Source organism: Eubalaena glacialis, chromosome 19 (assembly GCF_028564815.1).
Source record: "Eubalaena glacialis isolate mEubGla1 chromosome 19, mEubGla1.1.hap2.+ XY, whole genome shotgun sequence".
NCBI lineage: Eukaryota > Metazoa > Chordata > Mammalia > Artiodactyla > Balaenidae > Eubalaena > Eubalaena glacialis.
In genome coordinates, this window is record NC_083734.1 from 59506754 (window position 1) to 59578842 (window position 72089).

The window sequence follows — 72089 nt, forward strand, 5'->3', positions numbered from 1 at the left end:
TATAAGTTTGATTGCAGTTGTTTGAGGGAAGAATAAAAGGCGAAGAGGTGGAAATAGCACATACATACAGCAACTTAATGAGTTTTCTTCTGAAAAGGAGCAGGGAAATAGAGCTGTGGCTTGAAAAGTGCACCAAATAGTGTGAAGTCCTAAGTCCACTGTGAAAATGCCTTGCAAATTATAGAGTAATTAGAAAAAATTACATTTTTTCTTAATATGCTTCCTTATCAGATGTATGTGTAGGCATGTACCCCATCATATATGTGGATACTTTAGTTCATATTTCCTAGGAAGACTAGGAAAATGCATCTGCAGCTCATTCTGAGGGGATCTGGCCTGTACTAGATTTGGAATGCCAGGCCCCTCTACATGCCTCAGCTCTTTTAACACCTTAGAAGACCAAAGGCCAACAGATTTTTTCTTCTCTACTTTGACCTTCCTTCCTGACTCCAATTCTGATACAAAAATTACTCTTGGTTTTTGTTCCAGTCAAATAGCTTAACCTTGGTAAAAAATAGTTCTATGGAGGAAAAAAAAGTGGATACTGGAAGAAAACCAATTCATGTCCATAAGGGGTGAAACTTTTGAAAGGTGGTCACAGAGACCCACAGCAGAGTTTAGACATGATTTTTTTCAGAGGAATGCTCAGACCCTATGAATGGGTATGCAGGGTTGGAAACAGGGCTAAATCCCTGTAAAATGTGTGACTTCTTGGTTACATTTTCCCTATTCTATAGAAAAATTTTATTTATAACATAGCAAGGGAAATTTAGCCTCAGCTGTAATTCCTGTTCATTGCAACTACTTTTTAAAGTTGGTGAAACCACTTGTAACATATGCCATTGCAGAAGTAGTAAAGAAATACAGCTCTGGGACAGTGAATAGGCTGTAGTCTTCTCTTCCTTCATCCTGCATTAATGCCAGATCAAGTGAGAATAGTCAACAGAAAGGCTAGTTGTCAGAAACAAATGTGTTGGCCTGGAGGAAAGAGGAGCATGAAGAGGAGCAAATTCTACATGAATGACAGAAGACTGATTCTGAAACATTCCCTCCCTTCTTTCCCACTCTAGAGAAGACATCCAGATGGCCAAAAGGCACATGAAAAGATGATCAGCATCACTAATCATTAGAGAAATGCAAATCAAAACTACAATGAGGTATCACCTCACACCGGTCAGAATGGCCATCATCAAAAAGTCTACAAATAATAAATGCTGGAGAGGGTGTGGAGAAAAAGAAACCCTCCTACACTGTTGGTGGGAATGTAAATTGGTACAGCCACTGTGGAGAACAGTATGGAGGTTCCTCAAAAAACTAAAAATAGAACTATCATATGACCCAGCAATTTCACTCCTGGGCATATATCTGGAGAAAACCATAATTCGAAAAGATACATGCACTCCAGTGTTCATTGCAGCACTATTTATAATGGCCAAGACATGGAAGCAACCTAAATATCTATCAACAGATGAATGGATAAAGAAGATGTGGTATATATATATACAGTGCAATATTACTCAGCCATAAAAAGAATGAAATAATGCTATGTGTAGCAACATGGATGGACCTAGAGAATATCATACTAAGTAAAATAAGCCAGTCAAAGAAAGACAAATATCATATGATGTCACTTATATGTGGAATCTAAAAAAAGGAGACAAATGAACTTATATACAGAACAGAAATAGACCCACAGACATAGAAAACAAACTTATGGTTACCAAAAAGGAAAGGTGGGGGAGGATAAAATAGGAGTTCGGGATTAACAGATACACACTACTATATATGAAAGAGATAACCAATAAGGACCTACTGTATAGCACAGGGAACTATTCTTAATACCTTGTAATAATCTATAATGGAAAAGAATCTGAAAAAGAACGTGTGGGGGGTGTGTGTGTGTGTGTGTTTATAAGTGAGTCACTTTGCTGTACACATGAAACTAACCCAACATTATAAATCAACTATACTTCAATAAAAAATACATAAAAATAAAACTCCTATAAAAAAGGATAAAGAGAATGTAGCAAATCCCAATTAAAACAAAAATACCAAGGTCTAGAATTATATTTGTGATCAGTATGAGTTAATAAGCAGCAAGGTCAAGTAACCTTTGTTCTCTTTGGAGGGCATGTTGGCTTAGATTTGGGTTCTAGGATTTTCTGGCTCATCAAACATCTACCATTTATCAAAACAATGATGATTCATATTCTAAGTTCATCATGTTGCCTGCTCTCAAATTGAATGTGCATGTATGAGACTTTATGCAGCTCCCAAACCACAATTGCTAGTTTACTTCTAAAGGTCTTCCACTTCAGTAAGGACAGCAGAAAACCCAGCCCCAGAGAACACTAGTCTATAGGCAGTGCCAGAGCATAGGTTGCACTGTCTGGATTTTCATGGTTAAATAAGACCTCTGTTGACACTTGACTTAAGTGTGATTATCCATAGTTGAAACTTTGAGAACCAGACCATTTAGTAGTGGATTGGTGCCGCATGTTGCCCAGTACCCTGTGAAAGTGTTCACTGTGCAAGGCTATCACACAACACCTGAAATTCATAATAAATCCAGAAGTGAGCTTGGATGCACTCCTTGTTTGCAGGGTTGTCTGACCACTAAATGATTGATGAGAGGTCTTAGTGGATGAGAATGTTGATTCACTGAAATGTGTAAAATGCACATTTCCTTTTTTTCAGTATAAACTACCAGTGTATGGCCAGTGTATTTAAAAGGCTGGAAACATGAGTCTTTGTTAGTGTTTCTCTGTTTTATTTCCCTTTGCTTTCCTGGAAGAACTAACTCTAATGAAACCTGACGTCTTAGTGCTAAAGTATGTTGACTCTCCCACTCTGCCTTTATTGTACATTGAAAATGTGCATAAACTCTCTGCTAAATCACCAGCCTTAAAATGTTTAGAGCTCCTTACTTTTTTCAAAGGTGATGATAAGCCCCAGTCTATTTGTTTTCTTATTGAAATGTGGAACAACCAGACATGAACAAAGGTAAGTAAGCAAGATTGGAATTAGTAGCTGGTCTTTGTAGTGGATACTGTGGTCTTTGTCCCTGATTTTGCCTTCAGGACCTTCCAGACCAACTCATTTCCCCGGTTGATGTTGACTGCCAATGGATTCTGCTAAGTTCTTCCAGCGAATTGCTCTCAGGAGATAACTCAGGGTCATAGCCCAACGGCAGCTCACATCCAATAGAACATCAGTGGAGCAGTATAAAGACCTGGTCATCTTGTCCTGTTTGGAATAACTCTGAAGGGCCTTCCTAGCTCCGGAGCTTTCCTTGGGGTCTGCTGATGCCTTTGTTGCAATGCATTTCTGGTCAACACGTTCCCTCTACCACTCTTGCTTCTTTCACTCCTTTAAAGGTGTTGAGGGCTTCCCTGGTGGCACGGTGGTTGACAATCTGCCTGCCAATGCAGGGGACACGGGTTCGAGCGCTGGTCTGGGAAGATCCCACATGCCGCGGAGCAACTAGGCCCGTGAGCCACAACTGCTGAGCCTGCGCGTCTGGAGCCTGTGCTCCGCAACAAGAGAGAGGCCGCGACAGTGAGAGGCCCGCGCACCGTGGTGAAGACTGGCCCCCGCTCGCCGCAACTGGAGAAAGCCCTTGCACAGAAACGAAGACCCAACACAGCCAAAAATAAATAAATAAAAAATAAATAAATTAAGGGGAAAAAAAAAAAAAGGTGTTGATACCAAAATGTCCCCAATAAACTTATGACATACAAATCTCCATCGCAGAGTCTGGTTCTTGGAAACCTTAAACCACATCAATTTTTGAGTGTTTAGAAGATGAACAAGCTATTTTTGAAGCTGTCGTAGTGTGTAATCCAGTGCTAAACATGAAAGACTTCTTTAACAGATAATGGTAAAAAGTTTCCTTTGCCTCATTTTGTAAAAAGTCAGATGGGCAGCTTTTTTTTTTTCTTTTAATTCTATTGAAGTATAGTTGATTTGCAGTGTATCAATTTCTGATGTACAGCAAAGTGATTCAGTTATACATATATATGCATTCTTTTTTTATATTCTTTTCCATTATGGTTTATCCCAGGATATTGAACAGAGTTCCCTGTGCTATACAATAGGACCTTGTTGTTTATCCATCCTGTATATAATAGTTTGCATAGATGGGCAACTGTCTATAAACATCTCTGCAAGACTAGTAAAGAAGCTGATAGGAACTAGTTGTAACCAGAATTTAATGGACTTGCTCAGACCCCACTTCTGTCATTGGCACCAATCTCTACTTTCTGGCAGTTGGTTGCAGCAGGATGATAACTTAGGGCAGTGTTTCTCAAAAAGTGTTAAAAATTCACATTCTAAGAACCCCCTCACTGGATCAGGATCCCTAGGCCAGGGTCTAGGAGATCTGCATTTACTAATCATTCTAGGAGATTCTTATATTCAGGCAAGTTTGGGAGAATTAAACTATGACCAAAAGTTTATCAGATACTGCTATTGAGAGAAACTATTTTTACAGAAATAACAACAACAAATTATCAGCATAGAGCCACCTTTTGTTACCAGCTGCCTTACTCACAGGCTCTGAGATCCAAACAACTACCTCTTCTGCTCCCATATTAGTTACGAAGAAAACCACACTAATAAAAATAGTAAACAAATTGGATGTGCAGTTTTTCAAAGCACCATTTGTTCATGATGGAAATTAAAGCACCCTGGTGATAGAGCAATAGAATCCCTTTGAGGCTGGAAAGGCAGATTGCTTGGTGCCTTTCCTCTGTGTCCAGGATTTGGGATAGATGATGATAAAGCAACTTTAACGCCTGCCTGTGTGAGACTGAACCTGAGGCTTGATGTCTGCAGATGGGCGTCGAGAGCCCTTCCCTCTGAACGTTTCCTGAGGTTCCCATATTCCTTCTAGATGACTGGTATTCTTTCTTACTTTGTTCTCTGTGTTACAAAAGGCACAGCCAAATGCTGGTTAATGTACTATACACGTAGCCATATGTTGAGCTAATTCACAGCTACAGAACGTTGTGGTACTTTTTGTTTGTGACCCATCAGGATACATAATTTTGATTCTGCTTCAATGGTGGTGTTCTTTAAACTATAACAAGCTTTTGATATAACAAGTCATTTTTCATTATGAGGGTAAAAGTAAAGTCATTCGTGTCATTCTTGTTGACTCTGCTAGGAAGTTAGCAATTTTAGACTCAGAAATTAGATTTAGTTACCCTATGTTTCATGAGAGTATTGGGGATATCAGCATTTCACCACTTTCAAATAGTGATAACCAAAAAGTCTGCAGAAAATAAGCTTTATTACATCTATGGTAATGAAGCTTGCTGTTCCAAGGCTCTAATAATTCCTTTGGGTGTCCCAAAGAGGCAGAGCCAAAGCAGCCAAAAGCATGTTTTTTTGACAGTCTAAAGACTTCACAGACATTGATTTCCTATCCTTTTGACACTTGCATGAGGTTCGTGTTTCCTTCATAAACGTACTCGGTTTCCCTCAGGATCGTTCAGCGGGTGTCTCTGACAAATTTACAGCCCTGGATGGATTTGCAGTCACAAGATAGAATCTTTGACAAGTTTTTCTTCTCCCCTCCACGACTCGAAACCATGCTTTGCTAATTAAAAGTTTCAGTCTGAATACCAAGGCTTTATTATCAAATTATCTAAAGAAAATTTCTAATGAAAAACCATTTAGAAGCTGTGCTGTGTGTTTTGCATAGGAAAAACTACTACATATGTCATGTATGTTATTGCTTAGAGCTTCAGATATAGTGAACAATTTCACTGACTCTTTGAAGATTAGGGCCACTTCAAATTAGTTTTTCTCTTTTTGTAAGATGATTTTTAACCTGGATAAAAATACATAATCTATGGCATTACATAGATATACATAAATACAGACATAGTTAATGTATAGACATACGTCAGCATGAACAATAAGATGCCTGAATCAAAGTTTGCTGTGTATTTCAACCATTATTTATTGTCAGCAGATCTTTGGCAGTGGAAAAAAACACATGGGGGTATCATATGAAACGATACCTTGAACATTTAATTCCTTCTAGTTGAGAAGCTCATAATTTTAACATTTTAGAGTATCTTAATTTGACACCAAAATAACTGGTTATAAAGCAACTTTGATTTTGTTTTCACAGAACCAAAAACAAACAGCAACAACAAAAACTAAAACAAAATGTTTGAATTATTTCATCCTTTTGGATGAATTTAATGATCTTGAGGCTGTATTGAAAATAGCAGAGATGAAGTGGATAAAGTTGAATGAAGTGCAATTGAGGCTGTAATAAGGATTTGGTGATTAATGGGACTCAATGGAACATAAACTTCATGAGGACAGGGACCTTGTTTGTGCTAAATGGTGGGGATACAGTAATAAACAAGACAGAGAAAATAAGCAATGTCTATTCAGTAAATGAATGAATGAAAAATAAGAAATGAAGGAGATAGGTTTATCTGGAGTTTCTTGGTTGGGATGTTGAATGGGTAATGATTCTCTAAACCTGTGAAGTCCAGTACGGTAGCCACTAGCCACATGTGGATGTTAAAATTTAAACTAATTTGAATTAAAGTTAATTTATTTATTAGCCAACCACATTTCAAGTGCCCAACAGACACATGCAATACTGACCATATTGGTCAATATAGATATAGAAAATTCCCATCACCACAGAAAGTTCTGTTGGACAGCACTGCTCTAAATAGCATGAAGACTATACATGGAGAGGCAGGAATGGGGGTAGCTGCCCCTACTAAAGTCTATATTTCCAACCACTTTCAGACAAGTTGTGCTGACTCTGAAGACTTATGTTTCAAATCCAAACTCAACTTTCTTTTAAATATAGCTCCCCAAAGTTCCTATTTTCATTTTTAGCATCACCATTCTACCAGAAACTCAGGCTCAAAATATATTTTCTGTCTCTCATCCTCTCCATATAGTCAGATTAAAATTCTAAAAAAAAAAAAAAATTCTATAGATTTTTTTTCCATCCAGTATCTGTTGAATGGACCCCTTTCTTTTTATTCTTCCTGTATAGTGACTTACATAATGTGTACTGTACACTGACAGTTATAATATGGGAACATGGTATTAGTCATAAGAACAGCATTTTGATTCCATTGGGGAAAAAGATAAACAAAAATGGCAAATTTATCATCAACTCTAACCTTGTTTGATTTAGTATATAAATAATATTGTATATAACTTTCCAGTTTAATTTTCACATTTGATGAGTTTTCACATATCTACATACCTGTGAAACCATTGCCAGTCATGATAATGAATATATCACCCCCAAACTTACCTTATGCTTCTTTGTGCTCAATCGTAACCTAACTACCTATATTCACCCTTCACCCCTCTTCTCAACTGATCTGCTTTCTGTCACTGTAGATTAGTTTGCATTTTATGGAGTTTTATATAAATACTCACATATGCATGCTTATATAAATGTTTTTTATGTGTGTGCTTTTTTTTCTTGCTTCTTTTACTCAGCATACCTGTTTTGAGATTCATCTATCCAAGTTGTTGAGTGTATCAGTAGCTCGTGCTTTTTTTATTTCAAGGTAGTATTCCATTGTGTGGAGATATACTACAGTTGGCTTATTCATTCATTGTATAGACATTTGGCTTCTTTCCAATTTTTGATCATTACAAGTAAAGATGTGAATATTTATGTACAAATTTAATGTATGGACATATGCTTTCTTTTCTCTTGCATAAATACCTAGGAGTGGAATGGCTTGGTCATATGATAGGCATATCTTTAAATTTTTAAGAACTGTCAAATCATTTTCCAAAGTGGTTGTGCAATTTTTCATTTGCATAGCAATGTAAAGGAGTCCAATTTTTCCTACATTCTCACCAATACTTTGTGTAATTAGTCTGTTTAATTTTAACCAGTCTACTCAGTATATAGTAGCATCTCATTTTGGTTTTAATTTGCATTTATATCACATTTTCAAATGCTCATTTACCATCTGTATATCTTCTTTAGTGGAGTGTCGGTTCAAACTCTAGACATTTTTGGGGGTTGTCTTTCTTCTTTTTACTAAGCTTTAAGAGTTCTTTATGCATCCTCGACACTAGTTCTTTGTCAGATATGTGTTTGCAAATGTTTTCTACCAGTCTGTGGCTTGCTTTTTCGTTCTTATAATAGTATCTTTTAAAGTGCAAACGTTTTCAAGTTTGATGAAGTCCAATTTAACATTTAAAAAATTTTAAAGTTTGTGCTTTTGCGTCCAATTAAAGAAATTTTAACCAAACCTGCTGTCATTAAGATTTTCTTCTATATTTCTTCCAAAAGTTTTCTAACTTCATAAGTCTGTGATCAACTTTGACTTAAGTATATTATACAGTGTGAGGAAAGGATCAAGGTTCATGGCTTTGCTTAAGGCTGTCTGATTGTTCCAGCACAATTTGTTGAAAAGATCATCTCTTCCCCATTGAATTGTCTGGTTGCTTTCCCTTTTTTTTTTTTTTTTCACTCATAATTTGTTTTTAATTTGGCTTTCCAGCATTTACCCATCCCCCCCATGCCATTGTTTTCTTTTTTTTTTTTTTTTAACATCTTTATTGGAGTGGTTGCTTTCTTGAAAATCAATTGACAACTATGTGCAGCTCTATCTCTGGACTCTGTTCTGTTTCACTGATGTATATGTTAATGTTTATGCCAATATCAGATAGTCCGAATTTCTATAGGTTTATTACTGGTTTTGAAATAAGGTAGTGTTATGTTGTCCTACTTTGTTCTTATGTTTTACTGGAGAGGGATTCTGTAGACCTTTTGCGTCTTCACATAGATTTTAGAATCAGCTTGTCAATTTCCATGCACACAAAACGTCTGCTGGGATTTCGATTGAGATTGAATAGAATCTGAACATCACTTTGGAGAGAATTGCTATTTTAGTAATACTGATTTTTCTCATTTATGAACATGGTATATTCTCCATTTATTTAGCTTATTTAACTTTTTTTTCTCACTAATGTTTTATAGTTTTCAGCTTACAGGTCTTGCAAATATTCTGTCAAATTTACCCCCTAAGTATTTCATTTTTGTGATGCTATTATAAATGGTGTTTCTTTTTAAAGTTCAATTTCTGATTGTTCATTCCTAGTATAGAAATATAATTGATTTTTGTCAGTTGACCTTGTATTCTGCAAGCTCACTAAACTCACTTTTTTTTTTTTTTTTTTTTACATTTTTCCAATCTGTGTGCCTTTTATTTCTTTTCTTGCCTTATTGAACTCCCCAGAACTTCCACTAAAATGTTAAACAAATGGTGAGCACAGATGTTATTGCTTCATTACTAATCATGGGGAGAAATCATTCTATTTTTTATCCTCATGTATGATATAAACTCTATAGCTTTTGTAGACTCCTTCTATCACATTTAGGAGGTTTCCCATTTCTAGTGTTCTGAGTGTTTTTATCATTCAGAGCTTCTTGAGTGAGTTTTGATAGCTTGTTCTTTGAGGAATTTGTCCATTTCATCTAAGTTGTTGAATTTAGTGACATAATATGTTTATAGTAGCTGTTTTAATATACTTGTTTATTAGGTTTATCATCTGTGTGATTTCTAAGTCTCATGAGGGGTCATAGCCATCTGCTCCTTTGCATACCTGGCATTTTAAAAAAAAAATTATATGCCAGACAATGTAAATTTTACATTTTTATGTGCTGGATTTTTTTGTATTCCTATAAAAAAGTTTGAACTTTGTTCTGCCACACAGTTAAGTTGCTTGAAAACAGTTTGACCCTTTTTAGGCTTGGTTTTAATATTCGTTAGGGGAGACCAGAGACTGGCCTTTAGTATAGGAATGAGTTTGCCCCATTGCTAAGGAATATTCTTCTAAGGATTCTGTCCTGATGCCCCATCTGTTATGAGGATTCTTCATCCCGGCTGGTGGATCCATGAGCTCTTTTTCCTTTCTGTGAGCTCTGAGAATGACTCATCCTGCTTCTTGCTAGTGGTTCTTCTCCTGGCTCAGGTAGTTTCTTCACAAGGATGTGTCTGTCAGTACACTGCTGAAGACTCAGGTGAAATCCTCTGAGGATCCCCAGACCACTCACTGGTACTCTGCCTTATGAATTCTAGCTGTGTTAGCCTTTCCTAATTCTTAATTCTGTCTCCTCTACTCAAGGATATGGGTTTCCCCTCCCTGGGCCTCAGAACTCTCTCTGGACAGCACATTTAGGCAATCATGCAGTTTGCCTTTTTCAAAATTTAATTTTTTCCCAGTTTTATTGAGATATAATTGACAGACAGCAAAAGTGTAAGGTGTACAGCATAATGACTTGACTTGCACATACTGTGAAACGATCACCACAGTAATCTTTGTTTGTCAGAGAAACTGAGGTGTCTAAGCACTTTAGAATTTCCTACCAGAAAGAAAGTAGAAGCCTTTCTAGACAAGAGCTGGGTGGTATCTGATGTTAAGCTAACTCAGTATGTCTCCATGTTTAATTGATATAAGAAAAGCTAAATGAGCTTGTTAAAAATTACAGGTTCAAGGGCTCAATCCATGCAATTTCTGATTCAGTAACCTTGGAAAGGAACCTTGGAATATGTATATTGAATAAGTACCACTAGTGAATATGAAAAATGCGCTCTGCGTTCCAAAGATCACACTTTGGAAACAGAGTAGGATTGGTTCTGAATGAAGTGATTCCAGAATTTATGTTAAGGTAAAAGCTCATCAGGGAAGACCTCTGTGTGTCTGTGAGTGTTTTTGTTTGAGAGTTGATACGTGTAGGGAAAAATGGTGGTCAAGGAATCCCTTGACCTCTAGATACTGCAAGATTACAAGTATTTTCCTATGGTTATGTTGGAACTTTGGGGAAACAGAGAAAGCTTGTATAATATTTCTCCTCCAAACCCAGTACTCATATGGGAAAGTTAGATTTACTTAATAAAAAGAGAGATTTATGAAAGTTGGAGAAAACATATGGAATGTGCAAGTGAGGGCAATTTCAAAATCTGAGACCCTGGAGATTTCCTTAAAACAAAGAAGAGACCCATTTATCTAGAATTGTTTGGATAAAGCCTCCCTGGTACCATGGAGGTGGGAGGGAGGGATTCAGACTTCCTCAGGGATCCTTTCAGCTTTGTCTCTGTAATTCTACATGAATAATTAGCCTTTAAGGCAGTTAGCCATTAGCAAAGTTTCTTTCCCATACTCACCCCAGGACTGTTTCCCCCATGACAGTCACCTTCCCTACTGTTATATGTGTTTAGAAGTGATTTGATTTTCACTTCTCCAAGGCAATTTTTTTGAATTGTTTTTTTCTGTTTTTCCTTAACTGGAAACCAAGAATGTAGAAAGTGTTGGTTATTTGAAATTATGGTATACTAACTCAAGGAACTGCAAGAAAGGGTAATGTGTGTGTGTGTGTGTGTGCATGTGTGTGTGTGTGTGTGTGTGTAAGTAAATATGAACCTCTGAACTTTATATCTAGAAACCTTTTTCAGATAGACTCTAATAGGATTGATCCATTCTAATTACTTTTTATGTGACTATTCCAATAAGATTGTGTAACTTGAAAAAGTCTTAGCAATTGGCTCTTACACAGCCGATTCTAATTTCTGAAAGAGTAGAGGCTCACTTCTTCTTAATTCCAAATTGCCACAGTGCCTTTTTATACTTTGTGCACCAAGCACAAAAGGATAGGGGAGAAGCTACAGAATGTTTAGTATTTCTAGGTATTTTCCTTTTTTCTCTGTTATACAGAATATCATAGTGTTCAAGAACTTAGTCTTCAGAATATAACATGCTTATTTGTGAATCTCAACCCTGACAAACTTGTTTATGAAATTCAACCATACTATTTTTTTAACTTTTTGTTTTATATTGGAGTATAGTTGATTAACAATGTTGTGTTAGTTTCAGTCAACCGTACTATTTACTAGCTAGATGACCTTGGCAACAATTTAAACTCTCTATACCTCAATTATTTTACGTCCCAGATGGGGAATAGTAATAATCATAATCATAATCATAATAATACATTCTTCATGAAGGTATCATGAGGATTGGATGCTTCACAGCATAGCATGTGGTGCAAAGTAAATACTTATTATAAGCAAAGTGTTGATTATTATTCTTAGCGGTAGCAGTAGTAGTAGTAGCTGTATTACCTGGCATTTCTTAGGAGTAATTCATCATTGTTACATGAGGTTAAATGGAAAATAAAACTTCGGAGTTGTAATATTTTTATGTGATTTTAATAATTTATTCACAGCTGTGATCATTTTAACTTGGTGATAAAATTTCTGTACATGTTTGTCATTCTACTTACTTATGGAATATATGAAAAATAATTCCTGCTGCTACATGCCCTGAAGCATATGAAACAAAGTTGCCTGTTTGAGAAGCAGCTCTATCACAAATATAGGCCTTAAATTTGAAACATCTGCCTTTTACTCATTAATGTTTAAGAGGAAACTAATGATCTCTTTACTTTCTAATGTCTGTATCTGCAAGAGAGAATCAGAGGAAGTAAGTCTCAAGGAAAAATATTGATTCCCCTTCAGCAAACTCTGTTGAAATGCACTGTTGTAGGCCTTGTTATTTTTAAGTGTCTGGATTTTCTTTATGAATTCATTAAAAAATATTTTAGCAGCTCTGGTGGCGCAGTGTCTCATTCCAACAAAAACTTAACCACTGGAAAGCACATACCATTTGGCTCACCTTTTCACTTCATGGCTTAATAATAATGACAAATTACAGGTGCTGAAATGATGTTAGATCCCTTAGCATAACTGATTTAGGGCTCATATTAGTATTCTTTTCTCCAGAACTTCTTAATATATATAGCATCTCTCTCCTGATTGGCAGTTAATGTCTCACATGCTGGAATTCAGTTTCAGTGAACTGAAAGTGATATTACCTTTCTTAATTGGTAGAAACATGGGCCTGTCATTATATTTCATTTTCAGCTTTTCTATGAGAGTAATGTCTATATTGTTGGGTTTTCAAGTGATAATTGTGGGGCATGCTTAACTGCCCTTAAGAGAGGATGTCTCTCCTAATCTGTATTCTCTTGATTCTCTTATATCCTCTGAATCTCTTGATTCTTGTCAGAATACATTTTTCATATCTCATAGTTTGTTTGAAATATGTGAAAATTAGCTGTGTGAAATATTATCCAGGTTTTTTTTTTTTTTATTTTTTTTTTTTATTTTTTATTTTTGGCTGTGTTGGGTCTTCGTTTCTGTGCGAGGGCTTTCTCTAGTTGCGGCAAGTGGGGGCCATTCTTCATCGCGGTGCGCGGGCCTCTCACTATCGCGGCCTCTCTTGTTGCGGAGCACAGGCTCCAAACGCGCAGGCTCAGTAATTGTGGCTCACGGGCCTAGTTGCTCCGCGGCATGTGGGATCTTCCCAGACCAGGGCTTGAACCCGTGTCCCCTGCATTGGCAGGTAGATTCTCAACCACTGCGCCACCAGGGAAGCCCTATTATCCAGTTTTTAAAAGTTTATTTTCCAATGGCTTTTTGAAAGTATATAGAAATCCATTACATTAACCTTATTCATTGTGACCCAGGTAAGTTCACTTATTAAGTCCTCATAGCTTTGTTGTAGCTTTTCTTTGGAAGTTCTATGTATATGATTCATGTCATCAGTGAATAGAGTGCTACTTCTCCAATCATTGTGCCTTTTTTCCCCTGTCTTATTGCATTGGCTAGGAATTTCAATACAATGTTGAATAGAAAACTTTGCATTGTTCCCAATTTTAGGTAGAAAATATACAGTCTTTTACCATTAAGTTGGATATTAGCTGCATATATTTTTTTAGACACCCTTTTAAAGTTGAAGAAGATCCCCTTTATTCCTAATTTACTGAGGATGTTTGTAATAAATAGGTGTTTAATTTTATTGAATTTATTTTCTGCATCTATTGAGATGGTCACATGGTTTTTCTCTTTTGTTCTGTTAACATTGTGAATTACATCAACTGATTTTTGAAAGTTAAACCAATTTTACATCGTTGGAATAAAATCCACTTAATGATGGTGTACCATCAAGTTTATTTATGAACTCAATTTCTTGAAATTTTGTTTGGAAATTTTGCTTCTATGTTTGTGAGGAGTATTGATCTACAGTTTTCTTTTTTGTAATATTCTTTTATTGTTTTGTTATCAATGCAATACTTGCCTTAATGTGTTGGAAAATGTTGTTTATTTTTTCTTTCTGAAATATTTTGCATGGAATTTGTTTTATTTCTTTCTTAAGTCTTTGATAGAAGTAACCAGTAAAGCCATATGGGTCTGGAAATTTTGGGGGGAGGGAAGATATTTAATTGCAAATTTACTTAATAGATAGAGGGCAGAGGGCTATTTAAATGGTTGATTTCTTCTTGTGTCAATTTTGGCAAATTTGTTTTTCAGAGAATTTGTCCATTACATCCAGGTTTTCAAATTTGTTAGCATAATTATTCCTAATATTCCTGTATTATCCTTTAAGTCTTGAAAACTGTATAGTTATATTCCTTTTTATACCTGATTTTGATAATTTTTAGTGATCAGTCTAGGTAGAGGCTTATCAGTTTTATTCATTTAAAAAAAACTAGCTATGGTTTCACTGATTTTTTTCTTTATTATTTCTGTATTTTCTATGTCATCGTTTTCTGTTTTAATCTTCATTATTTCCTTTCTTTTACTTATTTTGGATTAATTTGCTCTCCTTTTTCCTCAATTCATGAGGTGGAAGCTTGTATCATTGATTTTGGACTTTTTAATGAATATGAACACTTAAAACTACATATTTCATTCAACACTCCTTTAGCTATATCTTGCAGATTTTGATATGTTTTGTTTTCATTTTTATTCAGTTAGAAATATTTACCCTATGATTTTTTTAGAAGAATTATGAATTCTTCATGAATTATTTAGAAGTATGTTCTTTAATTTCCAAATAGTTGAGTATATTACAGAAATATTTCTGTTATTCTTTTCTAATTTAATTCAGTTGTAGTCAGAGAACATATTCTGCTTGGTTTCAATCCTTGTTAATTTATTGATACTTATTTTGTAGCCAAACATATGCTTTATAGTGGTGAATAGTCCATGTGTACTTGTAAAGAGTTTGTACTCTGTGAATTTGGGGTCTGTTTTTCCATAAATATAGACTAAACTGGTGGATAGTTATGTCAACCTACTGAATTTCTACCTATATATTCTACCAAGTATTAAGATGGGAATATTGAAATATTTAAGTGTACTTATGCACTTGTCTTTTTTTCCCCCTTTTTCTTCTGTCAGTTTTTGCTTCAAGTGTTTTGACAGGTGAACATTAAACAATTAAATTTCTATCTGAAATTCTGATAGAAGCTCTGATAGAACATTATCTACAGGTACCAACTGCTTCTAGAATTATAGTCTTCCTAACTGCAGATGTATGTGGAGGGAGCAGTGTATGGAATGAGACAATCAGTGGAAAAGTCAGACAAGAGGCAGTTATCATTGGATGTTTACCTATACTTTGCATAAACCACTAGAGTAAAGGGAAGATTGATGATTTTATAAAGATGATGTATGCCTAAGCAGGGTCTTCAGTCAAATAAAGCAGGGGATTAGCAGAGGACTTTGACTCTAGGCACAGAGAATGGAGTGCTTACTAGCAGAGCAGCTGATCAGAGTCAGGAATGGATATCGGTACAAAAGGTTCATTTTGGATGTTGTGTCAGTGCAGAGAGACAGCCTGAGAGCATTAAAGCACAGATGCCCAGTACTAGTTACTGATAACACCAGATGTCAGATCAAACCGCGAGCAGATTAATCTGGATAGTAGATGTAATATAATGAAAAGGGCACTAATCTTTGATTCAAGCAACCTTGAGTTAAAAATCTGCTTCTTTGTCTTACTACCTTAAATATATTTTGTGCTTTCTTATCTTGAAGAGATACTTGACCTTTCTATGCCTGTTTTCTCATTTTGAAAACTGAGATGATACCTATTTCATAAGGTGATTAGATGAAGGATGTCGTGAAATTTAACATATAAAACATGCAGTCCATCCCATAGTAGGTTGTCTACAAATGTTAGATTTCTTCCTTCTTATATAAAGCTAGATTTAGGATGAATATAGATAAAGGAGAATAGGCAGCTCTGAGGCATTTATGCTGAGTTGAAATAGATAATTTTTAAAAAGCAGTGCTGTTTTACTCTCAGGCGTCTCTAATGTTTGAAGTCTGAAAATCTTGATGCAACCTCTTCTTTCTGCTAGAAAAGTGAAATCCCACTGCTGAGAGAAGGTAGTGCCCTTTTCAGGCAAATGCCACCAACTGCTTCTCCCCCTCGATTGTGGCCTTGTTGAAGAGTAACTCTAAGAGCCAGTGACTGCTGACAGTTTTGGCTTATGGGTTCCCTTGCCCATCACACCACGATTTTTTCTGAGGGTGAGGGTTGGTATAGAGTATTCCTAGATCCTCAGAGAGACTTCAGGGTTGCTTTTTGTTTTCCTAATTCCTTCTTTCACCCATTTTAGTACAAATTCTTACTTAGTTATATAAAATGATAAAAACTCTGTTTATAACCATTTATCCCTAATTATCTTATTAGGTGACAGTTATCCTCATGTATGTCATTACATGCACCAAATACTCATGCTTCTGGTTTATTACCTTGCAACTCTCTATATTTTTCTCCTTATTCATCCTCCTCTGTGGCCCCCATTTCGCAGCCACCTTCTTTCAACAAATCAAGAACGACAGCACATTGCTTGTAGCAGTCCTTCCACACCCTTCCCTGTCCCTGCACAACTGCGGTTAAATTGTCTTTATTTCACTATTTTACTGGCTGCCAAAGATGATAGCAATCAGAATTGATAAATCCTGAAGTGCTTCCATTAACCAATCAGGGATTGTCACTGCTGTCAAATCTGCCCTGAGAGAGGCCATTTTTGGTAGCTTAAAATTCTTGTGTATGTATCTACTGGGGATAGATCTGTTTAGCCAGCTTAAATAAAAAAAGTATTTTGACTCTGCAGTTAGTTGCAGAGACTAGTTCTAGGAGCTCAAAAAACTACTCTCTGCTTCTTTCAAAATTTAAAACAGGTTCGGTCATTTTCTTGTTGCTTCTTGCTTGTTCTAGAAGGTGATTACACTTACTTGTCTAAAACATAATGAAGAAGAAGAAACAAGCCTTGAAATTTCACACTTGGAGACAATCAAAGAAACCAGGAGAGAATTTGTAGCAATCTGAATCAAGAAGCAATAATGATCGACAGGGCAGCAATGAGTGACACGTGTTGCTAAGTGAGAGTCCCTGCCGCTCAACGGCACAAAGTTTGACATTTAAATTGCAGGCAGCCCTGGGTCCATTCCAGGAGCTGCCCGTGGTTGAATGCAGTTCTGATCACTTGCTTGAGGGGCGCAGTGAGGGGAAAGAGAAAAAAAAAGAAAAATCAAATTGTTCTCGGAAATCATGTTTAATGTAGAAATCTGGTTAATATTAAAATGCAATCTGCAGTTTTCAAGTATTCTATTCCTCAAGGAAAATATTTCCTGTTCAAGGGGCAGGAGCAGTAAGCACTCTCTTATTACATCACTTCCTATGTCAGGCTCAACTAGCATTCAAAATGTATTACCATATTGATAATGCTAATTTCAAAATGATGCCTTCCCCCAACCCCCTTTGGTTAAAGGGTCTGGGCAAAATTCCAATCATATGGATCAATTTAGCTTTAGATGGCGCTGGCCAAACTGATATTTCATGCACTATATAGAATATAGTTCTTCCACATGTTCAGGAATAGTAGCCTATGTGTCCTCTCTACTCACCGCATAACATTCTGTTTCCAAAAGTTTCCCAAGAGAGCAGCTATCTCATGGGTTTTAGAAAAGAGAATGTCAGCCACTTCAGGAGGGAGAGGCAACACATATTTCTCTACACATAAGCAGCCTTCAATCTTTGAATTACTAGGGAGTTAGGAATTGATTTCTGGAGCTCAACTTTTTGCCATGTTCAAATCAACTTGGTATTTTCCTTGTAAGCTTGGCTGGCTTCACTGCAACTGTTCTCATCACCAGGAGGACATGTGGATATAACCACTGGTATTTATCCTCCCTTTATCCAAATTTTTTTCTGCAGTGCCTTAGCATGAAAGCTGATGACTTATTAGAATGAAATCTTTTCAAATATCTGTCCCCCGCATAGTTACTCAGCATTCTCACCTTTTCATTAAGAACAACAACAAAAAGCCACTCACAGAAAATCAGTATGGGAGCACCCAGTGTTCTAGACCAGAAGGCAACAATTTTGTTTGTCTTGAATCCTTCAGCCCTTTGGAGTCAATGGATGACCTGCTAGGTAGAGCTGATCAGACTTGTGAGGAGTAAGCAGTGCTCTGAACGGCTCCAGGAGAGAAAGCTTACTTCCATGTAGGCACTACTAATCCATCCTTTTAACTTAATATTTTTGAGGATTTCTTCCAGAGAGGAAATATTTTATGCTAAATCCATAGAGTAGACCTGTCCATGTCTATTTTTTTCCATTCATAAATTCAGTGATGTGAAATGAATATTTTTTTTTAGTGATAACAGTAAGAAGTTTAGAGCCTATGCTTTGCCATTGAGTGTTGGATGATTTTATGATTTTAAATATGATTTTAAAGTGAGACTTTATTCATGCCCATATTCATACTTTTAATCCCTCATAATGCCCAAAGTCCATGATGCAATTTTAGTGGAATTAAACTGAACCACTTGAAAATATAGAGTTAATTACATACTGTTTCAATTACAGTTCTAATGGATTTAAGCATGCTAGCTGACACCAGAGATAGTCAGTTGGTTGCATAATGCCAAAGGAGGCATACATTTAGATATATTGCCCTATGGTGTTTTTTTAATGCTAGCCAATTTGATAACACCTATTTAAAGCTAAAGAGTCTTTGGCTGGTCACATCTGAGGACCAACCAGTGTTCATTTGACTTAATGACTGCTTGCTTGTCTGAACGTCATGGGATGCTTACAGTATTATGGTAGACTGATTGGTGTAATAACCACCCCAATATCTCAATTATATCACAACCCCAGGAGGGTTTGAAGAGGTTCTCTGTTCCACTAAGTAGTTCAGGGACCCAGGGTTCTTCATTAAGTTCCAATAGTTTTGGAGATACAACTGGATCCTCTGTAGCTGTTGATGTGGAAAGGGAGAGATTGAATATGGCAGAGGCAATACTTGTGCTTCATTGCTATTTCCAGAAGGTGACACATGCCACTTCTGCTCACATCCTATTACTGAGAAGTGTTCCTACCAAACCAATTGGTGTAAAGGCAGGGATGGAATGCAGCCTAGAAGCACAGATATGCTGGTAAAATTTTAAGAACTGGCTCTTCAGGAAGAAAAAAAAAGCCCGGATTTGTAGCATTTGCCATTTTCCATGGTGTAAATGACTCCCACCATGGCCAGTCTCAGGCTACTGATGTGATATCACTAAGTGTGGACAGAGCTGGGAGGAGATGTCCACAGTCTAGACATATGCCGAGGAAAGAGCAGAACCCGCCCAGTGGTTAACATAGCAGTTGCTTTGTCACTTATTGTGTGGACGATTGAGTGAGATGGACACCTTCATAAGCTTTGTTGCTGATTGCTTCTCAGGAGCTTGCTGTACTTGGGGAGACTTAATATATAATATATGTATTTTATATATATGTATAATATAATTATAAAGATAACTAATACCTAATAAATGTTTACTGTTTTCCAGGCATCATCTCAGGTGACCTGTAATTTAACAATTCTATGATGTAGTAATTATGTTTATCCTTATTTAACAGTCTAATGGAGACGAAGAGAGACTTAGTAATTTGCTTCAAGTAAAGCATAATTGATCCTGTTAGGAATCCATAATAAGCTATGTGGAGAAAGAGGCATAAGAGCAGGAGATGAAGCTTTTAATGGGCAGGAGAGAGACAGAGAGAGAGAAAGAAAGAGAATGAGATGTTTGAGTGTTTGGCTGGAGGTGGTATTCTAAAATAAGGGAACAGAATAGTGAATGTCAGCAAGGCGTGAACATTTTTAAATTTATTTATTTATTTTTGGCTGTGTTGGGTCTTCGTTTCTGTGCGAGGGCTTTCTCCAGTTGCGGCGAGCGGGGGCCACTGTTCATCGCAGTGCGCGGGCCTCTCACTATCGCGGCTTCTCTTGCTGCGGAGCACAGGCTTCAGACGCGCAGGCTCAGTAGTTGTGGCTCACGGGCCCAGTTGCTCCGCGGCATGTGGGATCTTCCCAGACCAGGGCTCGAGCCCGTGTCCCCTGCATTGGCAGGTAGATTCTCAACCACTGCGCCACCAGAGAAGCCCAGGCGTGAACATTTTTGATGTAACAAAGATATTCATTTTCTTTAATCTTATAACTCTCCTTCTGGGAATTTATCTTGAATAAATATCTTTAACAAAATCTAAAATCAGTTTGGGTATATGCATATGATATTATTACAACACTTTCCACAACCGATCAGCTGAAGGGAGAGCACAGGCTCAACGAGAAGATAATGGTTTAAAAGTTTCAAACCATCTGAAGCATGATAACACAATGATGACGATGGTGATGGTGATGGCAACAGCTCATTGCTGTGTGTCAGGACTAAGCAGAAAAGGGCAAGCATGACGTCACTGTATTGGCTTACCCAGTGCATTAATGGGTAATGGGTAATGACTGTTTAGAAACATGAAATATTTGTGATAATTGAAATCAGAATATTAAATGGTAGGTAAAATATGTATACACCTACAGAAGGGGAGGAAGATTACATGCAAAGAAAGAAAATAACAAATTTTGAGGTATGCCATTATATTTCGTATTTTTCCAAAATAGTTACTAATATTCAATATAAAGGATACTTTTAATTCAAAAAATTATTTACATAGTATTAGGTTTGGAGACTGGATCAGTGTGATTGGAATAATGAGTGAGTGGAAGCTAGATAAAATGAATAATTAGGTTGCACACTGGAGATAATCTTTAATTTTGATGAATAAGGACATTCTGGTTCACACTATAAAGGATAGAAAGGTATAACTAGCTTTTTGAAGTGAGGTATAATATGATATGAACTTCATATAAGACAGGTGACTCTAGTAACAGTGTGACAGTGTCCTGGAAAAGCAAGACTATGAACTTAGAGACCGGTGGAAAATCTCTTGAAAAAATACCAGAGAAGAAAAAAAGAAGATACAGTTTAGGGCAGCAGTAGTAGAGTTTAAAGAAAAAGAGAATGCATGCAGTGCACAAATAGACACTATTGGGAAGTCTTTCTGATTGATTTTGTCATGAGAAAGGAGATGAAAGCAGGTTTGAAGACAGAGCAGATGTGAAGACGTTGGGGGAAAAGAGGTTGGTTAATTTTAGGGTATGGCCAGTGGATGAGCACTCCATTGGGAAACACTCTGTGGAGCCGAACGTCTAGATCTAAACTGTGGAGACACGTCAGAGCGGGGCGTAGACTTGGGGGTCATCGGGTTAAAGCGCATGCTGAGAACAGGGAGAGAGAAGGAGATGGGCCAGGCAGAGGCTGGGGCGAAAGGAGAGCTGAGACTCAGGAAGAGGAGCTTGGCTGTGATGGAGGGAGGGAGGGAGTTTAGGCAGGAGATAGAAGATGCAGACTTGACAAAACTGTCTTGACCCTCTAAAATATAAAGGAGACTTTAAGATGTTGTGGGTTAGGGGAAAGAAGCTAGAGCGATAAGAAAAATGGATATATATATGTATATATAAAAGAATGATTGACTTGGTAAGATCTAAGTCAGAGGAGACTAGAAAGAGTGGAGTCAGAAATTGTGAGAAAAACTTAAATTGTAAAGGAATGGGATATTCTCCCTTGTCTTTAAAAAAATGGGATGCATTTTTTTAAAGACAAGGGAGAATGAGGGAAAATAGGAGAAACATTTGGGAGTGGTAGAAAGGAGGGTTCAGACATATTTGTTAATTTTTCCAGTGTTGTAAGGGGAAGGCAGACTGGAGATCTCTACAGTAGCTGGTGTTTGCAAAGGAGAGGAGACAAGAAGAAAAGGATTGTAGAAGAGAATTCCCGAGGAAACATTTGTATATGATGATTTTATACAGAGGCAATGCTATTGGAAGAGAAGAATATAATAGGGGGAAATAAAGAAAAGAGGTGACAAAGGAAGATGAGAACAACAGAGAATAAAGAGGAGAAAAGAGAAGGAAGAGGTATCTATGGAGAAAATGGTAGAGGACAATCAGTAACTATTTCCAGTCGTTTTCACTGGTATTTCAATTTTTGATTATATGTTACTTTGCACTGTCTAGTCCAGAAACTACTGATGCTATAGTGTTAAGACCTATGGGTATTGAGTACAGACAACTTTAAAACAATTATTTACCTGGTCTAGTTAGTAGCTTGTGACTAACCTGCCCTATCAGAGCCTAGTGGGAATCAAAGTATGATGTCAGGCTATTCTAAACTCATTGAGATACTAACTGGCATTGTTTTTATCTGTAATCAGCAGGTGTCTAATAAGTGCTTATTAGGTGCCAGACAATATTGTAGGCCAGAGATCAGCAAATTTTTGCACTACAAATGCAGAGTAGAGTAGCTTCAACAGTACCAGGCCTACAAAATGTACACTATTTATTAAGTTGCCCTATTCAGGAAAAATTGGCTGAATCCCCTACAACATGCTTGAGGTACGCAGCTTATATACTCATGGAGTTTTAGCTAGTGAGGCATTCATTTTTAAATCATGATGAAAATTTGTATATTTTAGTACCGAACAATTGCAGACAAAATGTGATGCATTGCAGGGTAATATTGATCTAATTCCAAACCATCGGGATTTGGTGGTAAAAGCCAAAGAAAGAAACCCTGTTTGAAAACTCAGGGTTTAACTTATCCCCATAGAGTGACGGGTATGTTGTTTTCCAGATGGTTTCTCTGTCCTCAGACAGCATCCTTTCTCCCTCATGAAGCCAAGCCTGCTGAAAGGGTTGCTGATAGCGTGTATCTTTCCGGTGCTGCTGGATAGCAGATGATACGATACCACGCATTCTTGGTCAATTCCCAAATTCTCAAGAAGTTTCCATGTGGGTAGATGTGCACTGTTGATCTTTAAATTATACCTTAGCAGAAAGAATGTAAAACAAGTGAATTATGGCAATTTAAAAAGAGGCAGCTAGCTGTCTCATTCCATTGAGCACTTCCTTTTCAGAGAGAGCAAGAGGGAGAAGGAGAGAGAGAAAACTCGGGACTGTTTTCACCTTGTACTCCTTTGGAATTAAACGCAGGCAAATTTTGCTTAACTTAGCATGTCTAGCCCAAAGGAGAAAGATGGTTATTATGTTCTAATACTTAATACTGTCTCCATGTATCAAAATCAGGTAAATAAGTAGTAGTTGAAGCAATAATCAGGGGATGATATCCCAGCTTGTGACAAAATAGTGAGAGAATGTCAGCATCAAGGAAGCGCAATTAGTATTTTTTTTCTTCTGTGACTGACTCTCTTTTTACTCCAATTTCCAAATCAATAGTTTGTTCAAATAAAAAATTCTGATATATCAACTGTCATTAGTGGCCATATACCAAATTCTGTCACAATTCTTTTAAGTCTCATTTCATTTCTGTATTCACAATCATGAGGGATGAGCTTGGAATGGAAAGGGGTAGGCTGAATTTGCTAAGGAGATCGTGATGCCAAAGACTGACATAATATTTTAGATATGTCCCTGGCTGTTTTGAGTGAATTAAAAATTTGGGGCTCAGTCGATTTATTTCCTGTAGTGTATTGACAGCACTGGCAAGTAAGCAAATTGACAAACTAGTATCTGTTAAAAAAAAAAGAGGAGAGTGGGAAGGATGCCTGAAGACTGAAGATGGACAAGCATTCTAATGTTCAATTTGAATTCTTCAGGCTATTTAACTGCTTGCGTTCAAATGATAAACTCTAGGATTGATGTAAACGGATGATTTTTAAGCTCCAAGAAGAATTAAGAATTTTCTCCTGGAAAAGTTGCTAGACTTTTAAAACAGGACAATATGGCAGACATAAAAGTAATTGGTCTTCATTATGACCTTTAATTTATAGTCATACTTCATTTTATTGCACTTCACTTTATTGCACTTTGCAGATATTGCATTTTTTTACAAATTGAAGGTTTGTGGCAACCCTGCATCGAGCAAGTCTATTGGCGCCAGTTTTCCAACAGCATTTGCTCACGTCGTGTCTCTGTGTCACATTTTGATAATTCTCACAGTATCTCAAACTTTTTCATTATTATTATATTTGTTATGGTGATCTGTGATCAGTGGCCTTTGATGTTACTACTATAACTCACTGAAGGCTCAGATGATGGTCAGCATTTTTAGCAGTATTTTTAAATTAAGGAATGTACATTGTTTCCTTAAGACATAATGCTATTGCACACTTCATAGATTATCATATAATATAAACTTAACTTTTATATGCACTGGGAAACAAAAAAATTTCCTGTGATTTGCTTTATTGCAATTTTCGCTTTTTTATGGTGGTCTGGAACCAAACCCAAAATATCTACAAGGTCTGCCTGTGTATCTATGATGTTCCAGTTAAAAGGGTACTCAAATTATATGTATCCATATCTATACAGATGCCCAGTTGAAAGGTAACTAGAGAATATAAGGTGTAAATTATTTACATAGCTATGTATTTCAGTCAAATAATATGTGCATGGAGAGTTCATTTATTTTCACTGTTTTTTCACCCTTTTTCTTTTCACTTTTTCACAGGTATTAGTGTGTGTGTTCCTTGCCTTTCCATACTTAAAATAAATCGCAGCTTTTATAAAGCTTTCTGCCAATGGAAGGTCAGCGAAAACTTAGTAAATTTCTTGGCTTATAATATTGAAAAAGGAGCTCAGGACCAGACCTTATCCTATTTCTTGAAACAAACAGTAGGGGAAGTTGAAAATGTGATCATACTTTACATTTTATCAATTAATAAAATTCTTATTATTTTGTTTACAGTTTATAAATGTACTAGGTCAGGAAGAATAAGAAAATAGCAGGATTTATTGTAGAAATATTAATAACTATCACAAGATTCTGAATTTAAGATGCATATTATGTTAGATCCACATATGAGACTCTAACTTGCTTAATATAACTCGGACTGCTTACAATAATGCTACACAGAATTCGCTTATGATTTTAGTGCATTATGAAGTATTAATGATTGTCTTATAAATTAAAAGGAATCCAAGTTAGAAAAGAAGTAAAACTGTCAGTCTTTGCAGATGACATGATACTATACATAGAAAATTCTAAAGATGCTACCAGAAAACTACTAGAGTTCATCAATGAATTCAGTACACGTGCAGGATACAAAATTACTACACAGAAATGTGTTGTATTTCTATGCATTAACAACAAAAGATCAGAAGGAGAAGTTAAGGAAACAATCCCATTTACCATCACATCAAAAAGAATAAAATACCTAGGAATAAACCTCCCTAAGGAGGCAAAAGACCTGTACTCAGAAAACTATGACGCTGATGAAAGAAATTGAAGATGACACAAACATGGAAAGACATACCATGTTCTTAGATTGGAAGAATCAATATTGTCAAAATGAATATACTGCCCAAGGCAATCTACAGATTCAATGGAACCCCTATCAAATTACCAATGGCATGTTTCACAGAAGTAGAAGAAAAAATTTTTAAATTTGTATTGAAACACAAAAGACCCCGAATAGCCAAAGCAATCTTGGGAAAGAAAAATGGAGCTGGAGGAATCAGACTCCCTGACTTCAGACTATACTATAAAGCTACAGTAAAACAGTAGCTTTATAATATGGTACTGGCTTTATAGTATGGTACTGGCACAAAAACAGACTATAGATCAAAGGAACAGGATAGAAAGCCCAGAAATAAACCCACACACCTATGGTCAATTAATCTATGACAAAGGAGGCAAACTATACAATGAAGAAAAAAGAGTCTCTTCAATAAGTGGTGCTGGGAAAACTGGACAGCTACAGGTAAAAGAATGAAATTAGAACATTATCTAACACCGTGCACAAAAGTAAACTCAAAATGGATTAAAGACCTAAATGTAAAACAAGATACTGTAAAACTCCTAGAGGAAAACATACACAGAACACACCTTGACATAAATCACAGCAATATCTTTTTGGATCTGTCTCCTAGGGCAATGGAAATAAAAACAAAAATAAACAAATGGGACCTAATTAAACTTAAAAGCCTTTGCACAGCAAAGGAAACCATAAACAAAAAGACAGCCTGCAGAATGGGAGAAAATATTTGCAAACGATGTGACCAACAAGGGATTAATCCCCAAAATACAAACAGCTCATATAGCTCAATATCAAAAAAACAAACAACCCAACCAAAAAATGGGCAGAAGATCTAAATAGACATTTCTCCAAAAAAGACATACATTTAGCCAACAGGCACATGAAAAGATGTTCAACATTGCTAATTATTAGAGAAATGCAAATCAAAAGTACAATGAGGTATCACCTGACACTGGTCAGAATGGCCATCATCAAAAAGTCTACAAATAATAAATGCTGAAGAGGGTGTGGAGAAAAAGGAACCCTCCTACACTGTTGGTGGGAATGTAAATTGGTGCAGCCACTATGGAGAGCAGTATGGAGGTTCCTTAAAAAACTAAAGATAGAGCTAACATATGATCCTGCAATCCCACTCCCAGGCGTATATCCGGAGAAAACCATAGTTCAGAAAGATACATGCACCCCAATGTTCATTGCAGCCCTATTTACCATAGCCAAGACATGGAAGCAACCTCAATGTCCATAGACAGAGGAATGGATAAAGAAGATGTGGTATATATATGTATATATAGAATATTACATATATATAGAGAATATATATATAGAATATTACTCAGCCATAAAAAGGAATGAAATAGTGCCATTTGCAGCAACATGGATGGACCTAGAGATTATCATACTAAATGAAGTAAGTAAGACAGAGAAAGATAAATATCATATGATATTGCTTGTATGGGGAGTCTAAAAAAAGGATACAAATGAACTTATTTCCAAACAGAAATAGACTCACAGACATAGAAAATAAATTTATGGTTACTGAAGGGAAGGGGGGGAGGGATAAATTAGGAGTTTGGGATTAACATATACATAATACTATACATAAAATAGATAACCAACAGGGACCTACTGTATAGCACAGGGAACTAAATGTTTTGTAATAACTTATAATGGAAAAGAATCTGAATAAGAATACACACACACACACACACATATATAGGTGTATAACTGAATCACTTTGCTGTACATCTGAAACTAATACAGCGTTGTAAATCACCTATAGTTCAATAAAAGTTTTTTTAAAAATTGTCTTGTAGCACAACTATAGTAAAGTTGTAGTATGGATTATAAAATGAACTTTATGTATCATTTTCTAAACAGAAGACTTCATTTTCTGATGGAAAGATTATAGGACTGGATCATAAAATAGCTATGTTCTAGAATTATTTTACCATCCATAAACTGACTTGACTGCCACGACTCATCTTTTCTACACAGGGAGAATGACAATAAGTCTATTTTTTTATAGGTTTGCTCAACATAAAAAATTAGCTAAGGAAATCTGCAAGAAAGAAAGCCATTGTAGAAAAACAACATTTATTAAATTATTATGATATATCGTGAAATCTAACCAACTTTATAATCAGTCTAGAATGTACTTATATTCTTTGTTATTACTGCACATGCATTAATTTTATTCAACATAAAACAAATGGGGGAAGACAACTAGATTTTCTCTCCAGATGGTGTGAAAACAGCAAGGTCAAAGTTGAAGAAAGGCTGTCCCTTTTTACAGAGGGCTTAATATTTATCACCTCTCATTTGGTTATGAAGCTCGGTTTTCATATTTTTCCCTGGATTCTTTGGCCTCTGATCCATTGGAAGAGAAATGTATAGATCTTAGAAACGAATCTGCTCTTGTTCATCTGCTAAGCATGGACGACCTGCCTCTTCCCCTACTCTTAGTTTTTTATTGATTTCTTTCTTTTTGGTTCCAGATTAGCATAGCAATATGCTGGAATACCAAAATTTACTGGCAGAAATGGAGACCAAGCAGCTCATTTTTCAAGGACTTCACGGTCTGTTCTCTGCTTTAACCTGCTCCAAGAGTTACTTCTCATACGACTTCTCAATATTTTCATAATTAGCTGCCCAGAATTTTCATAATTTGTAAACACAGTAAAATGGCTGTCAGACATTTAGTACGGTAAAAGTGGAGGGGAGAAAAGGCCAGCTTCCTTAAACCATTTACATTTGACTTGGGGAGCGAGCTGGGCCCACGCCCATAGCAGTTAGATGATCAGGAGCACAACTCCGAGTGGTTTTTCGTGAGGTGTCACCGCCACACACAACTGCCATGTGTTCTTTCTTGCCTCAGGCTGGCTTTGCTGATCTTCCAGAACTCTGAAGGCTGTACCCCAGCCCCAGTTTTACATCCATTTTTCTCTGCCAAGGTGAAGGCAGCAGAAACCACACATGTTTTTCCTTCTCCCTTTCCTCGGCGGAGATGATCGCCTCTGGATGAACCGTCTTCCACAGCAGCGAGCACTGGTATTTCACCCGGCACGACTGCCAGGGTGGATGTGGCACACAGAAGGAAGCACGATGGAAAACACGTCTTCCTGGTGACGCACGCTGAGGCTGCCAGACAGTGGTGCCTTCCCGTGGTCGTGGTCCAAGCTGCGGGCTGGAGAGCTGTAATTCTGAGCAAGAAGATGTTGGGAGAAGCTAAGAGCAAGAGCAGAGAAGGCTGGAAAGAATCACGGAGCGCCAGAAGTATGCCCTGGACTGAGTGAGAGAAGACAAAAGAGAGCAAGATACGAGAAATTCTGCAGAATCTAGCCTTCTGATGCAATTTATTTTTTGCTGAATAAATTTTTTATACTTCCTGTTAAGATTTAGACAGAGATGGCATTTGAATAAAAAACATTAACTTAAAGCTCTATATTTTCTCCTAAAGTTCTTTAATCCAAGTCAACATTCTGATTATGAGTTCAAGTTCAGTAAAATTTTCTCTGACTTTGCATCCGTACTGCTCTTAGCAAAGAACAGTTTACAAAATATTACATTCAATGAATTCCATTGAAATTACATACATATATAGGCAGAGAATCCCATGAAAGCTACACATCAAAATACTACCAGGGCCATATCTGGGTGGTGGGATTATAGGAGATTATAATTATCTACTTTTTAAATCTTTTTTTCTCATTCTTCTGTAATTAACATGGCTTGCTGTTTAATTTAAACATGTAAAGAATATTAATGATAGTGTCTTTTGAAAATCATAGAAAAATTCAAAGTCAATTAAAGCTGAGTTCTAGAACTTTAGGGTTTTAATCATAGTTCCCAGCTTCTCAAGACTTCGTAAGAATGCGCTTTGCATGTCATCCCCCCTCTCATTGTCCAGCCTGTTGAATAAAAACATGTGAGATCTTGAATCTGAGCTATCTGGACTGGCTTCTCCCAAGGTGGATAGTTCATAGGTCCCTACTTTATTTTAGGCTATATCTTCCTGGCTTTCTATTTAAGATCTCTCTGGGTTACTTCTTTTCTGGGTTGGAAGCACTATTTGTACTTTGGTCTGTTCAAGATGAAATACTAATTTTTTTCCTCCTTCAAAACTAGAGATTTGAGCATTTCTATCCACTTGTCTTGAAATGTATCTGCTGGAAATAGGAGCACGTCTAAGCCACAGCTCTTTGGCTTGTGGGAACTTCTGTTTCACTCTCTTTGTCTCCCATACACATAGCCTTATATTCCCCCTGTAAGATAACCCTTACACACATATCACACACATATCTACACACATTTGTTGGTCCCACTGAATGTAAGCCTTGGAGACTTTCTTTTTGAAGGAGGGGAGGGGTGGCTGACAAATGTATAATGACATGTATCCACCATTATAGTATCATGCAGAGTAGTTTCACTGACCTAAAAATCCTCTGTGTCCCACCTATTCATCACTTCCTCTCCTCTAACTTGAAGACTTTCTTTCAAATTGTGAATCTGGGTTACTTATTTTGCAAAAATGTGATGATTCTTTCCTTGGAACATGGAGGGTATTAGCCTATTACATGGTAGCCCATACACCTCAGCATTTGTGTGGCTGCTTTATTCAAGGGACTCTACTGAATCTTAATCAGAGATTTGGTAATCCCTAGAGCATATAATAAACTATTATATAGTCTTCTTAAGCAAACCAAGATATTCTTGAGGTAGTCACTTGTTGTTCTAGCTGTGAAATTCTTAGAAGTATGTTCTGTGTCATTAACCTACTTCCCGGATTCTGGAGTCAAGTGAGACAGTGATTTCTTTTGAGAGCAGTTTGTTCTTAAATTTGTATGTCTACACGGGAAAGAACTTTTTCTCAGGCCTCTAGAGTGGGTGCAACAGATCAAAGAAGAATATTTAATTATCTACCAAATTATCTTGGCTGCAATTTAGGAACATGGTGGACTGAGCTGATGTAGACTCCCTTCCAGCTACAAACACATTCTACATTCATGATGCAGAAGAGAATGTGTGTTGGAGATATTGGTGCATCCACTTTGGAAAATGTGACCTGCTAACAGCTTCCTATCACAAAGCCTCTGTGACTCTTTGTTTCAAGGATGTCCCTGGACACTGGAGCTTGAGCAGCTCACATGCAGGATAGGCTAGAAATGCCAGGAATGAAAAGGCCTGGGAACAGCCCTCACCCAGTCATGGGAGGGAGTAGGTGAGCAGTAATGTATCTCCATCTCTCGTTTGGGATAACTCTGAATCATCTCTTACGATGTCTCCCAGAGTCACCTAGTGGGATTGAGCCCCAGTTGCCCACTACAGTAAATTGCTTGGTGAAGCTCAGCTGTGCTCAAAATAACAGAGCCATCTAGACACAGTGTCCTACTGAATTTTTCTTCCTAATACTTTTCATAATTATCTATTATACTTTCACTAACAAAACTAACAAAACTAAGTAATAATAACAATGATGTCATCAATACACCACACTACTAATAGCCTAATTTCTGTCAAATGTTTCTTATGGCAATATTCTAAGTGTTTTGTATTTTTTAGCTCATTTAATGTTGTTACTGATAGTATTATTAAAATCCTCATTTAAAATTCTTTTTTTAATTTTTATTTATTTTTGGCTGTGTCGAGTCTTCGTTTCTGTGCGAGGGCTTTCTCTAGTTGCGGCAAGCGGGGGCCACTCTTCATCGCGGTGCGCGGGCCTCTCACTATCGCGGCCTCTCTTGTTGCGGAGCACAGGCTCCAGACGCGCAGGCTCAGTAGTTGTGGCTCACGGGCCTAGTTGCTCCGCGGCAAGTGGGATCTTCCCAGACCAGGGCTCGAACCCGTGTCCCCTGCATTAGCAGGCAGATTCTCAACCACTGTGCCACCAGGGGAGCCCTAAAATCCTCATTTTATAGATGAGGAAACTGAAACTTCAGAAGTAGAAGCTTAGTTCAGTCTTTATCATAATAGTATTAGAGTTTCTACCAGACTAATTGTCCCCTCCTATAGTCTGGGTATAGTCTATCCACACAAGATAGACTACTCTAGACCTGTTAGGTCACTGATTGCAGTGGAAGCCCTTTAGGTGAAAGGCATCTGACCACTTCTGGACTGTAATAGATCAACCTACAATTTTTCCAGTTCTGTTTTCAGATATACAAAATAACCAACTTTCTCAGAAAGGATGAGATCATGTGTATGTTTCTGTGAGTGGAGAGTGTTTGAGACTTATCTAGATCCTGGAGGCTGCTGCCCAGTTTTGTTGATAGTTCAAGTTTTCTTTAAATTTTGTCCTATTGTGATGTCAGGCTAAAACAATGGGTCATTAGGTTTAAGAGCTGAGAGATAGGATTTGTCTTGGCCCCCATGGTAGATGTTTTGCTGAGTTAAAGTTTGCCTATCAATTGTGCATCCCTTATTTTCCTAACACAATCCTTAATTCCTCCTGTAGAGAAGGATCCCTGAGTTCTCTTCCATAGACTGTAATGCCTGGGATAACTTAAAAAATAGTTGCTTCTCTTTCACCAATAGAATTTCCTCACAACTCCTTCCATTTTTTTGACTGAAATCATTGTGTTTTATAGCATTTAAGACTTTAAGTCTTGCAAATTCTCTCATAGACTTACATCACTAATGTGTCTGCAGCCCCTAGAATTAAGGAAAACTGGGAAGTGAACACATCTCCAAATAATTTCTGATAGGGTAAGAGACAGTATGTTAATTACAGAGGTCAGCACAGGCCCTTCGTGGAGGGTATCTCAGTGATAGGACCATTCAGCACATGATTGGCCCCTCCCCAGCCAGAAGGTGGAGGACCAGACCTGGGTCCCTTTGAGGTAGCAGAATCATCAATTTGCTGATGTTGTAAATTCAGTTTCTCTGTGCATATACATTCATTCTGCACTCCAGTCTATGCTTATGGTTCAGGAAAACCTCAATCTCTTCTCGTGGCTCAAGAAGTCGCTCCTCTGAGCCATGTTACAAAGGAAGCTCAGAACCAATGGGGGACGTTATGGCTATTGCTAGAACATGTCCACAGAGAAGTTGGAACCCAGAGGAGTAACCCTGGGAACAAGCCTCATATCAGCAGACTAAGATGTTCAACCAGACAAAGCTGGTGACATCTCAGCTCCAGTCCTTATGGTAAAGATGATCTGAAATCAGTGTTGGTGTCCTTAATAATTTGGCATCCTTAATAGCTTCTTACCCATGGCCTAGGTCAGTGGTTCTCAAACTTTAAGAAGTACCTGGAGGGCTTGTGAAAACAGATTGCTGGGACCCATCCCCAGTTTCTGATTCTGAGGTCTGGGGTGGACCTGAGAATTTGAATTTCTAATAAGTCTCAGGTGATGACGATGCTGTTGGTCTGGAGACCTCACTTTGAGCATCTGATCTGTGCTACAGATCCATTTGCCTGCAGTGGTGGGGACTCAGGACATCCCTACAATCTCTACCCTATATGCTTCACCTTCTCTTCCTTTTTTCTGCTCAGATACCTCTTTTTAGATCATGTTGTCTTACACATTAAATTTTTCTTCCTTCATGGGCTCGGTTATTTTCGATAAACGTTTAGTCACCTGCTGTTACTCAATACCATCCTCCACGGCCATGCCAGAATGTTTTGTCTAAAATACAAATATGATCATTTCCCTAATCAAAACTTTTCAAAGATGTCCCAGCTGATCAAAATATGTTGAAAGACATCCTCCTGCCTATCTCTTCAGCTGCCTGGCTTCATCGGCTAGGATGCTTTCATTCACAAGTAACATGGGTAACTGAATCAGTTAGCTCTTGGTGCATGATACAACATCCCAAATCTCTGTGCCTTAAAACAGTGGACACTTATTATTGCTCATGAGTCTGTGGGTCAGCTGGGCAGATTTTCCAGGCTTGGCCAGGCTCACTCATATGTCTGTGGTCAGCTGGTGGTTGGGTAGGCAGCACTGCTAACCTTGGCTTGGCTTTCTCTCATGTTTGGGTGTTGGCTAGTTGTAGACTAGTCTAGGATGACCTTAACTGAGATGACCAGGCTCTCTTCCATGTGGTCTTTCATTCTTTACGGGCTGGCCCAGGCTGGTAGTCATGATGGTGGAAGAATTCCAAGATAGAGCAGAGACACTCAAGGCCTCTTGTGGTCCAGGCTCAGAACCAGCGTACCACACTTTTGTCACTTTCTATTGAATAAAGCTATTCTCACAGAGTGGGCAGTTCCTATAAAACTATAAGACAAAGAACATGGACCCAGGGATGTCATTAATTGAGACTATCAATGCAATTACCCTGCCACAGTACAAAAAATAAAATTTCCTTAAACCTTACACAGATTTATTATTTCACATAATGGGAAGCCAAGATTCAGTGTAGACTATAGAATTGGTTGACTAAATAACTCAATAATGTCATCAATGACACAGATACTTTTCATCTTTCCTCTCAGCCATTCTCAGTCTATTGGCTCATTCTCAGGCTGGCTCATTTTAAGGTTTCAAACAACTATCAGCAATAATTGAAGAAATATGCTTTATTGTTCACATTTGATAGGTTCTTTTACTCAGGAGCCCTGAAAAATTCTCTTCTTGTGTTGCATTGGTTCAAATTGGCTTATGTCTCCCCATTTCTAAACTATCACTTCTTTTGTGCAGCAAGAAACTTCTAGATCAAAAGTGGCTTAAATAACTCAGGTTATTCATACCTTGTTTAGAAAAAAGTCTAGAGTTCTCTTATATATGAAGAGGATTGGAGTCACAGCAGTCCTGGGATAGGTTCATCGGGTTAATAATACCATTATGAAGTTAAACTCCTCCCATTTCCTCTGTCACCCGAAGTGCTAACATTTTTCTCCCCTCTTGCTCCAAGCAGCATAACCTAACTCAACACCCAAATATTAGAAGAAAGAATGTGGGAAGAGAGCTAGCCTCATGCTTTCTCTCTTTATAATAAGTAGGAAGTTCTATCTCAGCAGTCCCTGAGCAGATTTCCAGTATGTCTAATTGGCCACACTGCTTCTCCTGGCTGCAAGGGAAGCTGGGAAAATGAACGTCTGCATCTGTTCTCTCCCTCGTGGGAGGAAAACGATTTCAGTATGAAGGAAGGGACAAAAAATAGCTGTTGTGTATGCAAAACTTTGTGTATCTCACAACTTTCAAATAAAGGTCTACACAACCCTAATTAATTGGCATTCCAGCACTTGAATTAATGAGGCAATTGAAGGCATGGATATTTAGTATTCTTTTACCAGTGGACAAAGAGATATTTCTGAAAGGCAGAAAAAAAATTAGTGCATCCAGATATTACTGGTAGATTACGACATAGATTTCATCTGGAGAAAGTTTTCAGATCACAGCATTTATTCACTTTCTGTGACCGAGTCACGTTAAATGAGACTGGACACTTATCCTCTGTGAAGTCAAGTGTTCAGTGTGAAGTTGCCTTAGTTACCATCCTCTTGTAGATAACCTGTCCACTCACAGAACTTGCATTAGAAGGGCATTCTGATATCAGTGCATCACATACCAACTCTGTTACTCTAAAGGAAGTGTCCTGTATCCTTGTTGTATCCTTCTGTATGTCATTCATCACATTTAATTGAATTGTTTGACATAGAACCCTTTTCTTGGGCTATCACTTAGAAAGAATCATAAATGTACTTTAAATCCTACAAAGGTGTTGTTGAGTGAATATGTTATCCTCTCCAAGTTTTCCATTGCATCTAATCAGGCTTATACTGAACTCAAAGGACCAGATAGTTAAAGGAACAATTCAGGGACACAGATGTCTTCAAATCACTTAGTGTATACAAAGTATGATAAACTACAGGATAGAATTTGAGGCAAGGACTTCCTTGTGTTTCAAAGATTTCCAATTATATAGTGATTTTAACAAATAGATTCACCTCCTTCTAAACAGTGCTCTTACTTTCTGGTTGGAGTTGGTGCCTTTAAAAAGCACAGGTAAGGGAAAATACTGAACATTTTCCAGGTAAAAAGCATGTTACCAGACATTCTGTCTTGCTTGTTTTCTTCTAATGGAATATAAACGATGGGTTATGAGTCACCCATCACCATTCACCATCCTAAGCTCAGCTATCAAATGCTGGCGTGGAGGAATGAGAGGCATGTGATATAGAAGGAGAGGGTAGGTCAGAGGAGCTCAGAAACAGAGGGTACCTGAAGGTCAGCAAATGCTTTTCTCTTGTTAGCTAAGCTGGTGCTTCCTTTTTGAGGGGGCTGTGATTTCAGCCTCTTCAGTTAGGAGCTTAGTTGAACAACAAGAATGATTAGTTCATTTCCCAGTCGGCGGTTATTGTTGCAGGAATGGTTTTAATATACCCAGGGTTTTGGCTTCGATTTTTGCTTTCAAACTCCAGCACGTCTTGAATTGTTTATTGAATCTTTGTTGAGAAACAGAACACAGAGATGAAGCTAATAATTGGCAAGAGTCCCAATCCTTGTGTCATTATGGTCATTAATTAGGGTAAGGGTTTCGTATGGAAAGGTTGCTGATTTGAATCACTTGTTTCCAGATCTCTTCTAGAGGGCAGGGGTTATAATTAGGGACTATTTTTCTGGAGGTAAACATAGAGATTGCTTTAGGAAGCAGAAATGATGCATGCTTAGTAGACAATTTGTTTCATTGGCAAATTAGTCAAAGGAGAATAAACCATCTTTTCCTGATCATTATTTTCAACCCAAAACCTCATTATATCAATCAGTAGAATCTTTAGTATAAGGGAACCTTTATGAAAAATTCACAGTAAAATGAATTACTACACCGAGTATTCCATTCACCTTCTTCCTAAGTAAGTAGAGGCTAATGTCACAGCTTATGTGGAGGATGGATCTATTTCATTTGAGAAGGAACAGTTTCCCAGTGTCCTGCAAAAGGGCTTGACTCATTCATAGGAGGGGAGAGACTCTGGCACTGTGACCACTTAGGAGCTCTGCATCATATAAACTTAAGTATACATTGACAAATTGTTCTTAATCTCTTTAAAGTTATATAAAGTTCCAAGTTTTCCCAATTGAGATTTTTAATAAATATGAACAGAATGTTAGCTCACAAATTTTGTCTGGTATTTCTTTTTTTCCCTCTAGATGTGCCCATGGTGACATGGTAAATGGGACAGCATTGTGTTCTAATCCGATGGCTTGTTCTGAATGTGCAAATCTATATTTCTTTTGATATTGATTACTTTTTGGGTTAAATAGTCCAATGGAAAGGAATTTTAGTAGATACCAAAATGTAAAACAATGCAGTATTGCCAAAAACATACATAACTGAAGTTGTAAAGATCTCTTTTATTTGTGAGACGGGCTCCATTTTTGTGGTCTCCTGCAGCATCTTCAGGGACTCCCTTTTTTCATTTCGTTTCCAGATGAAATGATGGCAGGTAGCACAAGGTCTTTGTTCAGAGTCCTTATAAATAATGGCCTGCATATTACCCTTTGTAAGATATTTACACAGAAACCTCAGGAGGTTTTGTAATTGAAAATACTAGTGCATGGTAGGGTGTGGTGTTGTTGTCTAATGTGTACTAATGACAGTAGAGTATGTGGGTGTGATGTATGGCAAGATCCCACAGGGCATCTGTCTTCAGCTGCTGGAAGTGCCAGCATTGCTCACCACACCCTGTCTTGGTTTTGGAAACTCTTCACAGGATAGGATACTCTCAGGCCAAAGCCTAAACAAGTCTCCTTCTCTGAAGAGGGAAAAAACATACATGAAACAAATTCTACTTCCATTTCTAGAGTCTGGCTTATTGGGATATAAACAAGGAGTTTAGATTCCGACATTTTGGCCATTTTATTTGTAAGTGGGATTGGTCAGAGAGTAGCCTGAGAAGATTGCTGAGACATGTGTTTGCTGGGGCATCTAGAGGCACTTCCCTTCAGAGCCTTGTCTTGGGAATTCCTTCTCTATTTATATTAGTGTTATTGCATCTTTCCATCTATATTTATAGATATGATTAATTTCTGAGCAACCCAGCTCTATCCATGGAGTTTTCCTGATACTTAAAAAGGAAAAAAAAATGTGTGTGTGTGATTATTTGGCATAGATAAAATCCTCAAAAAAATAAGCAGTTATGTACCAGAAGTGAGTGTGGCCAAATTAACCTCCTCTTATTCCCTTCTTTCCCCCTCTTCCATTAATTAGGAGCTATGCTTAAGATTTGGATCTTCGTAGATTTTTTTTTTCAATTTATATTCATTTTTTCTGTGCAGAATATTTCTTTGGGAGAAAAAAGAGAACGACATTCAAAATTAGTAAGGTAAAAATAAAATTACAGGATTTTCTAGCCCAGTGATAGAAGCAAGATTTTCTCAGGGCAGAATTTCTTTGGCAAACCTAATTGGCTAATTTAATTATAGGGATAATGGTATGAATATTAAGATACCATTGTGTGTGTGTAGGGGGGGTGATTTTCTGCTTGCATTTTTGTCTCATTGCTGAAGACAGCTGTTTCCTGCTCGCATGTTCTGCTCCCCACATGGAAATCACTGCCAACGCTTTTAGCAGATTCTTTCAACATTTATATACATATCTCTAATGAATATTTGATAATATCACTATTTCTTAATTTTTCCGTTTTAAGAATTATTTCTTGAACTCTCATTATGGAATATGGGAATTTGACTAATTTATTTCTTATCCCTTGACTACAGGAATCCTATAACCCCTTCTTTCCAGGATAATTATGTGGTATTTATTATTAGACCAATTTTTTTTATTGAAGCATAGTTGATTGATAATGTGTTAATTTCTGCTGTAAAGCAAAGTGATTCATATATATATACACACACACACACACACACACACATACATAAACATATTCTTTTTTATATTCTTTTCCATTATGGTTCAGCACAGGATTCTAATTATAGTTTCCTGTCCAGTATTTATTTCTGTGTGATATTATAACTATGAAATTATTAGTCACAGCTGAGCCATAAAGTATACTATGTCTTTTTTCCTTTATAATTTTTTGTTGATATTTGTCTGCTTTCTTTTTTGTTTTCTTTGTATTGATCATTAGTTAAGCTTCATATTTGCCTCAGCTCTGTATGTTTCTCAATATGTTTATAGACATTTGGTAATCTATCCATTTCATCTTCTGCCATGATTTTCCATAACATTCTAATATACTGTAATCAAGATTGCTTGCTCTCTATATGGGCTACACAGCGGCTCTACTGGGATTTCTCTTAACCATCATCCTGATTTCCCTCACTTACCTCTTCGAAGTTCATTTCCTATCTTCTAGAACTCATGCCTTCTTTTTCCTTCAGGAACATATGACAGCTTATATGGGTGAGTAAAACTTTGACATCTTATAACCTTGTACATACGAAGATATCTTGACTCTTCCTTAACACTGAATTGAGAATTTAGCAGGATGTCTAATTTTTATCTTGGAAATAATTTTTCCTAAAAAATTTTGAAGACATTTCTTCATAGTCTTCAGGCGTTTAGAGGTACTGTTGAGAAATCTGTTATCATAGATTCCAGAACCTTTATATAAAACCCACTTTTTCTGACTACAAAATCATAGGATCCTCTTTTAGTTGTTAGAGCTAACATTTCATGATGGTGTATTTTGAGGTCCATTTTTTATCACTGTCCTGTGGGCTCTGAACCCTTTTAATCTGGGGGCCTCTCCAAATCTCCCTCTATTTGGGATTGTCTTCAAGTATTTATCTGATTGTTTCCTTTCTACTATTCCGCTACTATTTCTACTGTTTTCTTGTTCTCATTTCACCAACTTTATCTCCCAAACTTTATATTAAAGTTTACAAAAATTCCTTCTCTTACATTAATTTCAAAAAGCTTTTTTGTTATTTTCTGAAGATGTTTTGTTATTTTCTGAAGATGTTTTTTCTGTAGCATTCTTTCTCTTTGATATACTTCTTATCCCTTTGAAAAAAATTTTCTTTGCTTATTTTTATTCCTCCAGATACCCATTTTTTTCATGCTTGCTTATTTTGTATCTATTTTTAATATTATATTCTTCCTTGAAATTCCTGGGGTCCTAGACTGTTTGTTGACTGTGGTCTTCCTGTGCCATGATTCTGATGAGGTGATTTCCTTACAGAAGCCCAGAGACAGTACTTTAAATCTTTACTCTTGGTATAGTGGAATTTTCCATAAAAGATACTTTCTATTCCCTACATAGACGGTAGGCACCAGCTTCCCATGCTCTAGAATTTAAGTGGGCGGGGAAAGTCAAGAAGTACCTTTTCATCAACTTGTCTCAGTGTAGGGTCTTTCTGCTTTGCTATCTCTAGAACATAAATCTCAATCTTTTACTGGGTTGGGGACTGAACCTTACATTACTGCAGATAGAGACATGACCACTCACTCAGTGAAAGGGGACTCCTGGGGGAAGGGGACAGTTCTAATTTTGTCCTTAAGTAGACTTCTTATCTATCTTTTTTCCCCACCTTCACCGTCAATACCAGAAGTAATTGCTGCTACCAGTTCCTGAGACTTTGAGGACGTCTTATGGAAAATAAAATTACTCTTTGACCTTTTGCTGTATCACTTTAGGATTCAGCTTTCTCTGGTATACCAAATCAAGCACCACTCATTCATCTACTTCCCAGCTTAAAAAACTGAACTTCTCTTGTCTTTTTACTGGTTCTCGTTTTCCTTGTGGGATTCTTTGGTCATTAATGAATTTTCCTTGTTATCGTTTTATTGATTTTTTTCAGGAGATAACAGCACTAAGTTGCATGATAATGAGATTAATATTTGTAATTACATCTGGTGTTAGCTCAGGGACTCTAATGAAGCAGATACCAAGTTGGAACTAGGTGCATAAGAGATTTATTCATTGACAAACCTATGAAGGACAAAGGGGAGAGGGAGCAGGTGTAGGAGGGAAGGGCATTCATATGTGTTGCAGGTCTTATGACTGTGAAAAGACAGAACGAAGGAAGAAGCTTTGAGTAGGATGAGACTTGTATTGCAACAGAGCTCTGAGAAAGCTTGGCCAGGCTGATGTGTAGTCTCAATACAAAGATTGCTCATTAGAAGCGTCACACACTAGGCAGGAATGGTCTGGTCTAGTAGCTGTGCCATGCTCTCAGTCATTGTTTGGGAGAAGTGGGGTCTTGATGTGTATATTGTGATGGATCACAAAGATGTGGCAGATGGAGGCTGTCAACTAACTACACTTCTCATAGCAGAGTCTGTCTTGAAGAAATAGCTGGTCAATACATGCCTATGGCCACCACATTTCTACTCAAAAAAAGCATCACCTGAGTACCAACTTTATGTAGAAGAAAGTATTAGTTACTGTCTTCATCAGTTTGGGTTGCTATAACAAAGTGCCGTAGATTTGGTGGCTTACAAACAATAGAAATTTATTTCTCATGGTTCTGGGGGCTAGAAGTTCAAGGTCGGGGTACCAGCATTAAGTTCTGGTGAGGGTCTTCTTCTGGGGTATAGACAGCTGATTTCTCATTGTACCCTCACATGGCCAAAAGAGAGCAAGCTAGCTCTCTGGCCTCTTCTTAAAAACGCACTAATCCCATTAATGAGGGCTCTACCCTTATGACCTGATTACCTCCCAAAGGCCCCACCTCCAAATACCATCACATTGGAGATTAGATTTCAGCGTATGAATTTGGAGGGGGCACACGAACACTCAGTCCGTAACAGTTACTATTCAGTTGTTGTGCAAGAAAACAATGACATTATCTTTCCTTAAAAAAACATACAGTGTAGTTTAGGAGAATGACAGGGAGTACTAGCATTACTTTCCCATAAAAGATTTCTTTGAATCCTCGTTTACTTCATACGAGAAAGAGAACGTCCCCAGCCATTGCCCAAATCCTGGCAGTAGTCACTGAGGATTATGAGTGGGCTCTCTTGCTCCTTGCCCATCACCAGCGTCATCTGCTCCCCGGCCTGTCGGAAGTAACCTTCCCACGGGTCTTTCTTATTCCTCTCCTGCCTGCCTACCACTCATTTACCACCCAGCAGCCACTGTGTGCCCTTTCAGAAATATAATTGGATCCAGTCATTTCTTCTTAAAACATTCTGATGGTTTCAAATTGCTTTCTGACATGTAAGCTCTTTCTGTGGCCTGCAAGCCCCACGTTATCCGGCAGGGGCCCAGCTCATCCCACACTGCCCTTCCTTCCTCACTGCATACTGACCATGCAGGCAGCCCCTGTTCCTCCCTGGTCCTCGGGCTGGCCCATTCCTTCAGCCTGCAGAGCTTTGCACTTGTGTCCGTTCTGTCTGGAATGCCCTTTCCCTGCCCTTCCCACTGTTGTCTCCTCGATCCTTATATTTTAAATACCACAAGCCACATACACTTGACTTGGGCTGCTTGTAACCCAAAGCAGAACCAGACCTTGACTTTTGTGATTGGCCCAGAAGACTCCTACCACTTATAGTTAGACACCCATCAACAGCTACCTGAGCGAAGGAGAGCTCTTATTTGCTTTCTGGGGGAAGGCTGAGAGAACAGTAGCAAGATTAAAGAAACACTTCCATCTCGGGTCTCTTCTGTCAACAGGTTAGTCAGATATCCCCTTGGTAAATGCAAATTATCGTGCAAACTGGTCAAGTGTTGAATAATGAGAAGACATCCATGTTTGGAGGAATGCCTGAATAAAATGGATCATTTACAGTGTGGTTGTGTGTTTAATTTTTTAGTTATAGGTAAATGTGTATCCAGACTGCTTTCAGACTGCTAATATAGTGCCTACGGTACAGCAGATTCTCAATAAATTAAATTATCTTGAGCTGAACATGTAAACATCAGAAGCACAGGGTTTCTATGTAGATAGCTATATTGCAATTTTGTGGTGCCCTGCCTATCACAAACAGTGAATAAAACTTATTTGCATGTCCTGTTTTAAAGATCTAGAACTTATGAATATTTGAGGACTGCTTGCATGGTGGTAAGTGAAATGATAGACATGGAGCGTTAATTACTCCCTGCTTCATTCAGTCTCTCCTGTTTTTAAATTAATATTGTCACCTATAAAAATGAGGAAGGTTGAAAGAAAGACAGGTCTGAAGAGGGAGAAACAAGTGAATTTGCATTAAATCTGTTGCTCTTTTTTCTATGCACTTATTTATTTGTCATTAGGTAAAGAGGGACATATAGGAGGAAAATTTATCCCCTGTCCTATATCTTATGTCATAATGTACAAAACAGTAAGTAGATTATGAAATATTAATGCTGTGTTGATTTTCTATACCAAGGATTGGCAAACGTTTTTTCTTTAAAGGGCCAGATAGTAAATATTTTAGGCTTTGCAGACCACAGGGTTGCTGTCATATCTTCTCCTTTTTGTCCCCTCTCCTCCTCCTCCTCTTCCTCCTCCTTTTCTTCTTCATTCTTCTTCTTTTATAACTCTTTAAAATGTAAAAAACGTATTAGCTCATGACAAGGCAGTGATCAAGGGCCAGATTTGGCATGCAACTGACCTTTGACCTATATAATAATCCAACTCATTTCACAAAAGTGGTAAACTCTAAAAATATGGGAGACTTTATAATTCTAATTTTATCCAAGGATAAATTAAAATGTGCATTTCCTTAGCAACAGAAAAAATAAGACCAGAAATATGCAGCGATTCAGATATACAAGTATTTCCTAATTTCTTGTGTCTTCTGGGGGAGGGATTTAGAATGATCGAACTTCTAAATTTATGGTCAGGATTCCTAAGTTTTGAGTTAGATTACAAGTGCAAGAAAAATATGCATTTTGCACATTATCATGGGAAGGAAGGGTGCAAGTTGTCTCCCAGAGTATCTAGGGAATGTGATTGGTGGATTTATTTTTTACACTAGTTCATGTACAGTCAAGTCTGTGCATGCAGATTGCATAAGCACTAGTATTCAGAAGGGTTGCTGCCAGTGGTGTGCAGGTAAATCTGCTCTATACAAAGAAAACCATAGTTACGATTTTGATGGTGTAAATACTCCCGCCATGGTCCATTTCAAGCTACCAATGGCTTAACACTCATCTGACAAAATTCATGAATGTTTAATAATCACCTCTTCAAGCTGATAGAAGCTGACTCTAGCATAACACTGGTTATCGCCCACCTAAGAAAGTGTTTTCTGTGTCTTAGAATACTTTCCTTGAAAGGTACCTATTCCTTACTATGTCAGATTGACTTGCCCTTAATAAATATTTTTAAGGAAACAATATAGAAAACTCCGAGCACTGTTGAATTATGAAAAACATGTTTTATGTCAAAGATTTGTAAACTATAGCTTGTGGGTCAAATCTGGCCCATGGTCTATTTTTGTATAGCCCATTGGTTTAGAATGATTTTTACATTTTTAAAGGGTTGTAAAAAAAAAAAAAGGAGAAGGAGAGGAGGAAAAGACACAGCAGAGACCTCCTGCAGCTCGCAAAGCTACATTAACTGGCTCTTCACAGGAAAAGTAGACTGACCCTAATCTATTTTATCATCACCTGAATTGAAAAACACAGTGTATTTCAGTCATCTATAAGAGGCATACAGTTGTTAAGTAGAAATCCAAAGACAATATCATTATGTGAAAATGAGGTAAGAGAGGTAGACATGCAAGCATAATTAATAGTTTGCACGATACACATAACCCAAGAAGTTAACCCAAGTTAAATTGTATACTTTTGCTTAGAAATGCTTGCCATTTTAATCCCTAAGAATACAAAATTTTAGATGTTGCCATTATTGGCAAAAGATGTGGAACAAGTGGAATTCTTATTCACAGTAGTTTCTTATAATCATATTCTTATCATGTGAGCTAACAAATCCATGCCTAGGTGCATTCCCAAGAGAAATGAAAGCATATTAACAAAAAGTTTTGTATAAGAATGTTTATAACAGCTTAATTTATAACAGCCCCCAATTAGAAACAGCCCAAATGTATATCAACATGTGAATGAGTAAACAAATGGTGGTATATTCAAACAATGGACTACTACTCAGCAATGAAAAGGCTGAGTTATTGTTATATGCAACAACATGGATGGATTTCAAAAAGTTACACTGAGCAAAAGAAGCCAGATTCAGCAAACTACATACTGTATGATTCCATTCTCTGTAGAGGACCAAATAGTAAATATTTTAGTCCCAGCTACAGTTACTTAATTCTACCATTTTGGCACAAAAGCAGCCATAGACAGTATGTAAACAAATGAGCATGCCTGAATTACAATAAAACTTTATTTTTGGACACTGAAATTTTAATTCCATAAACATTTCATTTATAATGAAATATTGTTTTTGTTTTTGCCTGTTCCAACCATTTTACAGGGGGGGAAAAACAATTTTAGCTTGTGGGTCTTACAAAGAGTAGTGGGCTAGATTTGTCCTGTGAGCCATAGTCTGCAAACACTTTGTTATAGAACAAACTATACTAAAATATATGTCAGAAAGCAGATAAGTAGTTGTTTGGGGCCAGGGATGGGATAGGGTCAATTACAAAGGGCACAAAGGTAATTCGGGAGGGGGGGTGGGATGGAAATGTTTGATATCTTGTTCGGAGTGGTGGTTACATACAAGTATATGTTTGTTAAAACTCACCAGCTGTACACTTAAAATGGGACATTTTATTACATGTAAATTATACCTCAATAAAGTTGATTTTTTAAAAAAGCGAAGAGAAAGAAAAATAAACTGCAGCTAGAGATAGATATATTCATTTTGACCTTATCCTTCTGAAAAACTTTCATTAGCTTGAAGTCTATTTCATATGATGTTGAGCCTAACTTATGAGGTAACAATTTTCTCAGGTAACTAGAGATTGACCAGGGTTTACTAGGTAGAGTTTTGGGGTGGGAAGACTTGAAGGCAAAGGAAAGAATTAGCTCAAAACTAGTCAGTTGAATCTATAGTTCTGTGGTCCAAATTTATAACCTTTTAAAAACTAATTTGTTTCAGAGCTGCTGATTTTATTATCATTAAAATATATTGTACAATCATGGGAATGTGCTAAGAAATTAAGGAATCTCAAATATATTTTAAAATGCCATATTGACGTGAGGGATGATAGAAAGTCACATCATAATAATATCAATAATTAAGTCTGATATCAGTTTAATTCTAATACTAGTACTATGATAAAAGCTTTACCTGCATTATCTAATGAAATTCCAAAATATCCTTATAAGGTCAGTGCCTTTATTAGCCTCATTTTCACATGAAAAAAAGTGAGGCTTAGGTTAAACAGCTTGCTCAGAATTGCACAGTTAGAAAGGGGCCAAGCCAGGACTGAATCCAGGTTGGCTAACCTGGGAAGCTTCGTGTGATAAGATAGAAAAAAAAAAAAAAAAACCTCTTTCCCAGAAGATTTGATTAGGGAAAATAAGAAAGGAAAAAAAAAAATCTTGGTTGTAAATCCTTTGAGGATTTAAGGATATGGGAAAACAAGTACCTTAATTTTCTAAGCCCCATATCAAAGTGCCTGGCCTTTACTAAGTGTGCAAAAAATGTTTGTGGAATGAATTAATCAAAAATTGTTTTCCAAATGTTTTGGGCTTAATTCCTCAGCTACTTTTTCCCCCCAAATTTTAAAATTAAATTTTATTGAGGTAGAATTCATATGACATAAAATTAACCTTTCTAAAGTATACAATTCAGTGGCATTTAGTACATTCGCAGTGTTGTGCAACCATCACCTCTATCTAGTTCTTCTTATCTAACTTTAGAAACAGTATAAAATTTAACTTCTCTGCATTATTGATATGTTTCAAAACCCTGGAAAAAATATAGACTTGACGAGAATGCTTTTGATCATAACTGCTACCTTATCTTTAGCAATGTAAAAGCTCTTAGGCATCTGAGGCTTACAGATTTGGGTACCACCAGCACACTCCCTTAGCCATTGAATGAGGAACACATTCGCAAGTCAAGATGATCTTTTTCAAGATCAGGCATTTGCCGGTTATACAAGCTGTGTCGCTGATGTTAGTCCAGTTGCTTTTACACTCCACGAGTATGTCATTCCACTTTCATCACTCACAGTATTTGCTGACTTTCTGGGAAATGAGTAAGAGTGTTTCATTCAACCATAAGCATGTCCGGGACTGGGCTACAACTCTTAGAGCTCTCTTCACTGTCCTTAAATAGAGATAGGGAAATCTTGATCTGAAGGTGGTTACATGCTGTCAGGTGCTGTGGAAGTTGGAAATTGTAGACACCTGGGCTGTTATATTACTCATGGGCTTGTTTTATGGGCGTGATTGATGCCAGATGAAAGTTGCTTGGGCAGACTGGAGCACTTACCCAGGTGAGAGTTTTTAATGGCATTCCGATAAGGAGAGAGCCATTGGGCAAATCATCACCAGGCTCTCAAAGTTCACCAGAGATTGTTATCCACAGCCGACATCTGTTTACTTCCTTAACCTTATGACAGCTTATCAAGTCCCCAGATGCGTGCACACCAAAGGTGAAGGAAAAAAAATTGTGCAGCACTTCTTTTTATCAGTTGTCTATGCCACTGTTTCTTCACAGTTGATGTTTGTGTTTTTCCTAGAGTAAGATGCATCTGTTTGCATCAAACTACCTTCTCATTATATATTTTTTTATAACCTACTGAGGGAGAAAAGAAAAAAAAGAAAGAACAAAAGAAAAGTCCTTTCACACTATCAGCTCAGTCTTGCGCCCAGATTACGCACCTGTTCCTTTCAAGTTCCTTTCAGGAATGACTAAGAAAATGATATTATTATATAGTGACCTTCAGTCTAAATTCTCCTTTACGAAGCAGTGGCATTAAATAGTGAGATTCCAAGTACTGCAGGCACTATCAATACAGTTAAAACATACATCTGCGGACAATGGTTGTTTTATGACAGAAAAAATAACACTCCAAGAAAACAGGAGTTAAAATGTTTAAAATGTCCAGAAAAGCATATAGAATGATTAAAATTCATCAAGAAAAGGTCATATAAATATGATGTCTGCTAAACAATGTTTCCCGGTGTCACTCTGTTCCAGATTTAAAAATCAGATATCCAATTCAAACAATAATTGTTAAGTGTATGAGTAGTCCAATTTCATTTTTACAGTGTGACTCAGCAGCTGTACTCCATTTAAGGCAGGTTGAGCATTCTAATAATTCACTTTAATTAACTACTTCTTTCTGATAATGGGTCCTTTTGTCGTAATCCACCAAGGGAAGTTTTGAAGTTGGCTCAAGTTACCAGCAGAAATCATGATAACATGTTTTGATGCTTCTTAGAAGCTTCTCTCCCCAGAGACCCTCAGATACTTATCTTTCCATTATCCATACACTTACTGTCCTCTTTGACATTTTCCTGGAAAACCTTTAATTTCAGATTTTTTCTCTATTTGCCTAATGTTTTCTTTTGCTACTCAGAGAGCATCATTTTATGAAATGACACCAGAATGAAAACAGTACATGAGCTGTACACACGAAATAGCATTTCAAGCAAGGATAGGAGTGACTTTTTTATATTCCATCAGTTTTGGAATATCTGCATGACTTTCCGTACTTTATACAAATAATTTAAAAAGTATACATTAACTGGAGAAAAGATTAATTTTATTGACCTGCCATTTGCCTGCTGTTTCAACTCCAACTCTATTTGATCTAAATTGAGATAAGTCAGAGAAATTTTTCTAAAAACTCAGTGAAGCTCTGGAAAGTCAACATAGTTTCAAGATAGTGCAGTGTTCTAACTGGCCTTGACTTTAAGCGTCCTGATGGAATGGCCATTTGTTTTTTCAAGGCTTTGGTTGTCATTTCATGGTGAATTTTTCAGCAATGCCATCCACTTTCAGTCCTTTTAACATGTTAAGATATGCATTCTAAACATGGAAACCACAGGCTCTAATAATATTTAATTGTTATCCCCTTGTGTTGTAATTCTATACCCTTGAGGGGGTGGAGGGGCAGCAACTGTTATCACCAAGTGTAACATTTCGTAACATCTTGAACAGACAGAAATAACCTTCTTCAAAAGCATACAGGGACACTTGGATGTAGCAACATACTGGCCTCTGGAAGTCACTCATCACTGCAAGGATGGTTAATGACTTTCCCCAGACATTTGTTTCTTCCTGTTTCTGTCATTCCTTAAATACCTACCTTTTGTCACCAGTTCTTAGTCCTTATTCTGCAGAGTTGAATGCCTGCAACAGAGGCCCCAATGAGAGCAGATTCATGTAATATCTGACAACTCTTAAATGGCCGAACACACTGCTAGGATTTATGAAGTGCCCTTTCATTCAGGGTTCTATTTGCTTGAATTGTTTAGACACTGCATGGGAAGGAACTTGCCCAAGAAAAGAAAGGGTTAGAGCACAAATCTGATATAAAAAGAAAGGTTGAGTATGAAGATGTATAGAGTTGGTAGATGTTTATGTATTTTGCTTTTGGGAAGAGAAAAAAAATCATCAATCTTATTGATGTGAAAGTTACATAAAATGAAGCCATTTTTGAGTGTACTCTTTGATAAGTTTTGAGAAATTTGTCTATCTAATCACTTCCACAACCAAGATATAGAACAATTCTATTACCCTCAAAGATTAAGTCCCTTTCCAGACAGTTCCTCCCTAATCTCTGACTACAGTCAGACATGGATTAGATTTGTCTTTTCCGGAGTTTCATGTAATTAAAATCTCAGAGTTGTGTACTTTTTTGTGTAAAGCTTTTACCACTCAGATAATGTTTTTGAGAGTCATCCACATCATCATGAGCCTTTAGTGTTCCTTTTAATTGCTGATTAGTATTTCTTTGCATGGAAATACAACAGTTCATCCAGTCACCTATTGATGGACTTCTAATAGGTGACTATGACAAATAAAACTATGAACATTCATGTACAAGTCTTTTTGTAGATACACGTTTACACTTATTTAGGCTGAGTGCCTAGTAGTGGATGGCCATGTCCTATGGGAAATGTATGTTTAGCTTATAAGTAACCGACAAGCTATTTTCCAAGCAGTTGTACCATTTTGCGTTCCTACCAGCAGTGTGTGAGAGAAGTTATTGCAATACTTGCCAGCTCTTGGTATTGAGATTCTTTTTAATTTTAGCCATTCCAGTATGTAGTGATATCTATTTATAGTTTTAACTTTCATTGCCTTGATAAATAATGATGCTCAGCCTATTTTTATGTGTTGGCTATTTGTATATCTTCTTTTGTGAAGTGTCTGGTAGTGTTTGCCTATTTTTATAGAATAATGTGATCTATTATCGAGTTTCATGGGTTACTCCTATTCCACATACAATTCCTATGTCAGATATATATTTTGCAAATATTTTTTCCAGGCTGTTTGCTATTTCGTTCTCTTATTAGTATCTTTCAAAGAATTGTGGTCTTTGTGACTCAACTAAGAAAGCCTAACAGATTCCAAAGTTTTAAAGACTTCTTCTGTGTTTTCTTCTGGAGGTTTTATATTTTGAATTTTCATGTTTAGCTCTATGATACATTTCAAGTTAATATTTACATGATGGAAGGTTAAGGATTAAGGTTTACCTTTTCATATGAATAAACACTTGTTCCAACACCATTTGTGTAAAAGACTATCCTTTCTCCCATTGAATTACTATTCTAGGTAAATCCATATATTAGGTTTTTGCTTGTTTTACATCATGAATAGATATAAAATTTTGTCAGTTTTATTTTCTGCATCTATTGTGATTGTATGGCGTTTCTGCTTTGTTCTGTTAATATGGCAAACTTGAATGACTAGTTTTTCGAGTGTTAAACTTCTGTCATATGTAGTACATTTCCTGGAGCATTCTGAACTAGTACAGAGCTATTTGGGAGAGGGAAGTTCTACTTCTCCAGAAATTCTGTAGGTGGTGTCTTAAACATAGAGATACTGTTAATATACCTTATACCCACATGCTGATATGTCCTTGGAAAATGTGCAAGGCCCATTTGCTATGAAAGTGTCTCCGGATGCTTTCTGAAGGGGTCAGAATATGCCGATAAATCTTGGAAATGCCCATCACCAAGACTATTTTGAAAGAATGTTGTTTTTTTCTTTTATTTCCCTCTATATTAGTTTCCTATTGCTGCTGTGAAAAATTAGCATAACCTTAGTGGCTTAATATATTTCCTAGTTATCTGGAAGTCAGAAGTCCTAAAGTCAAGGTTTCAGAAGGACTGCGTTTCTTCTGAAGGCTCTAGGGAGAATTCCTTTCCCTGTCTTTCCCAGCTGTTAGAGGCCTCCTGCACTCCTTGCCTGCGACCCCATCACTGCAGTGTCTGCTTCCGTCACCATCACATCTCGCATTCTGACCCTGACCCTCCTGACTCCCAATTATCAGGGTCATTGTGATTGCAGATAATCTCCCCAGATCAAGATCCTTAATCATGTCTGCAAAGACCCTTTTGCCAAATTAGGTAGCATTTGCCCAGTTTCTTGGGAACAAGCCATGGACATTGTGGGAGATGTCATTCTGCCTACCACACATCCTAACATCTTTTCACAGGAAACTTTCCATGCTTTCCTTATTTGGGGAATTAGCATTTGAAGGATATGCCTTTCTTTGGAATCACGTTATCTATGGCCCTTACATGGCACACTACAGATATCAGCCTGGGCTTCAATGTTTTTAGAGAAGATATTCGTTTTTACAAGTAATATCCTAGGTAACATGGAGAATATTCTTTTTTTCCTGTTGAAACTATCCCAATCATGTATCACTCTTGTATGTATCCCAACAAAAGCCATGAAGCTGTGGGCGTATGATATGTAATAACAGCATTCAAAACAACAATTCACAACTCTCTCCTAGAATATCTAGGAAGGATTTTATCACTCCCTTCCCTGATGCTTACCAATTACAAAAGGAGCCTGTGGTTACGGGGTGAAAAATCTTACATTTTCCTCTGTTTTTGGCCTAGATCATGGAACGTGTTAGGCGCCTGGTTTTAATGATTATTTTAATGGTATTTTAAGCCACAAGCTTAGATTGCTTCTTGCTCTTGCCAGTTCTTACTTGTCTTTTATGTCTTATAAGCCTTGTTCCTCAAACCCCACTGGGCAGAGACAGAGCTTTCCCCTGTGAGCTGTGCATTGCCAAGCAAATCATTGGCCTTCAGTAAATAATAATAGCATTTGGGGCTATGACAGGAGATGGAAACCGGAGCTTTTCTGACCCTCAGTTCCCCAGTATTCTCAGAGCCCACTCATTTTGGCATATACTTTGGAAACTGAAAGATCTCTGAGGACATATTAATTATCACTTTTATAATATCAATAACTGTATGTATGTGGGTACATATACCCACTCTGGTTGCAGCTCAGGTACATTAAAAAGAAAAAGTTATTGAAGCTCTACTATGTACAAATCACTTGTTTGAGCATAATGTGGTGAAAATGATAGTAGATATTGTACTGACTTCCAAGGAACATATATATATATACACACACACACATATATGTATAACATATATGTGTGTGTATATATATGTTGCTACAGGCCTGTTGCATATACGAAGGTTATGTGCACACGCATGTATGCACAGCAGCTTTTAAAATTAAATTCATAATTTGTTTCATTCTGTACGGAAGAATACTTTGGAAACATAATCTCAGCTAAAGAACTTTCTTTTTCCCATTTGGAACACTTCTTGAAATAAACAGATAACTTAGAGACCATTAAAATTTTTAAAACCTCTTGTCCCTCCATCATGTTTCCGCTCTTGAGCCCCTATGACAGCAAAGTGACTTAATGATATTTATATTCCAGAATCATTGGCACCACTAGTATTTGTTTATCAGAGATTTGGGGGAGTAGAGACAATATGGGAGAAATTTTCCTTTATTTTGTGTATGGACATGTGTGTGTGCATGCATCTGTGTTTGTGTTTGTAGATAAGTTCGGTTCAGAACCTTCTGAGCAATAAAAATGCTTTATATTGTAACGACAAATATATAAGTATGGGAGCGGCGGTTTAGGAAGGATTTATGCTGACTCCTTTTTCCCCAGATTTATTTGGTTAGTAGCAAAAGGTGACCTGATATCTAGGGAGGTGCCTCTAGGTACTGCTGGAGACACCTAGCCCACATTTGAGGAAGTCCCACTTATTTGGGGAAAATGCTTATTTGCAAGTTTAAAGGAGAATCCTCTCTTTTCTCTGCACTTTTCCCTGGGGTAAGAACCCTGAACCACACTCTCCACCCTCACACTGAAATCCCCTTGTTAATCCAGGTTAAAGTTTGTGCATGAGACCTCATTTATTTTCAGTGGCTTTGATGTAGGTATGACAATTGATTCAGAAATTGTTTTGGTTAATGGAATTTGGCTCTCTGGAAAGCCCCAGTCCTCTTTTCCTCTTTAAAACATGCCATAGCAGTGGTGACAACATACTGTGGCAATAAAAAAAAAAAAAAAATCATCGTATGGCAAGCTTTTTCAACCTCCTCTCACACTTAGGATACTTTTGTCTTAGGAATATTCCTTTGATGCTTTGCCCTCACTGTAGGCATCCTGCCCAATGAAATACACCAGAAGAGTCATATTTTTCAAATATGTTTTTATTTATTGTTAAAATATTTGAAGAGAGACCAAAAAACTCATATATTTGTTGCTTAATATTATAACTAATTTTTCTTTTAAGTTCCCATGGGTTTTTTTTTAAGGAATGTCAATGAACTATTTTAAGAAGCCAACATTATTCACATATATAGTCAATGATTCTGATTATTTATGATGTACTTATTATTGGCAGGAATTTTGGAAAATAATAGATGCATAGATTATAAATATGACTCAGATATTCAGAAAATATACTCTTTTGTGGGGAAAATAATACATTAAAACAACAACTAGGAAATACCATGTGTAAGATGATATAATATGAACTTTATGTACATGAGCTGCAGAGACACAGGGCAATGGAGATTTGTACGACAGAGAGAAGGAGGGGAAAGAAGAAAGAACTGCAACGCTATTGACTTCCATTTCACTAAAAATCTGGTTCCTTCAAGAGTAAAGCTAAAATCAGACTTAGCAATTAGAAAGGAAATATTTGTACCCCTGTAAAGAAGAATCAGGCTTAGAAGAAGGATAACTATGACCTATATTCTCTATTCCATTATTCCCTGAGGTTCCTGCATGGAACTGACCGAGTGCCATTCTCCCTTGAGACAACTGGAGTCTCATTTAAAAGGACCAGCAAAGATTTATGTCACATTTCCAATCCTCAGACAACACTCCAAGCCCAACAGGTATCCCATAAATTATGAGAAATATAGAATGTTAGGCTGAGCCGAGCCTTCTACTGATGATTGGTGGACTTCACTTGGAAAAGCCTCATAAATGTTGTCCTGCTGGTACAGTCTTTAAGTGTAAATATCACAAAATCCTTGGCTGTTTTTTTTTTTTTTTCCTATTGTAATATTCCAAGTCAGCTTCTGTAAAAATAAGTCAGTTTTACTGCTTAAACCAAAGGCTCTTCATATAGCCCCAAAGTGCTGTACTTATTTATGCAGAGAAGTTAATCCAAAGCTGGAGAGACTTTGATCTTGTGTTGTCAAAAAGCCAGGATCAGTGAAGTGGTTTGTAAAAGGGCTTCTTAGGTCAGGTGTGAAATGGTGAGAACATGGAGCGAAAGCTGGTTTAAAGATGTGCTTTTTGCTCTTCTACTTTTTTTTTTTTTTTTTTTTTAATGAAGGGACAGTTCAAAGGATGGGCAGTTCTATTATGGATAGTTTACAGACACAAGTAAACCTTTTCTCCTCACTTCCACTTCTGTTTACAGAGGAGGATTTTTTAAAAGTTGCAGAAAATGAGGATGAATGACCTGAACATAAGCTGGCATGTACTTAATAACTGAAGCATTTTGAAAGTTAGCTGAAAAGGCAGTGCCCAGGGATGGTTGTGTCTGGAAGCAGACAAATGAAGCTGATAAGCTCAAGAAACTCCATCACTACTTAAACACTAGACTTTACCCTTCCCAGTTTTCTTCACACCTGGGACTTGATGTCAGACTAAGCTCCCAAGGGGCAGTGGTTCTTGCAGGCCAGCTTGTTAACCCAGTGCTTTCTCTGCTGCCATGACATTTTGAACAGTCTTAAATGTACATATAAGAATGATGGTGATCATGGAAATATTACCTATTTGGAATGGAATAGAATAACGTAGAAAGAAGCAGCATGGAAATATCTCTATTTTTTAGTAACAATATTTTTTCTTACTTCCTAAAGAAATAGTACCTCCCAATTTTAAAAGAACAAAAAGAGATATTCACTAATATAATATATCCCAGATATCGTTTTGGATCTTAATGGAAACACGTTGATTTAGGTTTCTTTGCAATGTAGTGTTACTTTTATCCACTACCATGGCAGATGGTGGATGCACACCGCTATAAACTATGGAAACTCAGAGGCTATTGTAATCTAATGGCCTCTGTTAATATTCTCAATAGATAAGCAGAATGATAGAATGGACCTTGAAACTGGAGGGCCTAGCTGACTGGCCTCTTGTAGTTTATATTTTCTCTTTTTTTCTTTTTTTGGCCACACTGCGTGGCTTGTGGGATCTTAGTTCCCCAACCCTGGATCGAACCCGGGCCCTCGGCAGTGAAAGCGTGGAGGCCTAACCACTGGACCGCCAGGGAATTCCTATTTACATTTTCTCTTACATTCCAATTAGAAACCTCTGTTTCTAATTCCATAACTTGGACCTTGTGATTTCTTACTTCTTGTTCCATGAAAGCATGCTCTGAAGAATTGAGCTAATTCTCAAAGTGTGATTGTGACTGTATGCACTAACGTGAGCTGGTATCATCTTCACCCAAGGGTTCTTTGCTTGAAAATTTTGTGGAATTGAAGCTTCAGGTTTTTCATCGTCACTGACAAATGCCAGAGAGATATAGTAGACAATTCCCTCAGCTACTCAGACAGTCTCTCTTACCCATGTCAGAATAAAAAGAAAAAATTGTTTTTGCAGCAGATTCATTTTTCTGGAAGCAGCCAAATCACACGGTTCTCTGAGCCTTTAGTAAAGCAATAATAACAGCCTAGGCAGCCAGTCACTGCAGGGGACTCTGGAGGGTGGAGGAGGGATTTCAAAAAATCACACACACACACACACACACACACACAGACACAGACACACACACACACACACACACAGTTTTGTAACTTGATACAGGTAGGGACTGAAGGCAACAACTTGTAGGTGTATAAGGAACAAAAAAGAAAGCCACGGTCCGGGTGTTTTGGTATATGCACAAAAGGGTGGGGCAGGACAGTTCTGATTGATTTAGTGTATTTAGCTTGATTCCTTAGTTTCGATAATTATCTGTGATAACTAGGTAAAAAACAGGCAGACAAAAAAACTCAACTCACTTTTGTTTCTATGTAGATAATTGGAAAAAAATCATTTTTTTCTGCCTCTGAGCAAAGTACTTATTTCCCCACTTCTTAAATTCTTCACTTCACTCTACGTTTGCTGACGTAACTAAACTCTTTTACACTCTTCATTAGCTAAACGTAGGCAAGAAGCTTCAGAAGAGCTCTTTTTGTCACCTCTTGCAAAATTGTTTCTGTTCATATATGATCAATGGGGGTTGAAGACTATGCCAGTAGATAATTTTAGTATTAGGGACTTGAAACAATATTTTTTTGGATGTTTTCCCTTATTATTTTTTTCTTCTGGTAGTTCATTGTTTATGTGCTATTTCACTAGGAGGAGTTGTAATTCTACAAAGGCAGGGATCAAATCTTTATTTTCTTTGCCCTAATATAGTCAAAGCTCAACACTGATAAGCTCTGGAATGATTTTGAGTGGAAAAAAATTAATGAATTAATGTCATTAAGGCGTTTAAAGCTTTGAAAATATCACAAGGGAATTTACTGAATATATCACTTTGTTCCAAAGATTCATACGGTAGCAGTAGGAGATGGAAAGTGAAATATTAAAAAAAAAAATCTGAGAAAAAATATCAAGAGTATAGACCAGGAAGAGGTTTGTTGATTGATTGGAAAAGAAGGAAGAAACAAAATCCAAACAAAAGACTTAACAAAATAGAATTGGATGCCATACATGTTTCTAATTTCCTGAATTGCTCTAGGAGATACTTTTGTGGTATGTGGGACTCACACCGTCTTCCTTTCTGTCTGTTCTCTCTAGAATGGCTTCTATACATAGTATTTATATTTTGGGTGAGGATAATAGTGAAGGATATGACTTAGACAATTTTTATGAAGTGGAATGAGGTCATTAAGGCTGCTCACATTTATTCCGGTTCTTCTCATTTCTGGGCACATGATAAGATCACACATCCTTGCTCCTTCTGAGTTTAAGCCATGAAGTAGGAATGCATGTGATGTGTGTCACTTGCAGGGATAAGCTTTGAGAGCTGGCGCGTGGTGTGCCGTATTTCCTTCCCCTGCCTGGGTGGTCCTACAAGTACATGTTAAGATGGAGCGTCCTTCAACCTACGTCTCTGTTTAACTTTGATGTGCAAATTTCCCTGCTAATCATTTCTCTATACAATATGTGGGATGAGCAAAAAACACAGTTTCATTGTATTCACCCACTGAGTGTTGGGATTATTCATTATTGCAGATTAACCTAGTTTATCCTGACTGATACAGGGTGTTCCATATATGCTTCCCTGAACTGCTAACATGTAAGATGTTGGTCTATATACTCACATCTGAGATGGTTCTGAATTTCTTATTCTACTGAAGAAAAAGGAGTATAATTTACACGTCTGGCTCATACACTGAGGAAAAGTGTAGGAATTTTTTCATTGACTATGTACAAAAGAACATAAGCTACTTCTTTAAATAGCGCACACCTGCTTTCTTTGCAGCTTCATTCATCTGTTGCCTTTGTCTGATTCATTCTCCTACCAGAGTTCATGTGGAGAGCAGAGGCACCCTCTTGGATCACGTTTAAAGAAAGGCTGGCACAAGTGTTTGAACTTAGAGAAGCTCAGTTATGTGCAGTGTCTTTGCCCTCAGGACCACAATGTGACCCATATGGAGAGTTGCCAACAATTGGCCCTTTGGCCCACCTCAGTAGGTTCTCAGCTATTGCTTCCTTGATCTCAGTTAATTGAGTATGGACATTACCCTCTGATGTCTTGAACCCAGGGTCCATGCATGAAAAATATTCATTCTCTGGGAGCTTTTTATGTGATTTGATCTTTCCCAAAAGGATTTTTATCTTATCTTTTGATTTTGTTTGTTGTTTGCTTTTCTAGCATAGCTCTTTACTGAGATACTCATATTCCTTTCTCTGAGAGATCATCAAAATATGATCTATGAACAGCTGGGGGTGGGGGGTGGGGGAAATGAAAAGCAGAACACGTTTCCATTTGATGTCATATTTCTTATGATCATACACAGTACTAGGCTATAATCCCTATAACTGACCATGGAAAAATAATTAATATTTGTAATATTGTGAGTGGGTAGAAAAGAAGCATAAAGCACACCATATAAATCATGGAACCAATTAAGTATACGTGTGTGTTGGGGGTGAGGGTAAATTCACCAGAAGTAGGTGTTTCCATTATTTTTCTTTCCTCTCTTTTCATAATTAAACAGTAGGAGTAGACAAGATTGAATCTCTTTATTTTTGGTTTATCTCTCTCTTAAAATCACTGGTGCTAAAGTTTCTCCCAAGTTAACCCTATGTTAACTTTTTAAGTGGACACATATTTTTCATGACTAATAGGTGGAAGAATAGTTTGTTCAGGACGTGATTTCCTTCTCAGTGAGATAATACAACAGAAGCACCTAAGCATTCTTCTCAAATCAAGAATAATCACTGCTGTATTTCTCTGTCAGTAATAGCTCAGCATTGTTTTAATCAGAACTCATTTTACATCAAAGCACAGGGTTAGAGATTATGTGAGACAATAGCAAAAATCATAGCTCCTTCCATAAAAGAACTTAGAATTTCATATGTGGGGTTGGAATTCTGAATTGTGAGGGAAAGAAATTCAACCTTGGTTTGTTTGTTTATTTTTAATTTTATTGAAGTATGGTTGGTTTACAATGTTGTGTTAGTTTCAGGTGTACAGCAAAATGATTTTGTTTTATATATATATATATATATATATATATATATATATATATATATATATATATATATTCTTTTTTGGATTCGTTTCCACTATAGGTTACTACAAGATATTGAATATAGTTCCCTGTGCTATACAGTAAGTCCTTTAAGTCCTTGTTGTTTATCTATTTGATATATAGTAGTGTGTATCTGTTAATCCCAAATTCCTAATTTATCCCTGCCCCCCCTTCCCCTTTGGTAACCGTAAGTTTGTTTTCTATATCTGTGAGTCTGTTTCTGTTTTGTAAATAAGTTCATTTGTATCATTTTTTTTTTTTAAGGTCCACATATAAGTGATATCATGTGATATTTGCCTTTTTATTTCTGACTTATTTCACTTAAACCTTGGTTTGATTTGTAATTGTCTTAGGTAATAGGAATCTGAATCTTCAGTTCTGCATTTGAAAAAGATGGAGCCAGTAGTGCCTTTTCTATCTATTTCACATGTGCTCTGTAAACCATAAAATACTATACCACTCTAAAAATGTATGTTTACAAACATATACGAGATTAATGTGGTGATGATGAGCAGGATGTATTAGAAAAGGGGACTGTATGGAAGTAGTATTGTAAGGTCGAAGGCTACCAGAGTAGTTCAGAAATGAGGTGCTAAGATGTCTATTTTGGGGGTTGTGGAATGGGAATGGAAAGGAACAGACAAACGTGAGAGACACTGTGATGATTCTGCAATTTTGGAGAGAGAAGAAGTTAAGTAGTGAGCTGAAGAAGTTAAATATTGAGTGTGAACGACTACAGGTACAGTCTTACTGTGATCAGTGACCTGGCTGAGGAGTAGGTGCTCTTGGGGTGGTGGTGGTGGTAATGAGTTTAATATTCGAGATGCTGTGTTTAGGTAATGGAAACCTAGTCAGGTTGAATGTATTTGTGATACATTGAAAACACTGCTCAGAAGCTCAGGAGAGAAATCCAAATGAAATGATGATTTAGAGCAATGAATGAGACTTGAGAGGGAGAGGGGTAAATGCCCCAAGAATATAATGCCTATACTTGCAGCATACAATAGATTTATTAAAGATGAATTAGAAATATTAAAAAAAAAAAAACCATAGGAGAGCACAATGAACAAGATGATGCCCATATAATTTAAAGCTTGGATGGTGTGAATAATATTTGGAAAAAAAACACATAAGATTCACAACTGGACTCATTACAAAATAGAGACACAAATTAATATTAAATTGGGAAATTAAACCAGCAAATGAAAATATTCACCACCACCACCCCCCTTCTCCTCAATAAAACTTGGCTCAGACAGTTTTTCAGGCAAATTTTACCACATTTTAAGGAAATAGTTATCTGTAACTTATGTACCTTTTCCATGGACAATGGAAATGAAAGAAAAACATATATTAAGAACTACTCAGCAAAGGAAAATCTGTTAATTTCAACTCAGTAACATAACAAGGATCCCTGTTAGCACTCTTCTGTTCAAAATTGAATTAATGGTCTAAAACAAAGTAATAACATTTGAAAAGAAAAAGACATAAGGATTATGATAGCTTTTATTAAATATGATTGTCTACTAGAAAAAAATCCAGAAACTTAATACACTGTTGGAATTCATAAAAATTCAAGAAAGTTGCCAGGTGAATGCTCAACAAAAAGAAATAATTAACATTTTTATACACCTGCAATAAACAGTGAGAAAATAGATGCATAATGTATCGAGGAATAAATGTAGCAAAGTAAGTGCTAACTAAATGACAAAATGTACCATGTTCATGGATGGGAAGACTCAACAATGTAATGAAAGTTTGGCTTTTCTCCAAATTAGCTAATAAATTAACTACAATTCCAATTAAAATTCCAACAGATTTATTATGGAACTTGACAAGCAGTTCCTAGAATTCATAATAAACCCCCAAAGGACCAAAATTAGCAAAGATAATTTTGAAAAAGAATAACAAAATTGTAGCACACAATAGACATCAAGATATTTTAACACTATAGTAATTAAAATTTTTTGATATTTGCACATGAGTAAAAACAAATAAACCAGTGAAGCAAAATAAGGGTGCAGAAGAAGATCCAACACATATGTGGAAACTTGATATATCACATTAAAAATTGGTTGGGGGAAAATATACTGTTTAGTAAGTGGTGCTAGGTTCATTGATCTGGGAAAAAACATGTATACTTAACACAATACGAGAGTCACTTCCAGATAGATTAAACACGTGTATGTGTAAAACATTAAAAAAATAAAATTAAAAGAAAATATTTATGATCTCAGGTTAGGAATACTTAAACCAGAAAAAAAATAAACAAACCATACTTTTAAAAGATTGATAAATATTTTTACAGATTTTAAACTCTTTTACTATTTTAAATATAAAACATAATTTCCATAAAAGATAACCATTAACAAAATAAAAAGAAAATCAGTATAATTAGAAGTTATAAATAGCAATAAATTAATATCAAGAATTTATAAATAACTACAAATCAGTAAGAAATTTGAAAATGACCCAATAGAAAAATGAGCATGTGAACAAGAAATTCACTGAAAAAGAACCCAAAGGTCTTCTTAACTTAATCTCACCAGTAATCAGAGTATTTCAAGTTAAAAACACAAGGAGATTCCTTTTCATGTTGATCAGATGGTCAGTAATTAAGAGGTCTGATAAAAATCAATTGTCAGCAAAGAGGAAGGCTAACATGAACTGTCCTCCACCAACAGCAGGAGTATAAATTGGTACAGTCACTTTGGAGAGCAATGTAGTAATAACCAGTGAAGTTCTTGATCCACATATACTTTGTGACTCATATTCTACTTGTCGATAGAATTAAGAGAAAATCATGCATAAATAACAAGGACAAATAGATTTTAAAAGTTCATTTCAAAATTATTCATAGTAAAAAATGAGAACAGTATGGAAATTCCTCAAAAAATTAAAATAGAACAGACATATCCAGCAGTCCCCCTTCTGGGTATATATATGAAGGAAACAATCAGAATCTGGAAGAGACACCTGCACTCCGCGTTCACTGAAGCATTATTCACAATAGCCAAGATATGGGAACAACCTAGGTATCCATTGATGGATGAATGGGTAAAGAAGATGTGGTATATACATACAGTGAAATATATTATTCAGCCATAAAAAATAAGGAAATTCTGTCATTTATGACAACATGGTTGAACCTGGAGGCTATTTTGCTAAGTGGAATAAGCCAGATGCAGAAAGACAAGTACTGTATGATCTCACTCAAATGTGTAATCTAAAAAAGTCAAATTCACAGAACCAGAGAGTAGAACAGTGGTTACCAGGGGCAGGAGGTAGGGAATGAATAAGTTCTGGGGATCTAATATACAGCATAACAACTGTAATTAATAATGCTGTGCTACATACTTGAAATTAGCTAAGAGAATAGATCTTAAGTGTTCTCACCACAAAAATAAAAATAGTAACTATGTGAGGTGACAGATGTATTAATTACCTTGGTTGTGGTAATCATTTCACAGTGTATATGTATATTAAATCATCATGTTGTACACCTAAAAAAGTCATGCTGTACAAGATAAATATATATAATTTTTATTTGTCAATCATACCTCAAAAAAGCTGGGGAAAAAAAAAACCTAAAAAAATATTAATAGTCAAAAAATTCAGAAAAACATTTGAATGTCAATAAAGATAATGAATAAGTTGTGGAATATTTATAAAGCATCATAGAACATACAATGAATTAACTAGAGCTACATATATCAACATGGGTTAATCCCCAAAACATAATAATGTGGTTAAAAAAGAAAGCAGAAGGATGCATACTTTTTTATAGCTTTAGCACACCAAACAGTACTATATGTGTTCATTTTCTGTGCTATCTTCACAAATTACTGCAAGCTTAGTGGCTTAAAACAACACAACTTAATTATTTTAATAGTGAAAGTCAGAAGTTCAGTACAGGTCTTCCTGGACTAAAATCCAAGTGTTGGCAAGCTGGGCTTTTTTCTCATGGCTTTAGTGGAGAATCTGTTTCCTTGCTCATTTAGCATTCTGCTTCTTGAGTTTGTAGGACTGAGGTGCTGTTGGCTGGTTGGCTGTCAACTGAGGGTTGTTCTCAACTTCTAGATGCCACTTCCTTCCTTGGCTCTTGAGTCCCTTGCTCCACCTTCAAAGCCAGCAATAGTAGATTGAGTCCTTCTTGTGTTACATCTCTCTGATCCAGTCTTCTGCTTTCCTCCTCCACTTTTAAAGGCTGATGTTATTGTTTTGGGCCAACCCATATAATTTGTAATAATCTTCCCACTTCAAGGTCCTTCAACTTAATTACATCTATTAAGTCCTTACCAATAATCATACCTGCTAAGTCCCTCTTTCCATGTAAGATAGATATTCATGGTTTCTGAGGATTGGGACATGGATATCTTAGGGGACCATTTTTCTCCGGTCCACACTATGTATTTTTCATAGACAAATACATATGAAATAAAATTATAAAAACATGCATGGAGAAATTGGTACCAAATTGAGGTACCTCTAGATTGAGAAAGAGGGGATTGGATTGGGAAAAAATTCAGAGAGAGCCTAGTTTTTCTCTATTATTTACTTTGTAAAAAATGTATTTGAAATAAACTGTAAAAATGCTAGGACTTGATTAGGTTAAGTGGAAAGCAAACAAAAGAAGAGAAGACATAGTTTTTTCTTTTTTTTTTAATCATAACATATGTATCAGTACATTTGGAAATTTTATAATAGAAAATGTTTAAAAGGGGAGGAAGAAAAGAAAAGAAGTTTGTTTGAAGAGTCAGTAACATACTGAATCAATGAAGTAGATATTGTGATAAATGAAAATAGGTAAAACTAGGGTGCTTAGGCCAGAAACTTGAACCTTTGTAAAGAGGAGGTTTGAGCTGTGAGTGATGGAGAGATGATGACGTTAAGGACATAAAGAATATGGAAAAACACAAAGCAGTCATACACATGATAGAGAATAAAATGTTGAATTAATAAACTGAGTGACTAGAGTAGATAATCAGCTGGAAGAAACAATATTAGGCATTAAAAAATACACAGTAATTTTAGAACAGTCACTATAAAAATGTGATAGGAGAAGGTTGAAGGAATAAAGGGTGGACTAAATTGGGATTTCTCACATTGGCGATATACTCAGCACTGTTTCTTGACTTTTCTTAACACTCTTTGGATGCCTGCTAGCTTAAATACAGGGGGGAAAATGTTGTCTAGGTGGAAATTTGCATCAAAGAAAAACAAAGGGGTAATGAATTCCAGAATTGCTAGAGGAGAAAACATCACAAGAGGTAACTATGGGTTTGAGGCTAGGTAAGGAGTTTAAAACCAAAACAAAACAAACCCGGGATCTGGAGAAGAGGGAATTTGGTCCAGGAATATCAGATGATTCCAGACTTAACATCATAACAAGAGCTGAGTACAAATTAAGTAGTTTTATCAGGTGTGGAGATCTGAAAAGACAAGCTTCAACTTTGTGATCTAACGTGAACCAAAGATAACTTTTGACAAACTACCCTCTAAAGCTTAGTGAGGTAAATGATATTGTCCAGGGCATTAGCGAAGCACTGTGGGAGTGTCAGCCCTTAAAGGATTGTTGGACATTTCTTAGATGTTCCTTAGTGCAAACCCACTAAGATTTTATCCATCCCCTCAAACCCTCTTTTGGCTGTTGTTTTTCACTTTCCCCATCCTCACCATGGTTTATTTTGATGATATACCCCTTATAACCTACAATAAAGCCGTTTTCAAGTGAGGAGGTTATAAATCAAACCTCTTAGAATTTTGTTCATTATTTTAAAGTGACCGGTAAAATACCACATAGAGGCAGAAATTGGACTAGAATCAAGGTCTTCTAAATTCTAGCCACGTATACTTCTCTAGTGCTTCCTATTGTCATTTTAAAATAAAGGAGCCACCTGGATCCTGTAACAATTGAGTAAAAGAGAGTTAGGCCTTTGGGAAGACACTGACCCTGTAATTCACTGGAAGTTTCCTTCCTTGGATGGAGCTAGAAATCTTGATGTGATCATTTTTATGTAGTGTTTAAAATGGCTCCTACTACACATGGGCAACAAATGAAGGTACATTTCCTGTTGGTCTAAGAGGGCATTATGGGTGGGAATGACACCATTAACTGATGGTTTATTGCTTCGGGGAAATATTTGGACATCCTGTTTGCTTGATCAGCAGTTAAACCCCAGGTTGCTGTTTTGACCTTGGTTCACCCAGAAGATTATTTCTATAAACTTGAAAACTGAAACCGAGTAAGATCACATACACAAAAGAAGTTCAAGGGAAGAAAGTCAAAGCTTTTGTTTGTCTCTAGGGTGTGAATGCTGGCCAAAGACTATACTACTGTTCCCTCTCTGGAAACATGGTGATTTGCATTTCTCTTGTGTTTTAGCTCCTGATTAACTATGTAAATAACTTTATTCAGCAAAGTCTCCTTTTCCCTCTTGGGTTCTGACCTTTGGAGCTCCGTACTAATGTTTGTGGGAATTAAATTATGAACATTAAATATCAGAAGTATGGAAAATATGTGAAGGTCTAGTGGAAAATGTCATATCAAAGTATAAGTAGTCTAAAATAAACACATATTTATTAACAGTTATGTTTCCCAATTGCTACTTATAATTATCTTCCTACTGTATAAATAATATTATGAAAAACTTTGGAGTCTAACTCCCTGCAGCTCCCAGCATATAAATATGACTGATAAGAGCTATTAGCAATACATCTCGTCAAATTCATGTGTTACAGTTAGGTTGGTCTCCAGACCCCCTACCTGAGACTCTCTAAGTCAAATAGGAATCATTTCTCTTGGTAGAGAGCTTTCTAGCTTGTGACTCTTGAACATGTTATCCTGTGTGTTTATTATGTTTTGTTTTTCCAAAAACCACTGTGAGTGAGTTAGTGCTACTATCACTCTTCATAGTACTCCAGTGAAGAAAATGCGGCTTACAGATTTGACCACAAATAACCACTGTCCTGACTTTTATAGCGAGTACTTCCTTGTATCTTTATTGCTATAAAAGTCAGAATAATGGTTATTTATGGAGATGGAGGAGTTGTGATGGGAATGGGAAACATGGAGGCTTCCTGGGGTGGCTATTTACAAGTATGTTCAACTTGAAAGAACTCATTCAGCTGTGTAGATTTTGTGTGATTTTCCATATTTGCATTTTACTGTAAAATAAAAAAAGTTAATCAAACTTAAAAAAAAAAATTTGGCCACAGTAGTTCAAAGCTTGTAAGTGCAGATCTGGTGCTGAATTCAAGTGTTTTTCCTCATTAAAGCGCTTTTCCTCATTAAATCATTGCAGAGGTTAATTCTAGTAGCCATTAGTAGTTTCAGTCTCTGCAGTGTTCTTACCTGGCCCAGCCCAAAGCTACAACTCCATTCAACTATTGTTTCACACTCTGATGTATGGAATTGTGTGGACATGATGCCTACCAGGTATTTGTGACTTATAACACAGAGCATTATAATTTTCAGGGATATTCGTGGAAGATTCTAAAAAAGGAAGATAATTCTAGATATTTTTTGAATCACTCAATTCTAAGTAAAAGCCAAAGAACAGAGTTTTATAAAGGTACCAGAAACGTAATGTTAGTTAACAGCTGCCAAAATTGTCCTGGGGTGTCAGAGGAAACCAAATAAGACAAAAATAATAAAAATAATGTAATAATGAAGAAAAAAGGAAAGAAGAGAAAAAAACCACCAGTATTAACATATCAGAATCAGCCCACCAAAATAGAAAATAATAAAGCAGCAAAGAAACTACTGAGTTTTAGGGTCCCTAGGTTTCTTTTACTCCAGTAAAGCTTGGCTAAAATAACACAAACCCTATAGCTTACTAATTTTTGAGGCCAGTATTTGGGTATAATTTGTGTGCTTCATAGGCCTGGAAAACCCACGAGAGACCACAGATTGCTGACGTAACTGTCTTTGAATTTAACAAAGCCCATTACCGTGTCAGTGAGGGGGACGGGTGGAAAGCTTAAGGGGGGCGGGGGGTTCTAGGCACCCAGAGGGGTTTTCACTGCAGCTACTGAAATAATAAACTCCCTTGATTTTTGGCACTGACCAGAGTAGTTTCAACAGTTCACTTCTAATCGCAGATAATTCTTTTTTTATTATGTCATTTTAGATGCTGTTATTATACACAGCAAATGTTGCTATGTTACTGAAAACCATAAACTGTCCACATGATGCCAGTCCTAACAAAAGTGAAACTGTCTGTAGTCTTGGATTTAAAGGTAGGAGTGTGTGTGTGTGTGTGTGTGTGTGTGTGTGTGTATGTTTCAATGTACCTGCCATTCGTTTTAGAAAGGATTTTATGATGTCTGGAACCTGAACTGAACTTTCTGTCCTCTCCTGTTTCAACTGAAAGAAATTAAGATCTTGCTCATTATCTTTCCAGTAAGTTTTAGTATAAATTCTGGAGTAGGGAAATCTCAAGCAACCAAATTTCATTCATTTTCCAGCAATAGAGATCAAGGCCTATGTAGTGTGTAAGATGGAAAATTGAAAATATATTGTTTTGTCTTAGACAAAGCAACTACTTTTGATTTTTTTTTGAAGTGAGACAAATTGCACTTGGTGACTTCTGAGGGATTTTTTCCTAATATAATGTGCTAAGTTTAACTTCAAGGGGCAAAGATGGACCATTAGACAAAAATATCCTTTCTCTCTGTCTGCTTGTTTGTTTTGATTTGCTTGCTTGTTTTGCTTGAATTCATTCGGGAATTGGCATTTAATTTTAAATTTTTATTTTGATATAATTTAAACTCATAGAAAAGTTTCAAGAAAAGATTATATATACCTTTTTACTGAAATACATCAATTGTTACCGTTTTACCATATATACTTTATCTAATTTTTTAACTATTTGAGGGTGAGTTACAGAAATCCTGCTCCTTACCTCTAAATTCTTATGTGTTTTTTTTTTTTTTTAAAGAATAAGGACATTCAGTTCCATAATTAAAGAACACTGACCAAAGTTTTTTTTTGTTTTTTTTTTTTTTACCATGAATACTGTTATCTATGTAGCATGTTCACGTTTCATCTATTGCCTCAGTAAAGACCTGGATTTACTGTAATTTTTCCAAGTCCTGGATCCAAATCCAGGATTGCACATTTCAATCTGTTCTTCTGTGGGAAGAACCCAGCCTTAGTTAGTAACCTTAATCTGCAGACTTGGAGCCAAAGGTGAAAAAAATGGCAAAACGTTGAACAAGGGAAGGTGGAGCCAGGAGCTAAACAAATTGTCTGAATAAGCATCAAACCAAAGGAACTAGACAATCAAAATAAAGATGTAAGCATGTACTGGCATGTAGAGAGAATCACCATCTATGGTGCTATATTATGATTTTAATTTCATAAATATCTGTTTTTGTATACATATAAAAGCCCGATTTTATGTTAATTTTAGGCTCTTCTTTATCTTCTTAAATTTTAACAACAAACAATATATTTACTTTTACTATTGAAAAAGTTTATATGTAGAGACAGATAGATGGATATAGACATAGCTATACCTTCAAATAAGAACAAAACTTACTGTTACCAGTTGAGTGATGGAAGCTAGGTCTGAGAGAGCAGCTACATGGCTGGTAAAGGCTCAGAAGAACAAAATGAATCAGGTTGGTTCTTGATGAAGATTCGCATAGGGGTTGGGGTCTGTGGACGCTCCAGTGGGTTTGGAGGGGACCACTGGGGATACCAAAAAAGGCTGAATGGGGTCTGCTCACCATGTGACTTCTCTAATGTGATGGATGACAGCCTAGTAATATGCAAACTAGTCCTTTCATAGCTCCCAATAACTACTGAGGATGTCTATAAGCTATTTTTTATGTCATATGATAGGTGTGGGGGACTGGGGGATCTAAAGATGATCACCTAAAAGTATTCGCTAGTGATATTTGACAACACTAAAAATCTCACCCAAGCACACTACCTATATACAGTGTTCAACTACATAAGGATTCCATTTGAGGTGTGTCAGGACACCACAGACACATATGCAGGGATCAGATTTGGCAATCAGGGGATCTGTGGAGTTTTTCTTTGTTGAGTAAAATGTAAATATTATGTATTTCATCAATGATTTGAAAAAATACCATTTTCAAGACTATAAAATCATAGTACTAGAAAATAAATAGGTAAAGAAAAATTTTTAAATTTCATTATTGATTTTTTTTATCATGAGAGCCAGTGAGTCTGTGTCCTCAGCCACATTCCTGCCAACATTATCTGCCAAACTCCAATGCCAAAACCGCACACATTCCTCTAGATAATTACTGGGTGCTTACCAGCCTTTGGGAAGTAGACATACAGTTCCCAAATAATTTCTTTCTGAAAGCCAGGTGCTGCCAGGTGTTGATCTCCTGGCATTTCTCTTCCTACATTTGAACTTGGTGGCAAGACCTTAGCTGAGTGTATTTTACAGATGACCTAGTGGAGTGATGAGTGCCACTGTGGTAATAACAATATGGTAAATAAATATCAAGCGAGCATTGATGCATCAGTGAAACTCAGAATTTTGTCAGGAGGAACCAGCAAGTCTTGAGTGAGAGTCCTACAGTCTCTAGTTTCTCTCTACTCTGCACCAAGCCCTTTGCTACTGTGAAAGAAATAAACATTGTGGGCAGAAGAAATGAAATGAAATGAAAGTTCTCCTAAATTGTGTACCCACCTTTCCCCAGGCTTTGTGATCTATTGGTTCTGCAAACAGTTGTCCTCCTAAGTGACCCTCATCAGGCATTTTGTTGACTGAAAGAGGGATTCTTAGTTTTAATATTGCAAAGAAGAAAGTGGCAAGACTGGCATAGAAACTGGGTGGGAGTAGGAGGGTGGAAGCCCCATCCTTTGAGGATTTTACAGGATATTCGGACTGGACTTTGGCAATGGGGAATGCTCCATTTGTAGTTGTAAGTTTCCAGCAACATAAAGTTTCCCCTTTGTTCTTATATGTACTAGGTCTTGAATATCTACCATATGTACGTCAGACACAATTCTTGTAGCAACTCCTGTAGAGTAAATTATCCTTGCTTTACATAGGAAGATACCGATGCTCAATTTTAAGTGGTTTTCTCAAGACCATAGAGCTATTGATATATTAGAAGATAGATGCTGTACTGCCATGTCTGTCTGACCCCAAGTTCCATGTTCTTTTCCTTAAGCAGATTGCTGTTTAATTCACCACTGATTTCCTCTCATGTTTGCTTGCTTAGAATGAATTTAGTATTTCTTGTTAGTCAAATAGATGCCCATGATCTTGTTCTGAACGACCAAGAAGGCAAGGTTCTTTTGTGGCACCTCTCTGACTTTCTTTTATAAATCCTTTCTCCTATTTCTGCCATGCAATCCTCAAATGTCCTAACTCTCCAGCACATCCCATCCTTTGTACCATCTTGCTTTTATTAGGCAGAGGGAATAGATACCCGAGCTCTCCAATTTCCCTTTGTTTGTTCCCAGTCAATGTATATGCTCTTATATATGTTGATAATCTAATTCATGCTAATACAAGAATGAGCTAATTAATGTATTATAGCCTTCATTCTACATATACAATATTTGCATATTAACTGAGTTTCCATGGTGATAAAGATCTCAATTCCACGGGAGGATTCTAACGGTGGGCATTTGAGCCCCCATAGCAGATTGTGAGAATATTATGGAGTAGATGTTGATTTCTGTGCTCTGAATTCATAATACACCATGGTCAGGATTGCCCCTTCTTTCACTTCCTCCACCGTCATTGTCAGTAGTTTCTATTAAGTACTCATACATACAAGCTATAGCTGAATCCATTCTACACAGAGGCAATAATACTTTTCTAGTCAACTGACTTTTTTCTGAGCATATAATTGATCAACCACAGACAACTAATTTCACTTTACCTTCGTACTTTCATCTGTAATGAGGGATTTAGACTTGATAATCCCAAAAGTGCCTACCTAGTATATAATTCTATGAAAAGAACATTTTCATGAAGTAAATATAACAGTATATTTCTGATGAATTTCAAGTTAGATCATCAAACAGTTGTGTAAGAAGCTATTTGATACTGTTGGAACCCTGTGAGCGCTTCCCAAAAACCATTTTCTTGCTCTCTGTGCATCGGGAAATAACATTCTGCCAAGTATAAAAGGAACCTGAGCCCCCAAAAGGGGCTGAAATTGTGACGTCTCAAAGCTCATATGGATACGAACTTGGCCAAATGTGTTACGCCCTCTCTGCTCTGTTATGTTGCCAGCTGGTGGGGTTAGTTCACTTTTACCACTTAAAATTTCCTTTTGAGCTGATGACTATTTCTAAAATATTGTACTGCTTTAGAGCTCATGCCATCGCAGTGTAAATCAATTCCAACCTCCATTATGTAAGTATGTGATTTTTACCCCTACAAAAATTCCATTGAGATATTACAAGTCTTATATTGGCTAATAATAGATGATGGTGGTGGTCTGGGGGAAACAGCTATGGGTGGGATTTGAGGGAGAGAAATTGTCACCAGCTGAGCTGCAGAATTCGTAGAGGAGCCTCCCTGAGATGAGGATGAACCGTTTTACTCCATTTATTCCATGGAGTCGTAAGGGAAAGTCACGGTTCCTCCAGCTTTCTTTCTCTCAGAGGATAACTCTTAAGGTAGCATCTCTTGGGAATAGAAAGGTAGGGAAGTGAAAAAGACCAGAAGCTTATCCATAAAAGAAGCCTCAGAAGGTGGGAAGTCGTTGAGACAAGGCTGAGGGACTGTGGAACCCTGGTCTTCAACTTCTATGATAATTAAGAATTTACTGCCCCTGCATGCATACTGTGTGCCCTAATAAGCAGTAAAAGAATGTGCCTGTCTGCAAGAATCATTTTATAAATATTAATGTAGCTTTGAGAAACTGGGACTTGATTTTAAGTGTTGCATTTTATTTGTAAGTGCGTGGTTTAATTACAGCCATAAAACATTGATTAGTTAAAATTTGCTGCTGTTTTATGACTTGGGAGCCAGACAGGTTTGTAATCAGAAGCAGCATCTGAGGTGTGCCATTTTTAAGAGAGAGAAATGATCTGAGGCAACAGGCAACTGAAGGTACCTCTGAGTGCTTATGAGAACACACTTTGTCGGAGTTGAATGTGGTTTGTCAGTACATCTGCGTTGCGCTAGGTGCTTTCAGAGTGATGTTGCCATCATTTTGGGAGTATGAGCATTTCTTCTTGGAAGGAATTTGCAATTGTCAAGGTATTGATAAAATCTGTACATTATTTGAAAGGGTTGCTGTGGACTAAATTGTGCCCCCCCCAAATTAATATGTTGAAGCCCTAACCTGAAATGTGACTGATGTGTGGGGGACAGGGCATTTAGGAGGTAATTAAGGTTAAATGAGGTCATAAGGGAGGGTCCTAATTCAATAGGATTGGTGGCCTTATAAGAAGAGGAAGAGAGATCTCTTTCCAAATTCATTCACCAAGGAAAGGTGATGTGAGGACACAGTGAGAGAAGTAGCCACCTACAGCCCAAAGAGAGGAGT